The sequence below is a fragment of the Aquarana catesbeiana genome, linkage group LG05 (assembly GCF_042186555.1).
Source record: "Aquarana catesbeiana isolate 2022-GZ linkage group LG05, ASM4218655v1, whole genome shotgun sequence".
NCBI lineage: Eukaryota > Metazoa > Chordata > Amphibia > Anura > Ranidae > Aquarana > Aquarana catesbeiana.
The window spans coordinates 493,642,910-493,714,998 of record NC_133328.1 but is presented as its reverse complement, the minus strand read 5'-3'; the positions used below and the strand labels follow the sequence as shown (position 1 = coordinate 493,714,998).

General features: G+C 43.3%; 1 protein-coding gene across 1 annotated transcript; it reads right to left on the bottom strand.

Annotated features, from left to right (window-relative positions):
- Nucleotides 1-16,120: 16,120 nt before the first annotated feature.
- RNF125 (ring finger protein 125) lies at nucleotides 16,121-66,941 on the bottom strand. Its single transcript, XM_073631522.1, has 6 exons — nucleotides 66,491-66,941; nucleotides 41,660-41,813; nucleotides 37,364-37,458; nucleotides 32,387-32,486; nucleotides 26,671-26,775; nucleotides 16,121-22,530 (listed from the first exon to the last, which is right to left on the bottom strand). The coding sequence occupies exons 1-6, from the start codon at nucleotides 66,622-66,624 to the stop codon at nucleotides 22,444-22,446; spliced, it is 675 nt and encodes a 224-aa protein (XP_073487623.1). The 5' UTR covers nucleotides 66,625-66,941; the 3' UTR covers nucleotides 16,121-22,443.
- Between the last annotated feature and the right edge of the window lie 5,148 nt (nucleotides 66,942-72,089).

The following is a 72,089-nucleotide window of genomic DNA, read 5'->3' as shown; positions in this document are numbered from 1 at the left end:
TCCCACACTAGTGCTCCAGTGTCCAGATGTGAAAACCGCTGCTCAGTGTCCTCTCCTTACACAGAATCTAGTTTGCATTTCATTCTAGTAACAAAGCCATCTACACAACCAAATTAGTTTCATACAAGTAGGGCGTAAAAAATGTGGCCAAATGCATATGGCCAAAACAATGGTGTTTTATTGGCAGAAAGAAAAATGTTTGATACGAACGAATAATGTGCCCATGAACCAGAAAGTTGCCATTTTAAAATGTACACTTGTAAGAAAAGCACATGGAGCAGCACGAACGTAATAAACACAAAAAGAATCGGAACACAGCACAACTACTTACTTTTTTGCAGCACTCTCCGGATCTTTCTGTACTGCTCGTGTTCTCTTAATTTGAGGTCCAACCACCGCTTCCTGAGCTGATCTTTCGATCGTCGTACCCCGAAATGCCGGTGCAGACTTTTGACCACTTTCGCCATGATCTTGGCCTTTCTGACATTGGGGTTGGGGTAAGGTCCATACTTTCCATCATAGTCGGCCTTCTTCAAGATGTCGACCCTCTCCAACATCTCTCCAAAGTACATATTTGAGGCCTTAAATCTCCTTCTGGATCGGGACGTTTCTGGCTCCGGGCTTTCCTCCTCCTCCTCGTTCCTGTAATTAGCACGCACCTGCTGTGTATCCGCCATGTGCTCTTCCCCCACTGCGCAGAACGAAAAGGGGTGGGGAATAGACTAGAAAGAACGTCAGGGGCGGGCGGAGTTACACGCATGCGCAGTGTGTATAAAGCGTAACACGCGTGCGTATTACGTACAATCTGTGAGCGGAGGAAGGAGCATCGGAGGCGCCGATCGTGATAACGAAGGTAAGATCTAAACTTGGGCCTATACAGCTTCGAAATTGAAGCCTATATTGTAACAAGATTAGGAGAGTTTGGCCTGACCTTAGGGTTTGTCTTGTGTTGTGTCTTGCAGAAAAAATGGATGGCTTCAATGACCACAACTTCCTCCCCCTGTTCATAGACAAATACAGGGAGCTGCCCTGTCTATGGCAAGTGAGACATCCCCATTATAACAATAAACAAAAGAGGCAGGCAGCGCTGGAGAAACTGCTGGAGTTGGTGAAGCTGGCGGTCCCCACAGCAACCATCCCCTATTTAAAAGCCAAAATTGGTGGCCTGAGGAGCACTTATCTTAGGGAGCGCAAGAAAGTCACAGATTCCCAGAGATCCGGAGCTGCAGCAGATGACATTTATGTCCCCAGGCTGTGGTACTATGAGAGACTGCGATTTCTGTCAGACCACACTGAAGTCAGGAAATCCCTCTCTACTCTTCCTTCCACTCTTCTTTCCACCCCAGCTGAGGCTTCCGATGTCCAACCTAGGCCTTCCAGACAGGAAGAAGTGGAGGAGCCCAGCTGGAGTCAGATATAGCATTGTTCTACAGATTTCTAGTCAATAAAGAAATGATCTTTACTAGATGTTATTAATGATCACTAATTGCTGATTGAAAAAAGTGTTTTACATATCAATAGACAGTAGTGGGCAAAAATAATTGGGACAAGAATGAAAAATGCTGAGCTCAGAATGATAGTCTGTTATATTTGTTAACATTCAATTTGCAACAGTCAAGAGGAGAAAATTGTGTGTGATTGATGAATAAAAAACTAAAACTATGTCCCTTTTTCATATACAGGAAGACCTCAGCCAGGAGGAGGCTGTGGAATGTGGCAGCCAGGAGGAGGCGGGGCTAAGTTGCAGCCAGGAGGAGGCGGGGCTAAGTGTCAGCCAGGAGAAGCCTGGGACAAGTCACAGCCTGACCGAATCGCAGGTTCCTCCCCTCCGCCTTCCATACAAAAGAGCGAGGAAGGCGACTCACATGCAGGATTCTGCGCTCAGGCTCATTCAGGAGGCTTCTGCATCCCTCCGAGCCTTACCCACGCCTGAAGAGGCCTTTGCCTGCATGGCTGCCACCAAACTGCAGGGCATGCAGGAGGGTCAACGCCTCATGTGTGAGCAAATTATTTATAAAGTCCTAACTAAGGGGATGAGTGGCGAAATCACACCCAAGACCGACGTGATTGAGTTGGACCATCCTCCTCTTCCTTCTCCTCCTGCTGCCACAACTCCACCACCACAGCCACAGCGTGGAAGGAAGCGTGTAAAGAAGACAAGAGTGTGATGACCCTGGGTTCAGTCTGGTCTGACAAAAGCTGCAATCTCTCGTATGACCACAGCCTGGGGACACAGATGTCATCTGCTGCTTTCCGGATCTCTGGGACTTCTGGATTGCACTCCCTTAGATAAGGACTCCTCAGGCCACCAATTTTGCTTGAAAATAGTTGATGTGTGCCCTGGGGGTCCAAGGCTTCACCCATTTCTGCTATTTCTCCAGTGCTGCCTCCCTCTTTGTTTAGTTTTGAACCCTTAATAAATGATTTTTTTGGGAAAATTATACTCTCCTATGTGTGTTTTCATCCAAAAAAAAAAATATTTTTGTCAGATGTGACAAATCAAAATATATTAAGGGAATCCCGATAAATAATAATAAAAAAAAGTTTGTGAGAAGTCTGTGTGAATAAAAGCAGCGAAACTACTTCATTCTTCTCACATTATAAAGAAGAAGAGAGTGCGCTGTATTAAACCATTTTTAACAATGCACCGTGACGAAAGTGTTGTATCCATTGCGAACGCTAAGTTTACCAGACCGAGCTGTTCCGTCTCGGAATTTGTTCTGAGCATGCGTGGCACTTTGTGCGTCGGAACAGGCCACACACGGTCGGAATTGACGCGATCGGATTTTGTTGTCGGAAAATTTTATAGCCTGCTCTCAAACTTTGTGTGTCGGAAAATCCGATGGAAAATGTCCGATGGAGCCCACACGGTCAGAATGTCCGACAATGCGCTCCGATCGGACATTTTCCATCGGAAAATCCGACCGTGTGTACGGGGCATAAGAGTTATTCAGATTGGCTCTATATGATCTGGACTATGTATTCTCAGGACACACTTCACTTAATGTTGAGTCTGTAAGGGTTATTCAGAGTGACTCTGTATCCCAGAACTGCAATAAGTGCCAGAGAAGAATAAAGTTCATTGTTTAATCGTTCTGAACTGTCTGTTGTGTCAATCTTTGAAGGGAAGAGGGTAATGGAAACACACTAACGAAAAGGAATGAACCACCCAGCAGCTCCTACGGGGGTAGTGCGCTACATGGAGGCCCCACCGAGATTTTCACCTTTTCTGATTAGTCCGTTAGTCCGTCAATTCCTCGTGTGCTGGATCAGCCCCTTTACCAGCCCACCGGCCATGCAGCAACAAACTGAAACGCAGGAACGGATCCTTGTAGAAACCGGTATCCATCTGGAAGTCACCGGTGGGCTAGCGTTGGGAGTAGTGGATGGAGTGGAGAGACTGTGTTTGATCTGTCCCGGCTATCGGAAACCCACCATGGGAGTCACCGCTTGGGCCCGGTGTGGCCACTGCAGTTTGCAGCTTACGCGGCTGGGATCAGAACAGCAGGAGGTATGCTACTACCACGTGGACAGTGCCACCGGACTCTGCACGCCTCAAACCTCTGGAGGGCCGGAGAGGGTGAAGTGACATCAGAGACTGCAGCGAAGAAGCTCTGTCCAGAGTCCTTAAAATCGGAAATGCCGGAGGTCCAGGTAGGATCCATAGGGGAGGCCTGTGGTCTGGTCGGGGATCCGGGGGTTGTTAGTCAGGGGCGGCTGGTGCTCAAAATTTTTGGGGGGGTGCAAACAAACTGAAAAATTCTGAAAAAAAACATCAATCGCAGCCACTGTATCATCAAAACGCAGCCACTCTGTCATCAAAATGCAGCCACTGTGTTATCAGTCGCAGCCACTGTGTCATCAAAATGCAGCCACTGTGTCATCAAAACGCAGCCACTGTGTCATCAAAACGCAGCCACTGTGTCATCAAAACGCATCCACTGTGTCATCAAAAACGCAGCCACTGTGTCATCATAACGCAGCCACTGTCATCAAAACGCATCCACTGTGTCATCAAAACGCAGCCACTGTGTCATCAAAAACGCAGCCACTGTGTCATCAAAACGCAGCCACTGTGTCATCAAAATGCATCCACTGTGTCATCAAAACGCAGCCACTGTGTCTTCAAAACGCATCCACTGTGTCATCAAAACACATCCACTGTGTCCACTGATCCCAGACACCATGATTGTCTCCTTAATAGCAGCCAGCATCTCTTTGAACAAGGGGGGAAAGTTATCAAAGAAGGGTACTCACAGTGATTTGGGGGGGCTGGGAGAGGATGCTGTATGTGCTAGGGACCACTTTGGGAGCAGAGAGGATTTGTGCTAGAAGGGGGGTCTATTTCTATATTCAACCCCCCTTCTAGCACAAATCCTTTCTGCTCCCAAAGTGGCCCCTAGCACATACAGCATCCTCTCCCAGCCCCCCAAATCACTGTGAGTATGTTTCTTTGATAACTTGCCCCCCTTCCCCTGCAAGTATCATATTCAGACCTCACCTCAGATCAGCATGTCCTGTTGATGCTGTGTCCATTCTCCTCTCCCTCTGTCTCTGTCTATAGGAAGGCACTCGGAGGTGTCTTCAGTCCGTGTGTTAGTGTTAGACAGGAGGGGGGGAATGGGGAAGAGAGGGACAGAGGCAGCTGTGCTGTGCTGGAGCTCACCCTCCTTACGGCCACTACATAGATCAGACTGGAACCCGTCCCTCATGCTGCTCTCTTACCTTCCTCCTGCAGCTCCGCTCGGCCAAAGAACGGAGCTGCCGACATCACTTCCGGCTTTCGTCTGTTTCACGAAAGCCGGAAGTGAACTCGAGATTTGAAAAGCAATGCTCCCACCCATATAATCACACTGATTCTACGGGCGGAAGCTAATCGGCTTTTTCGATTGCACCGCAAGGCGGGTTAAAAGCCCGCAAATGAAGCGCCACATCTGCAATCTCGTGATTGCATTGACGTGGCGCTTCCCATAGTGCACTGTGTCCGGCGCCACAGTGCACTTGTTAAAGGACTTTTTTTTTCTTAAAGGGGCCGTTTTAAAAATCTTTTTTTTTTTTAATTTTTTTTTTAATAACAGGAGGGGGGGCGGCGCCCAGGCGCCCCCTATGGATGGGCCGCCACTGTTGTTAGTGTTGTTGAGCAAACCCCGGGAAATCTCCCTGAAACGCTGACCTGTTCAAGTAAGCCCCTCGCTGAACTTGTCCAGAAGGAGCCACTAGTGGAAGAGGGTGATCTCTCAGGTGAGCTGGGCAGGGGAAGCAAGGGCCGGGCCGTAGACTGGGGTTCCCCAGAAGTTCTGGAGAGGTACGGGTCTTTGGAACATTTATTTGTTTGGTCCTCTCCAGAAGAATGTGGTTCCAGTGAAGAGGAGGAGTGGTATGTGGAAAGCTCCACTTCGTTAAGTGCTTCCACCGGGGCTCCGGAGAGCCACATTCCCAGCATCCCCAGCACCCCTGAACAAGACGTCCATGGACGCATCACACACTGGAGTACCTCCTATTAAATTGTGCTCAGATACTCCTCGAAATCGGGCATTCACATACCAGCAAAGGGCTGTGAGAGCCCCTGACTCGTGTGTACTGCCTGGGCGGGGAAGGCCTAAGGAGCTGCCACGGCTGTCGCGGTTCCAAAGAGACGTCCAGAAAAGAGTTGCTCAGGAGTGGGGATTAGACTTCCCGTACGTACCGGATAAGATCATGGAGACTGTTGAGGCCTCTCGTGCACAGTGGGAGAATGATCTTGTGTGGGATTATCTACATGTGCCCAAACCCCAACGGACATCTGATCATGTGATGTGGGTAAGATTTCAAGACATTTTCCGGGAGTGGCGGCAGGGACGGGCAATTTATAAAGACCATGTCATTGTCCAAAAGCCTGGCCAACATACAAAGTGTTACTCCATATCAGTCAGAGGGGAAGGAGACACACGTAAAAGACTGCCGGACCCCCGGTATTATCTGTAGAGCGCTATACAGATATGCTGGACAATGATGAACTACCCAGCAGCTCCTACGGGGGTAGTGCGCTACAATTATTATTATTATACAGAATTTATAAAGCGCCAAGTTTGTGCAGCACTTTACAACATGAGGTCAGACAGTACAGTTACAATACAATTCAATACAGGAGGAATCAGAGGGCCCTGCTCGTTAGCGCTTACAATCTAGGAGGGAGGGTCAAGTGATACAAAAGGTAATAACTGTAGGGGATGATCTTATGGAGAAAGTACAGTTGTTAGGTGGTGGCTGGATAGGCTTCTCCGAAGAGAAGGGTTTTCAGTGGTTGTCTAAAAGTAAGCAGAGTAGGAGCTAGTCGGACAGATTGGGGTAGGGAGTTCCAGAGGATGGGAGCGGTTCATGAAAAGTCCTGGAGGCGAGCATGGGAGGAGGTGGCGAGGCAACTAGAGAGCAGGAGGTCTTGGGAGGAGCGAAGGGAACGAGTAGGTTGGTGTTTTGAGACTAGGTTAGTGATGTAGGTGGGGACCAAGTAGTGTGTGGCTTTGTAAGTTATTAGAATTTTAAATTTAATTTGTTGGGTGAGTGGAAGCCAGTGGAGGGATTGACAGAGAGGGGTAGCAAACACTGAACGGTTCATAAGGTGGATGAGCCTGGCAGCAGCATTCATGCTGGAGTGAAGGGGGATAGCCTATGTAAAAGTAATCCCGTGAGGAGGGAGTTGCAGTAGTCGAGGTGGGAAATGACCAGGGAATGAACTAGGAGTTTTGTGGTGTCATTGGTTAGGAAGGAACGTACAGTCAGGTCCATAAATATTGGGACAATGACACAATTCTAATCTTTTTGGCTCTATACACCACCACAATGGATTTGAAATGAAACGAACAAGATGTGCTTTAACTGCAGACTTTAAGCTTTAATTTGACGGTATTTACATCCAAATCAGGTGAACAGTGTAGGAATTACAACAGTTTGTATATGTGCCTTCCACTTTTTAAGGGGCCAAAAGTAATGGGACAATTGGCTGCTCAGCTGTTCCATGGCCAGGTGTGTGTTATTCCCTCATTATCCCATTTACAAGGAGCAGATAAAAGGTACAGAGTTCATTTCAAGTGTGCTATTTGCATTTGGAATCTGTTGCTGACAACTCTCAATATGAGATCCAAAGAGCTGTCACTATCAGTGAAGCAAGCCATCATTAGGCTTAAAAAACAAAACAAACCCATCAGAGAGATAGCAAAAACATTAGGTGTGGCCAAATCAACTGTTTGGAACATCCTTAAGAAGAAAGAAAACACCGGTGAGCTCAGCAACACCAAAAGGCCCGGAAGACCACGGAAAACAACTGTGGTGGATGACCAAAGAATTCTTTCCCTGGTGAAGAAAACACCCTTAACAACAGTTGGCCAGATCAAGAACACTCTCCAGGAGGTAGGTGTATGTGTGTCAAAGTCAACAATCAAGAGAAGACTTCACCAGAGTGAATACAGAGGGTTCACCACAAGATGTAAACCATTGGTGAGCCTCAAAAACAGGAAGGCCAGTGTTCTGAATTCTGAAGTGTTTCGGGCAATCTTATCTGCTGATATTCAGCAAAATGCTTCAGAACTCATTGGACGGCGCTTCACAGTGCAGATGGACAATGACCCGAAGCATACTGCGAAAGCAACCAAAGACTTTTTTAAGGCAAAGAAGTGGAATGTTTTGCAATGGCCAAGTCAGTCACCTGACCTGAATCCGTTTGAGCATGCATTTCACTTGCTGAAGACAAAACTGAAGGGAAAATTCCCCAAGAACAAGCAGGAACTGAAGACAGTTGCAGTAGAGGCCTGGCAGAGCATCACCAGGGATGAAACTTCAGGCTGTAATTGACTGCAAAGGATTTGCAACCAAGTATTAAAAAGTGAAAATTTGATGGATGATTGTTAATCTGTCCCATTACTTTTGGTCCCTTAAAAAGTGGGAGGCACATATATAAACTGTTGTAATTCCTACACCGTTCACCTGATTTGGATGTAAATATCCTCAAATTAAAGCTGAAAGTCTGCAGTTAAAGCACATCTTGTTTGTTTCATTTCAAATCCATAGTGGTGGTGTATAGAGCCAAAAAGATTAGAATTGTGTCGATGTCCCAATATTTATGGACCGACTGTATTTTGGAGATGTTGCAGAGGTTGAGACGGCAAGATTTGGAAAGTGTTTGGATGTGGGGCCAAAAGGATAGTTCAGAGTCCAGGGTTACACCTAGAACCTTGGCATGCGGGGACGAGTTGATAGTAGTGTTATTTATTTTGACAGAGAGATCAGGGGCAGAGGCATGTGGAGGAGGAAAAATTATGAGCTCAGTTTTGGATAGATTGAGTTTAAGGAAGTGGTGTTAGTAAATTAGTGATAGGTGAGAAGACTGAAGGAGTGAGCTGAGGGGTAGAGAGATAGATTTGAGCAGGGCAGCCATCAGAAATTTTTAGGCTCCTTACACAGCTTTAGACCTGGCCCCCACAACCACCCCCCCCCCCCCCGAGCCTGACCACCAACATTCCCCAGGGATTGCCTATTGGGCCATCCTACCGAATCCGCACACTGGCCACCTCACCTGTACGCACTCAGCCCCCCCCCCCTCAATCCTGTATATACGTCAGCCCCCTCACACATGTATATATGGCAGATCCCACACACACACCTGTATATATGTCAGCCCCCCCCCAAACCTGTATATATGTCAGCGCCCCCCCCACACACACACACACACACACACACACCTGTATATATGTTAGCCACCCCCCCCCACACACACACCTGTATATATGTCAGCCCCCCCCCACACACACACCTGTATATGTGTCAGCACCCCCCCCCACACACACACACACCTGTATATATGTCAGCGCCCCCCCCACACACACACACACCTGTATATATGTCAGCGCCCCCTCCCCACACACACACACCTGTATATATGTCAGCCACCCCTCCACACAGCTGTATATATGTCAGCGCCCCCCCCACACACACACACACCTGTATATATGTTAGCCACCCCCCGACACACACACCTGTCTATATGGCAGCCCTACATACACAAAACTGTACACACGCAAGCCTCTGGCCCCTCCCTGTACACAAACAGCCCCCCCCCCCCTCCCTTTTCTTCACAGCCCCTACTTGTAACTTCCTACCTGGTCCCAGCTTGTTTTTACAAAGCTGACATGTTGCTGAGAGGCATAGTACAGGCAGATCACTGTCACACGAGAGGTGCACATGCACATAGTAGCCAGAGGTGGCAGTAAAGAGCTTGATGTCTAAAATCAATGACACGAGAAATGCAGAACCTGTGAGATCGTTTCTATACTGCACAGCACGGATCCCCTTGACCCGTCCTGCCTTCTTCTGGCCAGGGTGGGCCCCGCAGGGTCGCTAGTAAATTTAGTTTGCCAGGCAGTAGTTGCCCTGGTTAATTGTTAGTAGATCCACTGATTCCTCTCTAGTTCTGGACTTGCTGCACCTTATCTCTTCTGTGGCTAGGTGGCGTTATGCTGGTGACATTAGATAGACAAGGGCTTAGCAAGGCCAGGTTACGAATGGATGGGGTGTCTCAGCCAATGGGCAGGGGTTTCTTTAAGCCCCTTGACCTGCTGGGAGAGCCTATTTTTTTGGGTGGAGTCAGGTGATCGGGGTTCTGTGCCACCCGAGCGGCTGTCTTGGTGGATGTATGTTATGCTGCCCCGGGATGCTAGGCCGGAATCCTGAGGCCTATCCCGGGGACATCTGGCTGCTAGCCTGTCTGGGGCCTATGCAGAAGAAGAAGCAGCGTGGGATTGGGACTGCAGGATTGGAGTCCAACCGAGAGTAACGGTTCCCCGGGATGGGGAACCAGTTGTGGTCAAAGGTAGAAGGGAAGCTGTCGCCACTAAGGGACCATCCACCTTGTTACCGAAGACCACTGTGAGTGAGCTGGAGCCAGTACCAGAGCAGTCTTCGCACCAGCCAGGGATGGTGAAGAAGTGGGAAAACTTCAGCAAGTGCCAAGTCAGGGACCCAGCAGGACAGCAGGGATGACGCTTGAAGAGCATCTGTGAGTGCCAAGCCAGGGACCCAGCAGGGGTGACGCTTGAGGAAGATACTGAGTTATGGAAGTGGAAGAGCTCAAGGGATCCAGTGGTGACTGAGTCTGAGAGTCTAATAAGAGACTGGGAACTCAGTGAGTGAAGACCTACAGTGAGAGACTGTAGTGTGTGAGGAGAACTATCTGTGTTACCAATAGTTAAGTACAAATGCCGTTAGTGACTGTTATAAGATTTGTTGCGATAGGAGACAGAGGTTCTACCTATCAGACGTGGTATTCAGATGGAAGCCTTCCCCTGTATAGCTGTCTACCTATAGAAGTCTCGGAGTCTGCCAATTATCATTGCATCTACTTAAGGGTGTCCTGGCCCTAACCCTCTCTCCCACAGTTCTTGTTCGATTTATAAATACCGTACTGGTGACCCCACAATAGGGATAAAACTTTTTCGCGGAAGGGAGTTTAACAAAACACGTGGCCACTCATTAAAATTGGAAGAAAAGAGGGTTCTTTACTGTAAGAGCGGCAAGGATGTGGAATTCCCTTCCACAGGCGGTGGTCTCAGCGGGGAGCATCGATAGTTTCAAATAACTATCAGATAAGCACCTGAACGACCGCAACACACATGGATATACAATGTAATACTGACATATAATCATACACATAGGTTGGACTTGATGTCTTTTTTTAACAACACAGTACAGGGGGCCAGGAGAGAACAACACCGTACAGGGGGCCAGGAGAGAACAACACAGTACGGGGGTGGGGTCAGGAGAAAACACAGTACAGGGGGCCAGGAGAAAACAAAACAGTACAGGGGGTCAGGAGAAAACAACACAGTACAGGGGGCCAGGAGAGAACAATGATATCTGATCTGAACAGATCTATACTAGCGTCCCCAGCAGTTTAGGGTTCCCAAAAACGCAGTGTTAGCGGGATCAGCCCAGATACCTGCTAGCACCTGTGTTTAGCCCTTCTGCCCAGCCCAGCCCACCCAAGTGCAGTATCAATCGATCACTGATGCTTACAAAACACTAAACACATAACGGCAGCGTTCGCAGAGTCAGGCCTGATCCCTGCGAACACTAACAGTTTTTTTGGTAGAATTTGAATCAGTCGCTGACAGTCAGGTGCTTTTTTTCTTGTGAGTCTCACTAGTGTACCAGTAAATTTAGAGACCAAAATGTCAAATCGAAGGTACACTAGTGAAGAGGCCTACACATTTCTGAGCATGACAGTGAAGAGGAAGTCACTCATCTGTCAGATTCAGGCTCAGAATACAAACCTGTAGACAGCAACAGCACCCTGACAGATAGCTCTGACGACGGAGTTGTGGTCCCTGCCAAGGTCAGGCGTACCAGACCCCGTTCTTTTTCTGCTGTCGTTGAGGTGCAAGAACCGCAGGGCTCTCGTATGGAGCAGAGAGCCAGTACTAGCGCTGCTCATCCTTCTGCTGAACTGGCAAGCACCAGCGGTGTAGTACATCCTGGTCGTACATCCAGCTCTGCAGTAACACTTGGTGACGTGGCGAGTCCCATAAGTGCAGTTCAAGCTGGTGAGGTGGCAAGCACGAGTAGTGTCCCGCTGCCACGAAGAAGAAGACAAACAAAGGCCCGTCAAGCCATAGTGCCCTTCCTGCATTCGCCAATCCTAATTGGGAACCCACCACTTCTGCAGCACCCATACTTCCCCCATTCACTGGCCAACCCGGAATTCAGGTGAAAACAGTTGATTTTACGTCACTTGATTTTTATTCGCTGTTTTTCACTGAAGATCTCTATAGATCTATTGTGGACCAAAGCAATTTGTATGCTGGTCAATTCATCGTCGCTAATCCCCAGCTGACCCTTGCCAGAGATTGGAAACCAATTACGGTTTCCGAATTTAATACCTTTCTGGGCCTATCCCTCCTCATGTGCATAACTAAAAAGAGTGAGTTGCGTTCATATTGGTCCACTGACCCAATTCACCTTACGCCCGTGTTCTCTGCCTCCATGACCAGGACACGATATGAACAGATCTTGCGGTTCATGCATTTCAATGACAATGAACTCTGTCGTCCTCGGGGTGACCCTGGATACGACCGGCTCTACAAAATTCGGCCCCTCGTAAACCACTTCAGCCAACGTTTTGCAGCCTTGTTTACTCCCGATCAAGTTGTCTTCCTTGATGAGTCCCTGATTAAGTTTTCTGGCCGCTTGTCTATCAAACAGTATCTTCACAGCAAGTGTGCCAGATACGGGGTCAAGATGTATAAGCTCTGTGACAGGGCCACAGGCTATACATATAGTTTTATGGTTTACGACGGAAGAGATAGTTACGTAGAGCCGGAGAACTGCCCAGACTACATAGGGAGCGCTGGTAAGATAGTGTGCGACTTGGTGTCACCCTTATTCGGAAAGGGGTACCACTTATATGTGGACAATTATTACATGAGCGTGCCACTTTTTTGTCACCTTTTTTATTGTGGAATTGGCACATGTGGCACCATGCGATCTAATCGCCGGGGCTTCCCCCAACGGCTTGTAGAATCCCAACTTAAGACGGGGGGAGAAAGCCTGCTTGAGGTGTAATAATTTGTTAGCAATGAAGTGGAGGGATTCACGGAATGTTTTCGTACTGTCCTCGCTTCACGCAGACACGGCAGTCCAAATTCCTACGGCGACTGGTGTTGTGAAGAAACCCCTCTGTGTCCACCAATACAACCTTAATATGGGAGGGGTGGACCTCAACGTCCAGTTGTTGGCGTCGTACCCAATTGCAGTAAGGCCAGACGCTGGTACAAAAAAGTGTCTGTATATTTATTTCAATTGGCTCTGCTGAACGCTTTTGTGCTATACAAAGCTTCAGGATGGACTGGATCCTTCCTTATATTCCAGGAGGAGATTGTCAGAGCCCTTCTGTTTCCAGACGGTGCTTTGGCCCAACTTCCCAACGCAAATGCATTGAGCCTGCTGCATTGAGAGGCATTATCCTTATGTCCTCCCTGATAGCCCTACCCAAAGAACACCCCTAAGAAGATGTCATGTCTGCAGAAAATGCGGATTTGGCGTGACACCCGGTTTTCTTGTCCCTCCTGTCCTGACCAACCTGGTCTCTGCATCTAACGCTACCACACACTAGTGGAGTATTAGCGTAGGGTACAGCACCACACAGTCCTAAGCACATGTACACAGGGTCTTGAAAGATGTGAGGGCCATCACATTTTGAGAGACCCTAATCTGCAACGTTCAGTTTACAGTTTTTATAAAAGTGGAAAAAAAAAACAAAAACAAAAAAAAATATAAAATAAAAAATCCAAAAATAGTTGCGGTTGTATTTTTCTTCTCTCTCTCTTTTGTTCGCTCTCTACTGTCCGCTCTACTGTTCGCCCACTATTGTTCTATATCTATCGTTCTCTCTCTTTTTTATTTTTACTGTGTTTTATTGTATTTGCTTTGCAGGTATGGTATGTTATACTGTAAGGTTTGTTTCAAACCATCATTTGCTTAGCAGGTACGCCATTCAGCTGCAGCACGGGTTTATTTATCTTGACAGCAACAGCGTTTGCTCCCACGATACATAAAGCCGTGACTCCAGCGCTGTCGGAGGTGGTTTCACCACCAGTTCAAAAAAAAGAGCATAAATGCCAAAGCATGAGGGCAGCAGGGGTGGAGGAGCGATTTGCTCCTAACTTGCTTCGGCATATATTTTTTTAGGCACAGATTGCAATGTTTTATTTTTACTATGTTTTATTGTATTTGCTTTGCAGGTATGGTAAGTTTTAGTTATACAGTAATGTTACTTTGTTTTATTGTTAACCATCATTTGATTAGCAGGTACGCCATTCACGAGCAGCACGGGTTTATTTATCTTGACAGCAACAGCGTTTGCTTCCACGATACATAAAGCCGTGACTCCAGCGCTGTCGGAGGTGATTTCACTACCACAGTTAAAAAAAAAAATGGTGCATGTATGCCCATGATTAGAAGTGGGTGGATGAAGGGCTGAATTCTAATGGTGGGCATACCCACCGAGTTATCCCTGTATTCAGGAGAAGCAACAGAATGTATTTTGGAGTGTAATTCCACATATAACCATGCCATGTTTGAACAATATATCGTTTAACTTTCGGCAAAATTACATTTTTTTTTTTTTTTACACAAAGTTGTGTAAAAAAAAAAAAAAAAAATGTAATTTTGCCGAAAGTTGTGGCAAAATATCAAATATTCCATGGACACAACATGCCTCTCAGTATCTTGTCATTTCATGGCCTCCGAAACTGTGATAGGTCGTGAGGAAGTAAAATCACCATTTTACGTGGTTAACCTGAAGGCGGTGATTGGTTTTTGGGGTCCTGTACACGGCTAGGCTCCCAAAAAAGTCTCACACATGTGGTATCCCTGTACTCAGGAGAAGCAGCAGAATGTATTTTGGGGTGTAATTTCACATATAACCATGTCATGTTTGAGCAATAGATCATTTAGTGACAACTTTGTGCAAAACAAAATAAATTTAATTTTCCCACAAAGTGTGGCAAAATATAAAACATTCCATGCACTCAACATGCCTATCAGCAAATAGCTTGGGGTGTCTACTTTCCAAAATGGGGTCATTTGGGGGTTTTTGTGCTATCTTGGCATTTTATGGCCTCCGAAACTGTGATAGGTAGTGAGGAGTGAAATAAAAAATTTACACCCTTAGAAATCCTGAAGGCGGTGCTTGGTTTTCGGGGTCCTGTACGTGGCTAGGCTCCCAAAAAGTCTCACACATGAGGTATCCCCATACTCAGGAGAAGCAGCAGAATGTATTTTGGGGTGTAATTCCACATATATATAACCATGGCATGTGTGAGCAATTTAGTGACAACTTTGTGTAAATTTTTTTTTGTCATTTTTCAATCACTTGTGACAAAAAAATAAAATATTCAATGGGCTCAACATGCCTCTCATTAATTTCCTTGGGGTGTCTACTTTCCAAAATGGGGTCATTTGGGGGGTTGTACTGCCCTGCCATTTTAGCACCTCAAGAAATGAGATAGGCAGTCATAAACTAAAAGCTGTGTAAATTCCAGAAAATGTACCCTAGTTTGTAGACGCTATAACTTTTGCGCAAACCAATAAATATATGCTTATTGACATTTTTTTTTTGCCAAAGACATGTGGCCGAATACATTTTGGCCTAAATGTATGACAAAAATTGAGTTTATTACATTTTATTTATAACAAAAATTAGAAAATATAATTTTTTTTCAAAATTTTTGGTCTTTTTCCATTTATATCTCAAAAAATAAAAATCGCAGAGGAAATTAAATGCCATCAAAAGAAAGCTCTATTTGTGGGAAAAATAGGACGCAAATTTCGTTTGGGTACAACATTGCATGACCGTGCAATTACCAGTTAAAACAGCGCAGTGCCAAATTGTAAAAAGTTCTCCGGTCATTAAGCTGCCAAATCCTCTGGGGCCGAAGTGGTTAATTGAACAAGCTGAAGTTAGAAGCTGACAGGCTACCAAGCAGAGCTGCACCAATTTTACTAAATCAATCCCCCTGTCTCGGTCTCATGCACGGAAGAAACAATAAGTAGTCGCTCCAGTGCCTATGGCGAAGACAAGTTGCCCATTGTTACCTTAAGCCTCGGTTCACACCAGAGGCGGCACGACTTGCAGGTCGCCTCACCGAGGCGACCTGCACACGACTGCCCGGGCGATTTGCAAAACGACTTCTGTATAGAAGTCTATGCAAGTCGCCCCAAGTCGCCCCCAAAGTCGTACAGGAACCTTTTTCTAAAATGGTTCCATAGCATAGAACGGGAGGCGACTTGTCAGGCGACTAGGTCGCCTGACAAGTCGTCCCTGTGTGAACCGAGTCTAAGGAAACTCAGCCTGAAAAACACCATGCAGCATCTCATGCAAGTAGACAAGAAGTGGCTACAGGACATCAGCAACACTGAGATACAACAAATGATGAAAGGTGAAATCAGGCATTCCCTACAGGAAAACTGCATGGCAATTGTTCATGATACACAGTGTTTTACAAACTGTGATTTATTGTACTTATAGTTTACATACACTTTAACAGTGTTAGAGGCGAGACTAACTTTCAACAAAAAACAACTGACATAAAAGTTCATTTCTGAAAACAACTTTATTATGTGAAATTTCAAAATGAGAGCTAAAAATAAGAAATAGAAAATATAATACACGTTATATCATAACAAGAATATTTAAAAATCAGAAGTTACAGAGTATCTCTTTAGCAAACCACAAAAAAAGTTTATAAACCAACTGTTTCATTTACAAAGCTTAATTGCTAATTTACATATCTACATTGCACTAAGTGAACCATACATTAGTGGCAAGCATATGTCTGATTAATACAGAAGTAAACTTATATCATATGAGTGACTCTCCAGATAATATGGAACCAAGTGACATGTCCCCGCATGCACTGCCAGAGAGCCTACCACTGCATCATAGAAATAAATGGTTGGCATAACCAGCTGTTATAAAAGTTAAGTTTGACTTGATACTAATATGAAATGGGTCTGATGATTAAAAATTGCACTTAAAGAAAGCATGTTGCTTATAGAAACAGTTCAGGTGTTGCCTTTCAAATATCTGCACTGGCATATAACCAGATCAGAATAGCATATCAGAGGCATTTGACAGGCAGCTCAGAGGCAATTTGTTGTTACCCATTGAAAGGCCACCACATCATGCCACAACCACATGCATTACATGCGGTTGTGAAGTGGTTGCAGTGCACCACCAATCACTTAAATGGGCCCCATTTGGTTTGGTACTGACTAACGCAAACTGTGGTATATATTTTGCCAAGCCACATCACAATCATGGCAGTTTGTACTACCGTGGCTGCTAGCCATGTTAACTTAACTGGGAAGTTAAACTGTGGATCAACCACCTGTTTTTTTTACCACCCCCAGCCCACCCATGTAAATGAGGCCTAAAGGAAATATAGCAGGTTAAAATGTGAAAAAGGCCTATTGTTCACTCGTTTTTCACAGCACAGGTTGCAGGGCTTTCAAGCATGTTATTCCTTTACTACTCGGAACTGGTGATTTTATTAAAAAATGCCAAACCACTAATTTTCTATTGCTCAGCAAAATTTCAATTTATTTAAATAGTAAAACAATTACTGCATTTTCTCGGTATGCAATACAGCTTTATGATCTTGCTTAATATATGTCAGATTATCTGTAAATGTATTTTTTCTACAGTAAAACAATGGGGTTGTGTTACTAAAAGCAAACAGACTGTGTACTTTTCAAGTCCAGATACACTCGGCAACTGCAGTTGCTCCAGAGCTTAGTAAATGAGGGGAAGCTCTGCTGATTTCCATCATCCAATCATGTGCAGGAAAAAATGCAGTTTTAAAAAAAAAATTCCTTGCATGTGATTGGATAGTCTCTGAAAAGTGAAGCTTTATCATATTTACTAAGCTCTAGAGCAACTGCATTTGCAAAGTGCACAGTCTATTTTCCTTTAGTAAAACTGCACCAATGATTTTTTTTTCAGGTGTACATAACAAAAAAGTGGTATGATAATAAAACAAGTGGCAGTAAACCCATATAGTCATATAGCAGGCAACTACAACCACAATTACAGAAAGTGCCAAATGGATCATGGCATTTCATTCCAGTTTCAGCAGTTATTATTGGTCGTAGACTGAGCTAATTAAAGAGATTGAAATTGCTATAATAATAATTAATATGATTTCTTTAAGCAGCATGACCCCTTTTCTTCACTTTTTTAAAAACCATTCCCCATCATAATTGGAGTAGCTGATCATACCAAGCACTGACAAGAAAATGTTTCAGTTTTTTACTACTTTATATAAGTGACATTTCACACCAAAACAAGGATATGATTACACAAAGGCACACTGGTTATACTTCCTTATTAATTCTGGGCACAGCACGGTGATTGCCTGATAGACAATATTACTAATATATATTTACATTTTAATAAATTCTTTGCTTAGGTGTTTACACCTTATTCATATGATCTATCATGTACACAGTAGTCATTATCATATTAAAGCCGAACTCCAGTCAGATATATTAAGGCACAAATTAATGCAGCTCCATATTCAATATTACACCTTTAAATTTTAAAATATTTTAAATAAATATTTTAAATGCAATCAGAGTAAGTACTCAGTTATGACTTAGTATCAGCCTCTTGCAGTCCCTGTATAGCAGAGCTGAAAGAGAGAGAAGCACTACAAAGATCTACAGAAGGTGTGCAGCAGTACAATAAACATATTGATAAGAGGAGTGAAGGATGACAGAGAAACAAACGTATCAGAGTGTTGCTTCACCTTTTACTGTCCAGGCACAAGGTGGCAACCTGTAAGTGAAGGTAAAACTACAGCTGAGAAAGATCGGGTGCCCACCCCTGCCAGACAAAGGCTGCACTGTGGGGCAGAGCTGTATAAATCCCAGAACTGGTTGGACAGAAATACAAATCCTTTGGCAGGTAAAACAGCTCTCATATATGTATTTCAGCCATAAATTTAGCTGTTTATCTGGAGTTCAGCTTTAATAAATTCTGGTTATGGACAAACTAGAGCTTGCTCTAAAGACATGTGAATTCACAGCATCCTGATTTTGCTTTGTATGATAGTCTGAGATATACAATTTGGATCATTTTATCTCTTACACTTGCCACTGAGACTGCAATGGTGCTTGGACCTGCCCGCATAATCCAACCACCAAACAATCCTTTCTTTTCTTATACAGACATTACCTCTTGTATAACACATGGCCATATATCTTCACTCCATTGGTACCAGCATTGTTACTAGAGAACACTAGTTATGTGATTGGAACCCACACATGGCACAGGGTGCCATTCTTACCAGGAGGCAAGCTTGTAGTTTGTAACCTGGGTTCTCACTCTGCTTCATGACCCCTTAGCTTTTTCCAGATGGTATACACTCTTCGGAAACAGCACAGGGATAGGAGACTCTAGATCCCACCACTGTGTTCTCAGCTGTACAAAGAGGGAAAAGCTGCATTTAGGAGAGGGTAAGGCTTCAGTGGGTGCAGATGATTTAATATTTATGGGCATCGTTAGGTTAGTTAACTCCAAGAGTTATATCCACCAATTGTGGTGCACAGTTCAAAATGGCACTTGCTAGCAATATATGCCAAATAACATGATTTGGAAATTTTATAACATTTTATACAGTCATGTTATTTTCCCCTTACACAAATACAAAATACAGTAAAAATAACATTGAAAGCAGCTATAGACTGCAATTCATGCATTTGCATTAAAATGTTGCTTGCAGCAATATTAACCTCAAGATTCCATAAACAAGGGAACAAAATGGTTTATTCATTGAATTGACCTATAATCCACTGTTAAAGTGTGGGGTTCAAATCAGCTGCATTTGACAGCATTGCCTAGCGAAGTCCCAACACAAGGCAAAGTCTTGCTCCCTGCAAGGGAAGTTCACACCACAGTGTTGCAGTGGTATGTACTCAAAAAAAGTACACCATGTAGTACTTTTTTTCAGTGCAGCATGACTCTGCAGCCATTAAACCTGAATGTAATATCACTTTCAATTAAAAAAAAAAAAAAAAAAAAAAAAAAAGGAAGCACTAGGGTTGAGTTACTAAAACTGGAGTGTGCAAAATCTGGTGCAGCTCTACATAGAAGCCAATCAGCTTCCAGGTTTTATTGTCAAAGCTTAATTGAGCAAGCTAAAGTTAGAAACTGATTGGCTATTATGCACAACTGCTCCAGTTTTAGTACATCAACCCCAGTGTGATGCACCAGGACTGGAGCATTGGCACTGGTTCTAGTAATGCACACAAGCGGTCGTGCATTCAGGGCAGCTGTTGGTGTTGAATAAGCCTTTAAACATTGTTAACGGTTTTCAAATGGCTCTATGAAACCTAAATATTTACTGTATAAAAAAGATTCTGGGCAACAAATATAAGATGCACTTATATATGACCACACATGTGCTAGGCGGGGGGAATTCAGGGGAGACATTTTCTTGCATTGCACAAAAATGTGCTGCCTTTTGCTGATGTTTAATTCAGCTGCTTTTTGCTGATATTTACTAATTATTAATGGTGCCCCCACACATCTAGCAAATGCATGTGTGTTTGCTCCCACTAAACTGCATTGTACCACAGTACCATGCATTTTGGTGCGATGCGATTTTAAAAATCATACCGACAACTTTTTTGTTTCACGCACATAAAGCAGCCTATTAAATGTGATGTGCAGAATGTGCAAAAAGGTGTGTGCACAGGCTTTTTCAGATGTGTATAAACCCTGAAGAAGGGTCCTAAGGCATCCTGAAAGCATGTATCTTTAAAAATTTAAGCAAGCCAATAAACTGTATCACTTAACCTCCAAACTGTTTGAATTATTGGATGGTTAACACAGTACAATATTCTAAGACTACAAAAAGTTTTCTAAAAGTGTAATCAATAGACACAAGGTCCCAGCAACCAACCAATTTACAGCTGCTATTCTCCTATTACACTTTTGAAAATAAAGTTGAATTGCAGTCATACCCTAACTAAGCCTAAATCTACTCCTACCCCTTTCTAAGAGTATTCTACCTACCCTGTGAAAGAAAAGATGTATATGCTTACCTATACTGAAGTCGCTCCGGTCCGGTTACAGGACCGACCTCAGTGCAAAGGAGGGACAGCCAACAACTGCCCCATAGTAGGCCTATAGGTGACGTCATCACCCAGGCTCTGCAGTCATTGACGCTGCCTCTGCTCTACAGTTAAGCCAGTGCTGGAAGCCAGTCATGTAACAGGATAAGTACTGTAAGTATACACATCTTTTTTTTACTGGGTAACTAGAATAGTCTTAGAATGGGGTGGGAAAAGATTAAGGCTTTGTTAGGGTTTGACTGGTATGCCACTTATAAACCTCCTGATTGGCTGGTTGATCAATGCTTCCAAGCTAAGTTATGTGCATGTACAGATTCTATTCATTTCAGAGAGTTTTCTGCAAGTTTCCTTATAACATACTTATATAATTGCAATAGGAAGTTAGAATCACGGCACAGATAGGGTCACAAAATTGAAATTTTCTAAAAATATTTAATAACATTTTTACAAGGCATAATTTAAAGGAATTTTACTCATCGTGGGTATATACTAAAACAGACAACAGACACATAGAGATAAACTTAAACAAGGGAGTCATTAGCGTACTGGAATGTTATGTTGAACTCTGATAATAATACTTCCTGCAGTCATCAATCCAACCTGAAAGCTATAAGCCACCCTTGTCGCATGTCTATGGGCAGTGGCAAACACTGGCAGACACCCTCAGCCAACACATCTTAGTGATCCATCTAGATGGAATGATCGCTACTTCCTTTATAAGCAGGTGTGAAGGGTGTCAGGAGGACATTCCCATCCTACCTCCATAACATAAACATGCATTCATGAACATTTAGTGACTGAGACACCTAAGGGCAGACAGATTGTGCCTACACATCCACTGTCCTCTAAGGTCTACAGCCAGCATTAGTTGGCAATAATAGTTTTACCATGGCAATTATTCAACATTTTGTACTCTTCTAAACCTTTTGTCTTTCTTTGGTCTATTACACTCCATGAGTAATAGTATGATTCCCCCTGCCCTAACCACCAGCTCCATAAAACCACTGTTAATCTAACATCTTTCCCTACTTGCCTGTTTATCCCAAGATACTAGAGCTAGAACACGGCTTCCCAACATTCTAAGGTGGACACACAACTATGTGACTCTGTTTTGTAAAACTAATTACAATAAGTAGTGATCATAAATAAATAGGAGTTGAATATTAAAGAATTGTTCCTCCTGCGTGTAGTTTTATGTTTATATACTATTCTATTGTATCTTTTCATATATTTTAAAGTTTACTGTACTCATATTTTCTTCTGACATATTCAGGTTAGTGGTTGGACACATATATGTTCTGACATAAGTGTTGATTATTATTGCCATTGTAAGCAACAGTAGTCTACACATTTATGATGCAAATGTTTCGGGCTCACTTGCATATTGTGTATGTATCTGCTGCATAAAATATGTTTGAAGTCTCAGAAGCAGAGGTAGGACAAACTGAACACTGTTGAAGAAGACCAAGCATGCAATACCAGCCAAGACTAGCTTTAGTTCCATATTAGTGGCAGAGTTACAGTTTGCCTACTTCTGCTCTAAAGAAACATTTTCAAACCTTAAGGGGTTAGCTAAAAAAAGACTTCCAGTTCTGATCCTAACAAATGATGACCTTTTTTTTATAACACACAACTACCAGTTGCTCTATGTTGTGTTCTTTACCCATGACAGGTTGCTGGAAAAGAAAGCTGTTGTGTCTTTATTTGTAAACCCCCAAAAACATAGTGCCAGATCTTCTAAGCACCTCACTGATGATCTTGCCTCTGTCTTGATGATGGTTAGGATCTGTTAGAGTGCCTCATGTAGTGTATCAGAGAGAAATCTATTACTCTTTCAATAAGAGTCTCTTCCACCATGTTTAAATCCTATGATAAAAAAAACAACACACCCAGTGAGAATACAGAACAATAATACAGACCCATACAATGTAACAAATCCTTCAAATTAAATTATAAATTACTTAAGGATACTGTTAATACCATCATGTGGGACAACTGAGTACATTTCTCTCTCCACTAATTTAAGGACCCTTCTTGAGAAAGAGGAGAGGGATCAGAGAAATAAGAAACAAAAAAAGTATAACCGGGATGTCACTGATTACAAATCCAATCTAGTATTTAATTGGCCAAAGGAGGCCACCCTGGGGAATGACCCGGGGGCCACTGCCCCACCTATGGAAATCTCAGAACCCATATCCCAGAATCCTGATAGGAGGTTAGGTTTATGATCCTCCACCTTCCCATTTTGCAGGATCTGTGGATAATAGAAGCAATGCCCTCACCCCTAAAAATGGAATGCAGAGTGTATACTACCCGGGAGATTCTAACCGAGATTCAAAAGTGGCTCCAGAGGGGGTGGCACCTTCAATGGAGGAAAAAGAAAAAGTACCAACTAGGCGCAGCCATTTTTAATTTGAGTAAAGCTATTTTTACAGATGAAGAGAAATGCATTTTAGAAAAGGGACTTAAATTCGTTCCTCCTAGGAAACTCAACAAATTTTCAACTTTAGTAGACGTGCAAAAGTACGTCTGAAAGTTGAACATACAGAGACACTTTTTGTCAATACCTTCGGTGGATTCCAGAGGTGGGGGACAGGGTGGTGATACACACTCTGGTCTCTCCAACCCATCCCTCTTCAATTCCCCTCGAGTAATACATCCCGTTCAATTAATGTTTTTAAAAATCTGCAACACACCTACTGTCCTTTTTTGGCTCTTTTTGATGGTCCTACACGATCCCTTCTCTTTTGAATTTCCATTTATGGTATGTTATTCATTCAGAACTTGTTAGATTTATATTGTATCTATGTTTGTTAAGAGATTCTTTGTCATTTACCGATACATTTGATGTGTATGTCACAGGTCCCTTGGGCCATATGCCTTCCTCATATAACTTTTTTATATGTGATACCAGTCGTCCTATGATTGCAAGGAATTATGTGTGTATATACATTTCCTCTAGATGGTGTTGTGGCGTGACCTTGCACCCGTTATGGGAGTGTAGGCACATATGACAAGCCTCCACATGCTGGTTTATCTTTTCTCCACATAATGGTGCTGTGGCATGACCTTGCATCCGCCGTGGGAGCATAGGCACGTATGACATGCGCCCATGTTTTGGTTTTCATTTTTTGAAGGTATCTGGCCCTGTGGTATCCTATTGCCTGTATGTTTACTTTTATTTCTGGTAAGAACCATATAATGTTTCACGTTTGTTAGGCTGTTTTAGATCTAGGCATGCAGCGCAGGTAATGTGGTTAGTCCCCAGCCGACTTACTCCCTACACGCTAGCATCATGACGTCATCGCGTCCATTATAGGAGCGCGGGTATCGCTGGTCGTAGTTGGGATTGGTCTAGCCTGGGTACATGTGACCTGCACGTCCATGTGGAAGTGAATTTTATCACAAGGTTTGGGACGCTAATCAAAGGGTTTTTCTTTCTGATTCCTTTGTTATGTTATGTTGTTTTATATATGGATATTGGCTTTATTTTTTGTCATTGTCTTTATACATGAGATGGTGAGACATTTTATAACTTCAGTGTGTCCTTTTTCTCTGGATTCACAGTAAGGTTCGAGACGCACGCCATCCCATTCACTTGCGGTCCCGCCAAGTTGGGGGCGGCCCCCTTTCATTGTTACATTTGTTTAGAGTTTATAAATTTAGCAGCAATGTGGGGAGGCTAGGATATGCACCAGTGGAAGACTTAGTAGTCGAAACGCATCGGGCCAGCACCTCCTGCTTCCCACATTACTTTTTATTTTCCTGTGATCACTTTTTATCTTTTATCTCGCACTTCGCTGTAAGATAATTTTATTTCAATAAACCATTTTTTGGTTGACCAGTACTTAAAGCGGAAGTTCCATTTTTGGGTGGAACTCCGCTTTAAATGTGTTTAAATACCATCCCTGAAGAAATCACTGTTCATAATTTAGGGTAAGTTCATACAGGTGGCCAAGAAGCAATAAAAACAGGTGAAAATAAAAATAAAAAATCTGGAAAAAACAATTTTGCAGCCACATCATTTAAGGACTTCTAAGCTGCAATATACAGTGCCTTGAAAAAAGTATTCATACCCTTCCACATTTTGTCATGTTACAACTAAAAACGTAATTTTTTTTTTGGAATTTTATGTGATAGAGCAACACAAAGTGGTACATAATTGTGAAGTGGAAGGAAAATGATAAACTGGCAGAGACATACTCAAAAAGACTTGCAGCTGCAGGTGGTTCTACAAAGTTTTGACTCAGGGGGGCTGAATATAAATGCATGTCACACTTTTTATATATTTATTCGTAATCAAATTTGAAAACCATTTATCATTGTCCTTCCACTTCACAATTATGTGCCACTTTGTGTTGGTCTACCACACAAAATCCCAATACAGTACATTTCTGTTTTTGGTTGACAAAATGTGGAAAATTTCAGGGGATATCAATACTTTAAGGCACTGTATACATTTTTTGTTTTTGGGCTTAGATTATCTATTAGAATAGAGTAGCACAACAATTCTACCTTTAGCCTGCAAATAGTGGTCCTTTATATTGATGGTTTTTAGACTGCAAAATAAGCTAACTTGTTACCCAACCACAGTAGAAAGGAATTGCTTGCCTGTTCATTTCTATTTTTTTCTTTCCTTTATGTTATTGCTTTGTTACTTTTATTTTAAAGTGGTTGTTAACCCACTTTTATTAAATGTTTCTCTCTGCACTATTATAATAATTGTCCCTGTGCCTGTGTTCTGCAAAAATCTGCCTGATTGTACCTGTATGAGCTCCGCTCCCGCCGCTCAGCTGATTCCTCTCCTCTCTTCTGTCTCCGGCTCACAGCTGCAGTTAGAGGGGGCCGAGCCCTCCCTCTGATGTCAGCCGGGGAGGAGGGAAATAGAGGAGAGAGCGCAGAGCCGCTGGCAATCAGCTGAGCGGCAGGAGCGGAGCTCATACAGGTACAAGCGAGCAGATTTTTTACAGAACACAGGCACAGGGACAATTATTATAATGGTGCAGAGAGGATGGGAGAATTTAAATGAAGATATGAGAGCAGCAGGAGCTGGTATGAGCAGAGAGGGGAGGGGGAGAAGGACACAGGAGACAGATAGCAGGCTGCGGATGAAGGAGTCACGCAAACGGACAGGGACCACAATGTCATGGCTCAGCAGCCATGATTATCGTGGTCAGTTTTGTAGAGGGGAGGGCATAGCCAGGCAGGATCAGCCAGGTATTTCAGGTGATACAAGGGTCCAAATGACACAGCACAAGCACTGTGCTGTATAAAAGGCTTTAAGGGAACAGGATCTTTATTTTTTTATTTTTTTGGGTTAACAAACGTTTTAACTAAGATTGCAATGCATCATCTGTGTTCAGCTGGCTATATACATTAGGAGCATTTATTGCACAAGCAGACATCACCAGCTGAGGTTTGCTAATGGGAGAATTTTTTTCCCCATTGATAAGCCACCACATAAGAGTTTTCAGATTTGCTTTTCCACCTCTCTCTATATAAAGGCAGTTGTACAAAGCATCTGTTTGATACTGAAATGTAACAAATCACTATCATGCACAGCAACCACAGATGACGCCTATCTATGACCTAACAGCGAAACGTGTTGATGTGAGTGAGCTCTGATGTCTAACGTCACACCTGTCAGGCCCCTTGCAATCCCAGGGCTTTACGAACAGGCAGTATGAACAACATTAGCAGTGAATATTGCGAGTTACATTGAGAGGCTTCACAGCAGGAACACAGAGCTAATCAATGTGGAAGATTTGACACCTCTATATAGCTTCCAGGTTTTTTGTCAAAGCTTAATTGAACAAGCAGAAGTTGGAAGCCAATTGGCTACCATGCACAGCTGCACCAGATTTTGCACTCTCCAGTTTTAGTAAATCAACCCCATAGAGTATGGTGGTATAAAAGCAGTGTGCTGAAATACTTTATATTAACATGTCATAGTAACATTATAATTTACTTAATGAAAAATAGGTTAAAAGGTAATTTGCCACTCACTATGTAATTTTCAAAGTACATTGAATGTCTGGTACAAAGATGCTTTAGAAAACTTGAATCATAGCTGGGGTCACCTCCAGGCATCAGGTGACAAACTGGACACACCTAAGAGAAAACAAATGACAGTTCGTTAAATTACATTGACATGCATGACGCCAAGTTTTTTGGTGTGGGAAAAAAGTACTTTTACTTTCTGCCACTGCCTTATTAGCAAACCTTTTAGGACAAACACATGGAGTTGAGTTGTACCTCTCAATGGCCTGGAACAAGTATACAGATCTGGAGATTCCGATTAAAGTACTCATCTGCATGCTTGTTCTGGGTTGACAATTCAAACTATTAAAGCACCAGTGTCAACAGGACAGCCAAGCAAATTATATTTTGTAGAAAAAAAAATCAGCAATAACATCTTCCATCTTCCCCAAAGGAAAGGTTTCCATTAAGGCACTGATTAATTACAGTATATTATACATTCACTTTTTGGCATAAGATGTGCTGCTGAGCTGGAACTTTTTTTTAAAGGATATGTATACCCTAACAATGTACTTATCTTATTTGGTCCCTTTTTTTCTTATAAATATACCATTAAATGTGTTTTTTATATCTGTTTGATAACTGCAAAAAATACCTACTGATCCTGCCAGAAATCCAATGATGTTCTAGGTACTGTTCAGTATTTTCCTAAACAATGTATCAGAAAGTGTGTTAGGACTAAAGAACGCGCCCATGTTACACCGTTGATCCCCCAATAGATACTGTATACTGAGTGAACACTGTCCCACTCGGATGGGAAGTGTGATTTTGGCAGGATCACCAGGTAAAAATAAAGGAAAATAAAACATGAAAATAATTGCTGCAGCCATCACATCAAAGGATTGGTAAGCCAGCTACAATTATATCACATTTGTGTTTAGTTACATTTTAAAAAAATCAAATCAATTAAGCTGACCATAAGTGGCTCGAAAATCAGCCAGTTCAGAAAGGACCGGCCAAAATTCAATCCATCTATGACTGTTCTTGCTTGAGACAAGTCAATCTATTGATCGGCTTCTCTCAATTGGGAATGTTGGAAAATTTTCATTCAATCAGTGCTATCAGAATACAATAGCACAGCAGGGAGGATTCCCCCATACACGTTGAATGTGTGGATGGGGGAATTCATTATTTTTTGATCAGCCCGCTGGCTGATCAAAAGGGATAAAAAAAATATTCATCTATGGCCAGCCTTTCATTTACAGAATGCTGTTGACAATAATCAGCGAAAGATGATAATCAATGCAGCAATATTACTCTCTCTGGGTCATGACAATAAGGATATTCTTTTAGCAGACTCATTAGGTTGTCCACATACAGACTGAAATATACTGTAATATCCTCTTCATACTTAAGCTGGCCATACATTAGTCTTTTTTTTTTTTCAACCATTGGGCTGAACAAAAAAAAATGATCAAATTTCCCTATCCACACAGTCAGTAGATCAACTTCTGCACAACCAGACTGTCTGTATTGATCGAAATTTGTCCAATCTCTGCTGAACCACCCGAATTTACATCCATGTATGGCCGTCTTTAGATTTGTGAACTACTAAACCTGTAGGCTCCTATAGTAATCCTTAATCTATTAATTGCCGTGATGACTGCTGAATGTCCTCTCCTAATCTACTCCGAATTTTAATATACTATTGTTTTGCTATATGCTGCACAAAGTTATTCTCTATCCGATTTGTACTCGTACTCATGTAAAAAACAATAAAACGTCTGTGAAATAGAGCTGATAATCTGGACAAAAAAAGAAATTCATTGTATGAAAGCTGGCACAGAGTCTAGATTTTGTCATAAACAATGCATTGTTAACATTAAAAAAAAAAGAAAAAAAAAAGCAATGCGTCTCTTAGCTTAGTTTGAGTCATTTACTGTAACCTCAATAAAAAAGTTATTGAATAATGATAATTATTCACTTGTTATGGTTAGATATTCTATATGGCAGAAATGAGTCTTTCTGATTAATATTAAAAAAAAAAATACAGTATATCTATTTTAGGATTTGACATTTGCCAGTGAAACTATTTGGAAAAGCAAAATGAGTTGAGTGTAGAATTCAAGGATAAGGAAATCTTTTATAACAATTGTGTCATGTGCGAAGCTAGAGAACTGTGATGGACAATGATTGTCTAACAATTATCACAACCTTCCTTTGGTCTTTAATACTTTCTGTGTCACTGATCAAGAACAAGTATGTCAATTAGGACAGTCAGAGAAATATCTCAGCCACTGCTGCGAGGGAGGAGTGCACTGCGTATGCGTGCAGTTTGAACAAGCCAGAGCGGCCGCTGGGGTACACATGTAATGTCCAGCCTGTCCTGCCATTTAGGAAGGACAAAGGGGGACAAAGCATCAAGGAATTTTTGCTGACAGGCTGTGCATGGCCTATACATATGGAGAGGAAAAGGAGAACAATTTTTGCCGGCTGGGCAGTGGTATGTAATGTGCAGGCCAGTCAAGTTCCTCCACCCCAAACTCGCTCATCCATGTCTTTATGGACCTTGCTTTGTACACTGGTGCGCAATGATGTTGGAACAGCAAGGGGCCATCCCCAAACTGTTTCCACAAAGTTGGGAGCATGAAGTTCCCTTCACTGGAATTAAGGGGCCAAGCCCAACCCCTGAAAAACAACCTCACACCATAATCCCCCCTTCACCAAATGATTTGGACCAGTGCACAAAGTAAGGTCCATAAATACATGAATAGCGAGTTTGGGGTGGAGGAACTTCACTGGCCTGCACAGAGTAGTGACCTCAACCCGATAGAACACCTTTGGGATGAATTCAAACTCCCTAACACACATCTTCAACTTCTCCCTCTCCTCCGGAACCTCTCCTTCCCCGCTCAAACATGCACTGGTTACCCCATACTTAAACCAATGGCCATTACTCCATACCTCTCTGCTGCCCTTGACACAATTGACCACCTGCTCCTCCTCAGCAAACTACACTCTCTTGGCCTCTGTAATTCTGCTTTATCCTGGTTCTCCTCCTACCTATCTCAGCGCACTTTCAGTGTCACTTATGCCGTGTACACACGGGCGGACTTTTGGACCGGACTGGTCCGACGGGACGAATCCATCGGACAATCCGACCGTGTGTGGGCTTCAGCGGACATGCAGCTGACTTTTTCGGACGAAAATCAGACGGACCTAGAAATAAAACATATTTCAAACCTTTCCGACGGACTCGAGTCCGGTCGAAAAATCCGCTCGTCTGTATGCTAGCCAAACGGATGAAAACCAACGCTAGGGTAGCTATTGGCTACTGGCTATCAACTTCCTTATTTTAGTTCATCATGTACGAATCCGTCGGACTTTGGTGTGATCGTGTGTAGGCAAGTCTGTTCGTTCGCAAGTCCGTCGGAAATCCGTCGAAAGTCCGTCGGACCTTTGATGCCGAAAAGTCCGGCAGTGTGTACACGGCATAACAACTCCATCTCCTCCGCTCCTCTTCCTCTCTCTGTTGGGGTACCCCAAGGCTCCGTCCTTGGGCCCCTCCTATTCTCGCTCTGTACTTCTTTCCTGTGCCAGTTGATAACCTCCCATGGCTTCCAAAACCACCTCTACGCCGACGACACACAGATATATCTCTCCACTCCTCAACTCACCCCCTCGATCTCCTCATGGATCTCAAACTTACTGAATGATATATTGGTATGGATGTCACACTACTTTCTCAAACTCAAGCTTTCTAAAACTGAGCTTGTTATATTTCCTCCTTCCAGGTCCCTCCCCCATGACTTTACCATTAAGATCAACCACACAACCATGGTCCCTCCACACGTGTTAGGGTGCTGGGTGTAATCCTTGACTCTGACCTCTCCTTCAGTCCCCACATCCAATCACTGGCTAAATTCCGCAGCCTTAACCTCCGCAACATCTCCAGAATTCGACCCTTCCTGACTAATAACACCACAAAGCAACTTATTCACTCGATTATTTCTCGCCTTGACTACTGCAACTCTCTCCTTAATGGCCTACCCTTACGCAGGCTATCCCCCTTCAGTCTATTATGAATGCTGCTGCTAGACTAATACACCTCACTAAACGATCCGTGACTGCTGCCCCTCTCTGCCAATCCCTTCACTGGCTTCCCCTACCCCATCGTATAAAATTCTAAATGCTAAAAAACAACCAACAAGGCCATCCACAACATCGCCCGCAGCTACATCACCAACCTCATCTGCATGTATCGCCCAAATCGTCCCCTCCGCTTCTCCCAGGATCGCCTGCTCTCTAGCTCCCTTTTACCTCCTCTCATGCTCACCTTCAGGACTTCTCCAGAGCCCCTCCCATCCTCTGGAACTCCCTGCCCCGGTATATCCGATCAGCCCCTAACTTGTCCACCTTGAGAAAACTCACTTATTCAGGGAAGCCTATCCCACACCCACCTAACAGTTGTCCCCGAGCCACCCCCATCAAATCTTTCACCGTATCTATTACCTTTTGTACCACCACCCCCTCCCTTCAGAATGTAAGCTCTACGAGCAGGATCCTCCTGTCCCTTCTGTATTCAACCACACTGTAATTGTGCTGTCCCCCCTCTACATTGTAAAGCGCTGCGTAAACTGTTGGCGCTATATAAATCGTGTAGAATAATAATATATTAATAATTAGAGGGGAGACTTCTAGCCAGGCCAGTGCCTGACCTCATAAATGCCCTTCTGGAAGAATGGTCAAACATTTCCATAGACACACTCCTTAACCTTGTGGACAGCCTTCCCAGGAGAGTTGAAGCTGTTATAGCTGCAAAGGGTGATCCAACTCAATATCGAAACCCTACGGACTAATGCCCCGTACACACGGTCGGACTTTGTTCGGACATTCCGACAACAAAATCCTAGGATTTTTTCCGACGGATGTTGGCTCAAACATGTCTTGCATACACACGGTCACACAAAGTTGTCGGAAAATCCGATCGTTCTGAACATGGTGGCGTAAAACACGTACGTCGGGACTATAAACGGGGCAGTGGCCAATAGCTTTCATCTCTTTATTTATTCTGAGCATGCGTGGCACTTTGTCCGTCGGATTTGTCTACACACGATCGGAATTTCCGACAACGGATTTTGTTGTCGGAAAATTGTATAGCCTGCTCTCAAACTTTGTGTGTCGGAAATTCCAATGGAAAATGTGTGATGGAGCCCACACACGGTCGGAATTTCCGACAACAAGGTCCTATCACACATTTTCCGTCGGAAAATCCGACCGTGTGTACGGGGCATAAGACTGGGATGCCATTAAAGTTCATGTGCGTGTAAAGGCAGACATCCCAATACCTTTGACAATATAGTGTATGTCAAACACAAGGCCTGGGGGCTGAATCTGGCCGCCAGGTCTTGTCTCGTGACCTCACACTCCATTCCATCACCTCTGGCTCTCACAAAAGCCTTCTGTGTTTATAAGGGACAGCTTTGCTCCCAGCAGCTCCATGAACAGAATGTCTGCACACACTCAAGGCGGGGACAGATCTCCAGAATCTGAGAGATAGACGCATACAAAGGGAGGTACTAGACGGGCCAGGTAAGAGAGAGAGGGCAACCAGACTGCTGATGCAGCCTGCAATGAAATTGAGTTTGACGCCCTGATCTTTGACATGTTGGAGAGGAGTGGACACAGGCACTTAGATACAAATAATACCTAGGAGTTTGTTTAGTGCTAGAAAACTGCTTACCACCAGCGTTTCCTCTGAATTGTGGAAGTTCAAACAGTGCTGCACTAGACCCTCTTCATCTACCTCCACTGGGCAGTATGGGCATGTATACCTTAACACTCTGAAAAGAAACAGAGATCATTAGAAGAGAAAAGTTAGAAAACTAGTAGAACCATTGAGATAATACAATGCAAACACTATATTAGTGCAGAATTGTGCTTTAACTGGCTAAGCACCATATTGTTAAAGTGAAATTCCAGTTTTGTTAATAAAAACAAAATGTATTTCTCTTTAGGCTAACTATATACTGTTCTTTCCTATTACAATTCCTGCCGTTGGGCACTTTTGATTTTGCCAGATTCCAACCATTCTCAGTATAATTAGGTAACGTGTGTCTAAGTAGCATGAAGAACATGACTTCCTACTGCACATCTCTGTATGCTGAGAGCTAGTGTGTTTCTCCAAGTGTGCAAGTCACAGAAACAGTATCAAAGGGTTGTGACCCTGGGCCTGAGTATTAAAATTCTTTGAGATCCTTCAGGAATTAGAGAGTGTTGGAGCTTTGTTCAGTGAGTGGCATTTTACAACAGGAGCCATGTTGTTCTATGCACCCCAGTGTATGCATTAAAGGAGAGCCGACTAACGTATTCCTTATTTTATTTGTGTCAGAGCTTCGCCCCAGAAAGACTGAGGTTATATACTGCTTGCCGAGACACAGAAAACCATTCCTGCCCACTACGGTGCTTAGTTAATATATGTTCTTTATGCCACTTAGTAAATCTATAACCTCTATCAACCCTTTACATTTAGCAATGGTAAAATCATTCTGGAATCCAAAGCATGCATTCTCAAACTGCAGATCTGTTCTGCATGCTTGGAAGTCCCAAACTATTTTTCTACTGCTGCATAGTGTGAGGAGATGTATTTGGATTTTATTTGTTAGACTGTTTTAAGACATATTCTGCATATTTTTTATTATTAATGTAACAATTTTATTTAAAAGCTTATTTAGACCAAATATCTATTCTATGCTGCAGTGGTGACAGTTATGCATAGTTTTATTTTAGTCTGCACTCCAAGCAAACCGTTAAATACACAAATGAGATGCATATACGAGAGCTGTTTTACATGCCGTGTCCATCCAGTCCTGAGATCTACATAGCACTGCCACCCAGCACAGCCCTGCATAGCAGAGCAGAAGGTCTCGTTTTTTTCTGTTTGTTTTTTTAAATAACAAACATTATTCGTACCTCCTCTGTGCAAGGGTTTTGCACAGAGTGGCCCCGATCCTCCTCTTCTGGAGTCCCTCCGTGGCGCTCCTGGCTCCTCCTCTTCTTGAGTGCTCCGATGGAGAAGTGATTTCCCTGGGGGCACTCATGCGAGCGCGCTCCCGTATCCTGCTGCTGTGTCCATTGACACAGCAGGACCCAGACCCGCGTCATTGGATTTGATTGACAGCAGGCGGAGCCAATGGCTCCTGCTACTATCAATCTATCTAATGAGGATCCGAGACACGGGCTGGAGCTGGTGTGCTCGTCCCCGTCGCTGGAAAGACCGGGTTCAAGTAAGTCAAATGGGGGCTCTGGGGTGCAGCTGCAGCACAGGAGGTTTTTCACCTTAATGCATAGAAAGCTGAAAAACCACAAGGGTCTACAACCCCTTTAAGCAATACTTACAGGTTCTGCCATTCCTTCAGTCTGTGACTGGACTGTATCAAAGAATTAGCAAATTGATGAGCTCAGCTCTCTTTTGCTCTGCTTTCTTCTACTGTCAGCATGTTTAGATTTGAACGGAATCTTGCCTTGCACAACCTTGGATGACTGAAATGCTCCTCTTTATTCACTAAGCTAAGTGCACATCCCCTATTCCTTTAGTAAATCAACCTTTGGAAATCACCTGGATCATTTCCAAATTTACAGTCTGGAACCTTAGAGCCATGCCAGCAACAGGATTACTAATCAGAGTACCCATTTGCTCCTATGGCATTGCCACCTTGCTGGCCAAAAATCTACATTATCTTGCTCACCAACTACATGGCATGTTAGTGATCTATTACTGATACTGCCCCTGGTAGCTTGTTGCTAGCAGTGGGATTGTTAATGTGACTTGAGCCTAGGTTTGTCAGCACCAACAGATTTTGGACATCAATAGTTATAACAACCGCCCAACCAGACTGTTTTATTTTACAGTTATCTGCTCTGTCAGTATAATGCTAAAACTCCCTGCTGTCACAGATTTGCTATAACTGTCCAGATTATTTATCCATCCCCAGAAGAAGCACTGGAACTAAGGGGCCAAGCCCAACCCCTGAAAAACAACCCCACGCCAGAATTCCCTTCTCCACCAAATGATTTGGACCAGTGCACAAAGCAAGGTCACTAAAGACATGGATGAGCGAGTTTGGGGCAAAGGAACTTGACTGGCCTGCACAGAGTCCTGACCTCAACCCAACAGAACACCTTTGCGATGAATTAGAGCGGAGACTCTAATTCATCGCATTCAGGCTTTCTCGCCCACATCAGTGCCTGATCTCACAAATGCACTTCTGGAAGAATGGTCAAACATTCCCATAGACACACTCCTAAACCTTGTGGGCAGCCTTCCCAGAAGAGTTGAAGCTGTTATAGCTTCAAAAGGTGGACCAACTCAATATTGAACCCAACAGACTAAGACTGGGATGCCATTAAAGATCATGTGTGTGTAAAGGCAGGCGTCGCAATACTTTTGGCAATATAGTGTAGGTCAAAGCAGAAGCAGCAATGTCACACACACATATGAATGGACATATCCATGTTTCTAATTCTGTCTGATATTTAAAAATTAATTGGATTCCAAGAGATTTTTTCTGTATTATTTGTTTATTATATAACCCCTTCCCACCCAGGCCCAGCATTCCTTTAACAGGGTTTTTATCCCCAGGGTGCCTCAAGGAATGTCACTTGACTACTGTGATTGGCTGTCACAGTTGTCACATGATCAGTCCTGCCAGTTTATAATTGGAAACTGGGAACTGTCTATGACAGCTTAGTCACTGTGCTGGAAATGTGCACTGAGCAAGCTCTCAGCAAAGAAACCTTTGGCCACCCATGGGCGCATATGTGCGGAACATGGGTGTTAAAGCGGGGTTCCACCCAAAAGTGGAACTTCCTCTTTAAGCACTCCTCGCCCCCTTACATGCCATGTCATTTTGGGGGGGGGGGGGGGATACCTAGTTTTGACAGGTTCTTCTTGTCCCACTTCCTTATTCCGTCGCCTCCCCACCTAGGCGACTCCTTCTCTTCCCCTCCCTCTCTGCAATATTCTGGGACACGTCACAGGTCCCAGAAGATTGCCTGGCCACTAAGAGAGCGTAGCGAGACTCGCACATGCGCAGTGCGCACCCGGCTATGAAGCCGCAAGCTGTCACAGCGCCACGGAGAGGAGGGGGAGAGGAGCAGGGCTTCGGACGGGTGCATCGCTGGACCGAGGGACAGGTGAGTGTCTGTTTATTAAAAGTCAGCAGCAGCTACACTTTTTGTAGCTGCTGACTTTTAATAAACTTACAAATGAGTGGAGCTCTGCTTTGGATCAAATATGTAAAGTAGGCACTGTACCAGCGGGTAGTCAAGCTCACATTTTGATTTTCTTGTTTAGCTTATGTTTTTGTATGTATTGTTTTGTCAATAAGTGTTTACAAAAAAAATTTCAATAAAGATTATTAGAAAAAAAAAGTAGGTGCTACTCCTTGAAGCAATAGCACCTACTTTACATATTTGATATATTTTAGTGTTATTTACACCTAAAGTGGCAGCTGCACCATATTTCACATTGCTGGTTTTCACGCTTTTATATTTATATGAGGTTGGTGCCTCTCTTATCACAATTGAACTTTATAGCATGGGTGTTAAAGCCAACCCTATATATAAGTAAAAGGCGCAAACATTCTAAAACAGTATATATCATATAGGTGTTTTGTGCTGGATGGTATTATATGCACAAAGTCCAAAGTCTCTATGATAGTTGAAGGAGAAAGTCCACAATAGTCTTTCGAATTGATTAATTGTTATTTAACGGGAGAATGGGGAGGAGGAAGGGGAGGGGTAGGGATAATCCACTCTCAGGGCTGCCATTGCAGAGGAACAGAGACCATGTTCCCAAAGACTGAAAAGAAAAGAGAGGAAAAAGAGGAGCCTCTGGGTGCAGATTTTTTAAACAAGTTTTAATATACAATAAAAGTTCTCTCATAATGCACTCACATTTCTGGAGTCAAAGAAAGGCATTGAATGATATCCCAAAAATTTGGGGCTGTCCTCAGTGGAGTTGATCCCTTTCTCCCGTCTGTGTATGTTCCGCTATTCGGCCGGCTATGATGGAGTCTCTAAGCTGTACGAGCGTCCTGTGCTTCATGCACCGCTGGATGGTGCTCGACCGAGTGCTGTAGAGTCTGTCCTCAACACGAGGCTTGGGGCGCAAGGAAGTGTCCAGGCGGAGGGGGATGACATCACCGTAATGCGACGCGTTTCGCGAGCGTGCAGGCTGTGGATGACATAGACAGCCGCGCTCCTTTCTCAAGCATTATCCCCCCCCCCCCCCAGACACTTCCTTGCACCCCAAAAAAAGCCTCGTGTTGAGGACAGACTCTACAGCACTCGGTCGAGCACCATCCAGCGGTGCATGAAGCACAGGACGCTCGTACAGCTGAGAGACTCCATCATAGCCGGCCGAATAGCAGGACGTACACAGACGGGAGAAAGGATCGACTCCACTGAGGACAGCCCCAAATTTTTGGGATATCATTCAATGTCTTTCTTTGACTCCAGGAATGTGAGTGCATTATGAGAGAACTTTTATTGTATATTAAAACTTGTTTAAAAAATCTGCACCCAGAGGCTCCTCTTTTCCCTCTCTTTTCGTTAAAGCCCTCTCTCTTCGCTGACGCAAAAATGCATTACATGGACGGCAAAAGGTAAAGAAAATGTACATATATGCATCGCTTGATAATCATCATACGTGACATACCTGAATGGTGTTTTCCCCAGCTCTTCCAGAGGGCCGTATTTTGTAATGTATTGTTGACACCTATTCATGTGTGCTCTCATTTCACTTAGGCAAATCTAAAAATAAAAAGATATAGCTAGATAAGTATGAAACACAAAGCATATTTCACAGTGCAATTGTTTTTTGATATGGATAAAAAGAGAAGAAAAAGATGTAGACATGACAGAATTATGTAAAGGAAGCTGTTTGGTTTTGCCTGTATAAGGCTGGGTTTACACTTATGCCAATTGGATGTGGGTTCCCCGCATCCAATTTGCAATAGCAGGAGATTGTGAACAGGGTCTCTATGGAGCCGGTTCACATATCTCCGCTGCGGCTCCGGTGTGAATTTGTACAGGGTTCCTGTGCGTCTTTTGGTCTGTTTCAGGTCTGAATTCAGCCAAAAAATTGGGCTGAAATCTGACCTGAAACGGTGAACTGGGATGCCCCGGACCCCTGCTGGCAGCCGCATCGGCATTAGATGTGAACCCAGCCTCAGTCACGTGTAATCACAAATTGTCAATTGTTTTCTGTGCCAGAAGTGAATAGTGAAAATGTTCAATCATTTTTAAAACATACTTAAGCTGGCCATACACCATACAATTTTCTTATTCAATTTTCTTTAGATTTACCTTCAACTATGTAGTGCAAGGGCCTGCCTGATTTCATACAAATTGAAAGTGTTTAGGTCTGACCTCACATTATATGGTTTTCGTAAACCTAAAGGAAAGTTGTACAAGATAATTGTATAATGTATGGCCAGCCTTACTTGGACATTCCAACATGACAATAATCCAAAACATAAGGCCAAGTCGACCTGTCATTGGCTACAGCAGAATAAAGTGAAGGTTTTGGAGTGGCCATCTCAGTCTCCTGACCTTAATATCATTGAGCCACTCTGGGGAGATCTCAAATGCCGCGTACACACGAGCGGAATGTTCGACAGAGAAAGTCCGACGGAAGCTTTTCATCGTCTATTCCAATCGTGTGTATGCCTCATCGGACTTTATTTTTCTAAAAGTCTGACGGACCTAGAAATTGAACAATTACTATCAGGAAAACCGCTCGTCTGTATGCTGTTCCGACGGACCAAAAACGATGCATGCTCTGAAGCAAGTACAAGACGGAAGCTATTGGATACTGGCTATTGAACTTCCTTTTTCTAGTCCCGTCGTATGTGCTGTACGTCACCGCGTTCTGTACAGTCGGACTTTGAGTTGACTGTGTGTAGGCAAGACCACTTGAATGGAATTCTGTCGGAGTTCCGTCAGAGAAACCTTCGGGAGTTTATTCCGACGGCAAAACCAGTCATGTGTACGTGGCAAAACGTGCAGTTCATGCAAGACAGCCCAAGAATTTACAAGGACTAAAGGCTTTTTGCCAAGAAAAATGGGCAGCTTTACCATCTGAGAAGATAAAGAGCCTCATCCACAAATACCACAAAAGATTTTAAGCTGTCATTGATGTTAAAGGGGGCAATACACGGTATTAAGTACTGGGGTATGTAAACTTTTGATCAGGGTCATTTGGGCAGTTTCTGTTGCCATTATTATTTAAAAAGAGTAAACACAGTTGATTGATAATAAATGGCTTCAGCCAAACACTAATCATGAGTGAAAGAAATGTTTTTGTGTTATCATTCATATTCTCTGAAAACCAGAAATCATAAATTCTGCCAGGGTATGTAAACTTATGAGCACAGCTGTATTCTCCTAGTTAAAAAACATCTTGTTGCATGTGGAAAAAAAAAATTGTCTTTGCATTGGGTCATCCTCCGCTCTGCAAGGGTTAATTCTGCCTAGGGAATGGGGAATACATTAATATACTCATCTTATTCCTCATTCCCCCAGCAGTGGGTGCTTTCTTCTGCTGAGATGTGGGCAGGCCCTTGGTGACTTCACGTACAATACAGGACTGCTGGTGCAGCATTGTACAGAATGACATCAGAGAGCCATGGAACCCTAGGGTTCCTCCAGAGGTTGCTAGGGGTTCCTTGAGCAATGAACAGTTTCTGCCTCTCAGATATTCCCACTGACACCATTGATCTTTTTAACTATCTGTAAAGGGGTAATTCTTCCTAATGATCACAAGTGTAAGGAGCATTCTTCCCAATGACCATCACACTAATGTATCATGTGCTGTCGATATAGTAATTTTTAGCAGGGGTTCCCAGAGACCGGAAAGTTGTTTCAAGGGTTCCTGTGTTGAAAAGGTTGAGAAAGGCTGTTCTAAACCTTTAATTCCCTGTTAGTTACAATTAAAGATCTGTCTGCACAGTACAGGCAGGGTAATTATGTCAAACGCCACAGCTGCCCATCCCCTTTCATAAACAAAGAGAACTACAGTATGTAGGATTTTTCTTGCTAGAAGGATGCAGAATAGAGCATCTAAAAAAGTAACTTGAAACTGTTAATTATTTATTTTAAGTTATGCTATGTGAATGGGGACATGTAATAAATAAATAAAAATAACACCTACGTGTTATCCCAATTTGGCCTGCAAAACTGTAAATACAGTAGTATGCATCCCCGGGTCCAACATAGACTACATCCAAAAAATGGGTGTTAGGCTCATCTCAGCCAGGTATGTTCCTTCACACTGGCTACGCATGTGGCTTACTTGTTACTAGACATGTGCACTGCCGAAAAATTTGTTTGTTTTCGTTTCATTCCTTTTTCGAGTCATTCGTTATGATCGAGATTCATTATTTAGAATAAATTCATAACTTCGGAAAAAATTCAAATTTGTTACGTTCCATTCGTTTAGATGCAGTATTCGTTATTTTAATAATTCGTAAAAATATGTAATTCGAAATAATAACTAACTAATAATAACTATTAAATTATAGGTATTGGAATTTCCTTTCAAATTTGGCTGTGAGACCTGGCTCACATTGATGCGATTTGGCATGCGATTTGACATGTCAAATCACATGCCAAATCAGCGGCAAATGCCGGCAATGGCACCGTTCTAATCCGCACTGGCAGCGCTGCACTGATTCCCAAACGTTGTTGCTGTACCACTTTTGGTGATTTGGGGGTGCAATTTCCATTGACATCTGTGCAGCAACTCGCACAATTTCATTCCTGCAGTCAGTGTGAACCAGGGCTAAGTGAACGTAACGAATACGAATTTATTCGAAGTTACGAATGACCTGAAATAAGGAATGCCGCATCTAAACGAATGGAACGTAACAAATTAATAACATTATTTCGGACATTTCGTAACTACGGATAAATTCATATTCGTTATGTTCACTAACAGCCAAATTTGAAAGGAAAGTCCAATACCTATAATTTAATAGTTAGTAATAGTTATTATTAGTTAGTTATTATTTTGGATTTTCACATTTTTTGATTTTCGTTCCTATTTTTGGGTTTTCGTTCATTTGAATTTTTGCATTTCGGATTTTCGAATTTCTGATTTGCGTTCTTTAGAATTTTCGGATTGTCGAATTTCAGATTTTCGTTCTTTAGAATTTTCGGAATTTAGAATTTTAAATTCGTTAAATGGGTTTTCGTTAATTTGAATATTTCCGAATTAACAAATTTGTTGAATTTCTGCAAAAAACGAATTCGGAACGAAACAAATTGCACATGTCTACCTGTTACCTGTCTAAGAACAGCTTCCACATTCACCCTTGAAAAAGTCACATGATTGTGACGCAACGCGTTGGGTGGAGCTGGATGATGTAATTTCCGGTCACGGCTGAGACCGGAAGTCCTTGTTTTAAAGCTGTTGAATGCTTCGTTTTTTACATAGTTTAAGAGAAGTCTGTTAGGACGGAAACCATACAGGAGAGGAGCCTCCAGTGTCTGCAGCCACAGCTGTGTCACCTCCAAACAAAGAGGAAAGGAGAGGAGACTGCCACTGAGGATTGTATAGATGCTTGACTAGACCCATTGGGGTCTTCCTTAGAGGTGAGAAGCTGGGCACACGTATACATTTTACTCTTTTGGTGCTGGTGACACTATAGGAGTCCAACAGCTATAAATCCATTATTGCACTTTATTTATTTATTTTTGGAACCTTTGTAATCTACACAGAGTAGCACATAAGTATTCTTTTTACACATTTTTCCACATTCACCACTGTTTTGCTGGATTATGAAAAGAACAGTGAAATAGGTGAAGATTGCTAATATTTTATATCTCTTTTTCTTACTATACCAATTTCCTGAAGTTACCTTTTCCAGATATTTGTGTGCTATACCTGATTAAATTATTTTATAACACAACTTTTTTTTTCCTGAACAGGTTGGTGTATAGATGATTTTACCTTTTCCTCACACTCTTCACAATTCTGAAAAACAGTCTTCATCTTCTTCATGATGTCCACGGCAAGTGTTCCTTCAGATGACAAGTGAGTGCGGCAATATGGACAGGCATATGCATTATTCCTCAGACTAGCTTTAATACAGGTGTGACAAAACCTACAAGGGAAAGAAAAAAAGTGCATTTTTTGCAGAACCTTAAAGAACAGAAACACAGTATATATAAAATAATATGCAAAGTGGTTGGAGGGAAGCTTCAGAATGACAAAGCTGTTTTTATTACAGATTATGCGAGCAGACTGCAGTTCCTCTTTAGTGATTTGATAAAAGTTAATAATTACACATGAGAGTACTGCTGACCTAGTTTTAAACTTCACAACCTCAGCTGACCCATATATCACATATGCTTAAAGTGGTTGTACAACCTGTACAACCACTTTTACCTACAGGTAAGCTTATATTAAGGCTTACCTGTAGGTGCTTGAAATATCTCCTAAACCTCCATGGTTTAGGAGATATTTACTAAAATGATGAGCGGCAATGACTACGGCGCATGCGCCCTTTAGAAGGGGCACATCGTGCCGTTTCTAATAGGGGTCATGCTGTGACTGGCCGCTCCTGTGCACATGCGCGGGAGTGACGTCACGTGACTCCGGCCAGTCACAGAGCTGGAGTTTGCGGCCCTGGAAGGAAGAGGGGCGAAGATGGAAGCTCCCTGCTCGTGGGGACAATGGCGACATAGCGAGCTTCAGTGTCAGGTAAGTTACACATAATGGGCTACTATGCGATGCATAGTAGCCCATTATGCTTTACCTTTGCAGGGAAATAAAGAGGAAGTAAAACCCACCAGGGTTCTTTTTTTTCCCACAAGAGCTTTCTTTTGGTGGTATTTAATATAACAAAAGAAAAAATTGTGCATAAGATAGCCCAAAGGTCGAACTTTAAAGGCACAAAGGACAGTAATAGATATATAAAATTATATATTTTATTTATAACAATACATGGTACAAAATGCAAAAAAAGATAAAGAGTTAAAAACATATACACAATACATGGTAAAAATGAACATGCATAGTATACACAGTAGTGAGCCCCTGTGCGTCAACGCGTTTCACTGTCTAGCTTCATCAGGACACACTCAGGGATTGTTTGAGAAAAACAGGTCTCACTATCTTGCAAAGGAGTCTATGAAAGATAGTCTCACCCGTTAGGCTTCAAGTGTTCTCATATATATTGTTTCAAGTACTTGGGTATTCATAGCAGAAAGCCAATAGTTCAGAGTGCCACGTGGCATCTGTATTATCAATATTAGCAAATGGAAAAACAAAACCAGATAAAAGAAGAAAAGGGGGGGTGGTGGTGGTAAGGACTTGGACACTGAGAGCCAAAAGTCTTAGTAATATGAGCATATATTTAAGGCCAGTTCCATTTACAGGAACAACTCAGACACAAAGCCCAAACTGCAATCAACAAAGCAGGAGTCAAATTAAACCAGGTTCAACAGCTTCTCTGGGCCATCATGGCTACAAGTCCGTTCAGCATACCCCCCAGGTGGTGAACTTGCGGGTCTCTGAGGGGTATGCTGAACGGACTTGTAGCCATGATGGCCCTAAGGAGCTGTTGAACCTGGTTTAATTTGATTCCTGCTTTGTGGCACGTTGCACTCTGAACTATTGACTTTCTGCTATGAATTCCCAAATACTCGAAACAATATATATGAGAATACTTGAAGCCTAACGGGTGAGACTATCTTTCATGGACTCCTTTGCAAGATAGTGAGACCTGTTTTTCTCCAACAATCCCTGCGTGTCCCGACGAAGCTAGACAGCGGGCTCACTACTATGTATACTATGCATGTTCATTTTTGCCATGTATTGTGTATATGTTTTTAACTCTTTATCTTTTTTTGCTTTTTGTATCATGTGTTGTTATAAATAAAATATATAATTTTATATCTGTTACTGTACACTGTGCATTTAAAGTCTGACCTTAAGGCTATCCTCTGCCCAATTTTTCTTTTGTTATATCAAATTCCCATACAGATGTGGCCATAGGAGTGTTCTCTTCATATTTTCTATATTTTGGTGGTATTTAATCCCCTTTGCAGTTTTTATTTTTTGCACTATAAACAAAAAAATGCAGACACTTTTGAAGAAAAAATATATATTTTTTACTTTCTGCTAAAAACAATATCCAATAAAAAAATGTAAAAAATCTAATTTCTTTATCAATTTAGGCCAATATGTATTCTGCTACATATTTTTAGTTAAAACAATCCCAATAAGTGTATATTGTTTGGTCTACAAACTACGGGATATTTTTATTTATTTATATTTTATACTAGTATTGGCAGCGATCAGCGGGACAGCGATATTGCGGCGAACAAATTGGACACCTAACTGGCACTTTTTGGGGACCAGTGACACTAATACAGTGATCAGTGCTAAGAAATATGCACTGTCATTGTACTAATGACACTGGCTGACAAGGGGTTAACATCAGGGGCGACCAAAGGGTTAACTGTGTGCCTAGGTTGTGCTTACTCACTGTGGGGGAGGTGCACTGACTAGGGGAAAACAAAGATCTGTGTTCCTGCTTTGCAGAAACACAGGACCAATGCCTTCCCTTCTGACAGAACGACAATCTGCCTTGTTTACATAGGCAGATTTTCGTTCTGTCTGTGTACTGTGTAATGGGCAGGTGTTGGTGGACATCAAGTCCACAGTACCTCCAGCTGGGCTCCTGCTGTGTATAATTACAGCATAAGTGGGTCTCTGTCGGCGCGCACGCGCACCCCAGACCTGGAAGTGTCAGATAATGTACTAGGTACGTGATCTGGCGCAGAGCGGTCCTGCCACAGTCTATTGGCGGTGGGCAGTCGTTAAGTTGTTAACGTTAATTATTCTCTGGCTCTTTATAAGGGTGCTCTGGTTGTGCTGGACTGACCAGCCCCTGAATAATACAATATTCTGCCCATTAACCTGCCTTAGCTCATTCCTGATCTGAATTTTATTTATGTATGAATGTCATATATTATGTCTTTACGATGGTTAGATACATTCCTGTCCCAGTCATTGGAAATGGAAGTTCAGTTTATCAAGATCTCATAGAAAATGTATTAGAACCTTTTACACACAGGCATGCTTTAGTATATAAAAAAACAAAAGCCCTCAGGTTCCAGTGACATATAGGTCTGCACACACTAATAGTATGTACAGAAAAATGTGTCATCTCAGACTCGGAGGTCTGGGAAAGGATGGGTCTTTTCTAACCTCTGCTTCACAACTCCATGTTAAATATTTCCGAGCACAACACTCTCATCCAGTATGTTGTTTGCATTGTCATCCACTTTATGTCTTAAGGAGTGTAAGCCAAACATTGCTGGAAGTTTATATTGTCCATGAGCAGATTTTCTAGCTGGAATTTCTCTCTTACAATTTGACCAATCTTCTGAAAACTCCCTACATTGGGCAGGATAGGACACTGAAACTACAAGAATGTTTTTGTTCTCTCCTATTTGTCCTTAAAAAAGCCAACGGACATACAGGAATAGGATGATATCATTCTGGGTACATGCCAGAATGGACAGGGAATAAATACAAAGTTCACAACAACAATGCTATGGACTTCCAACCTCTAGTATCAATATTGCTGGTAATTCTCCAGCTTTCTTTCCTGACTGGAACATGTACTATACAAAGTATAGCTTCGTATATTAAACTGCATCTGGAACAACAATAATTAACACAAAGCCAGCATAAAAAATTATGAGAAATACAATTACTGTATGGTTGAGCATAGAAAGTAAGATAGGGCACCAGAAGGTGGAAGGGAGAGGTATTTGGACTTTGGTCTGACTTTGATGTGACTTGAGGTCCATAGACCTCAAGATTACAAAGGCATTGCCTGTCCCGCCAAGTTGCGTCCAAGTCCCGCCAATGTTACGTCAAAAGTCGAAAGGGGCCACAAGTGATACTAAAGTCTTGTTTTTTTTGTATGAAAATAACAAACATGTTATACTTACCTGATCTGTGTAATGGTTTTGCAAAGAGCCACCCAAATCCTCCTCTTCTCGGGTCCCTCTTTGGCGCTCCTGGCCCCCCTCTCCTGCTAAGTGCCCCCACAGCAAGCAGCTTGCTATGGGGGCACCCGAGCCGAGCCGCAGCTCTGTGTGTCCATTCAGACATGGAGCCGCAATTGGCCCCGGCCCAACTCTCTCCACATTGGTTCACTGACTTTGATTGACAGCAGCGGGAGCCAATGGCACCCGCTGCTATGTCTCAGCTAATCAGGAGAAAGAGTCCCGGACAGCCGAGTCTCTCGTACAACATTGAGATGGGCTCAGGTAAGTATGAAGGGGGCTGAGGGAGGCTGCTGCACACAGAATACTTTTTATCTTAATGCATAGAATGCATTAAGTTAAAAACCTTCTGCCTTTACAACCAGAGTTGAGTCACCACACATATGCTGAGTCACCACACATCCATGGGGAACCTGTCTTCTGTACTGAGATTATGCTCACTGCACGCTCCTAGTACAGAGACTACGCTGTTCTGGACACGAGGGGAGCCTCAGATCATGTGACCACTAATCACAGAGGTCAGATGATTGGCAATCTTGCCTCTGCCACCCAGCATCAAGAGCCTCTTAAATGGCTATTGGACGGCGGCATGGGTTTAATGAAACCCTGTTGACAGACCATTAAACATTTAACAACAATCTTCCCATAAGATTATATGTGCATTTAACATACTGTATTTTAGGCATCTTATTTACCTCCCTTTTCAAACATTTAAAAGCCTTGAGACCTCTGCTAGGGACCGCCATCTTGAGTGTGATGACAGCAGATTCAGAGCTGTCACTCAAGTAATACTCTATAGAATTCCCCTTCTCACCTCCCCTGGTGGTTCCCTAAGGTTGAGTTGGGCCAGCACAGACTAATTAGACACTCACAGAATAGGAGAGGGTGTGCAAGGAGAGATGGGGGCTGTGTTAGAGAATTACTTAGCAAGTTCAATGGCACATTGCATATAAATTAAAAACTATTTCTGTAAAGAAAACATGCTGCAAGTAAGGATTTAAAATACTTGATTTTACTGTGCTTTTACTTGCAATTTTTTCACTTTCCAAAGAAGTTATTGAAGAGAAAACAATGTGGCACACACATAGATAAAATCTATGAGACATATAGAGGGGGGGTGGGGGGTTTACTAAAACTGGTGCACACAGCTTCTGGTGTTGTTGTGCACAGTAACCAATCAGCTTCCAGGTTTTATTGTCAAAGCATAATCGAACAAACTGAAGTTAGAAGCTGATTGGTTACTATGCACAGCTGCACCAGATTATACAGTATGTGCACCAGTTTTAGTAAATCTCCCCCAGAGTACCTGCATTTTTTTTTTAATTGGTAACATAGTCTGTTTAAGAGTACCACTGCTACTACTACTACTACCAGTTTATGTCCATTACTTAATTCCTCCCTTAGGCTCGGTTCACACAGGGGCAACCCGACTTACAGTGCGACTTTGCAAGGCGATTTGGAGGCGACTTCAGCGCAACTTCAGCGTGAATTTGCGCAACTTACAATGCAACTTCAAGTTGCCTCCATGACAGGCGACCAATCACAGAATAATCAGCTCCGTGGGAGGGAGGGGGTGGCCTGGGTAAATGTGGGAAGTACCTGGATAAATTACTTTCTTTTTCCTGTAAAGTTGCTTCAATATAGATGGAGATCCGACTTGGAGGCAACTTCCATTGAAATCTATGGGTACAAGTTGCCTAGAAGTCGCCTTGAAGTAGTACAGGAACCTTTTCTGAAGTCAGAGCAACGTCAGTAGTGTACATTAGGACGGCTCTCATTCACTTCAATTTCTTATGTCCAGCAACTTGGGGCAACTTGAGGTCTGATAAGTCGGATCCCAAGTCACTGAAGTGTGAACCGACACTTAATCTGCATAACCTGTGAAACCAAACACCAAAAATACACAAAGAAATAAATCACACAGGTCAACATGACACTCACCTTCAAAAACTACAACAAATGAGAGTGTACATTTCACCATAGCAACCACATTTCAGCTGTCATTGTCTGGCTGGTTGCTATCATAAACCTATATTTTCCACTGAAATGCTTTTTGAAGTGTAACTCCATTGTTCCCTTACTCATTTCACATCTAGAATAGTCGTACCATACATATCACAGCAAAACTGTGCAGTTACTGTTTTAAAGAAGGAAAAACCAAAATCTTCAGGTTTGTACTGAGAGAGTTTTCATCATTTCATGCATCAGCAGCTATTCTATAGATGCAGTGCCCTTCCAGAAGTAATATTAGGGCTCACACTGCCGGAGCAGTAAAACACAGACCCTGGAATTCATAAAGACAGGCTGCAGACAGATTTTGCAAAAGTGTCTCTCGTGTTTTAAAAGTGGGGCAGCGTGAGACAAATTCCTGTACATGTCTACAACTTGTATTTGGATTTTGCTCATGCTGCGTCACTTCTAGATTGCGTTTGAGACACTGCAAAATCTGTCTGAGACAGTTTCTCTCTGTGTGCCAAAAGAGAGTTGGTCTTAATTAGCTCCACTTACGAGAGATATGAACTGTCTGTATTCTTTTTTATTTGGTGCATTCACTGCTCCATAATGTATAAGTCTTTCTGAATTTGGTGAATCCGCTGTCAGAACCAAAACTGTCGTAGATGCTTCATGAATTTGGCACATTACCAAGAGAGATTACCACCAGAAAAGTGGCGCAGCAGCTTTACTGAATCCCCGCCCCCCCAGTTTTATTGCACAGTCTAATGCAGTGCTGGCTCCAGCAGGAAGCAATGCGTTGTGTGTTTCAGCACATTACACTGCTTGTTTTTTTTTTTCTCTAATTTATTTGAAGTTTTATATAACGACACGCCATTCGTATCAGTGCACAGCAGACCCAATGCTGCAATGCCCCACACATCACACTAGTGTTGGGATGTGAATGGGGCACATAGAAAACAATTGTTTTCTTTGTGCCCCAGCAGTCACCTGAGTTAAACCAGTGCATAAAGACGCAGGTCACCGTACACAGTGTGAACAAGCTCAAGGGATAATGAAAGCCTAAGAAATAATCAAAATAATAATCAAAAAGTTAAAGCCCACCTCTGGGGAAATCCCCTGTGATCCGGCAGTGAGCTATCCCTCAGCATTCTCACGTCCAATTCAGGGCTATGGGCTCTGCTATAGAACTGATGATGTCATAGTACCTGCAATTCCACCAAACCCCCCCCCCAGCGAAAGGAAGGAGAATCTGCTGGGACTGCAACTCCCCCCCCCCAATACAGCCTGAAGGGAGCCTGTGGGAGTGGAGGATTGGGTAAGTAAAAGTGCTTCTTGTGCCCCCCTAAACCTAAATGAGCATTAAACCCTTACAATGCGCGGGCAGACCAGTTCCGTAGTTTAAAAGTATTCTAACGCAAACAAAACCCCAATGGTCAAAACGGTATACAAGGTAATTTTCTGTGATATGGTCACTGGCTTATTAGATTGTATTAAAAGAAAACTGTCTCCTTTGAGCATACTGTATTTCTTATAAAAACAATTCAATAAAGTCTTTAAATGTTGCCTGGGACTCACTTTCACTTTCACTTACCCAATCAACATGGATTATTAGTAATCCTTATGCTGCTAGCATTAGTAAATCGATAGGAAGGTATATTATATTTACTTGTTTTAAACTTTTTACATTTCTTCAGTTACTTCTTGGTTTCCAGGCCTAGGAAAATGATGTCATACATCCCAGGAGTCTTCAGGAGGGGGCGAGGGTTTTTTTTAGTTAGGCACACCCTTCTGCCTGCATACCTGAGCTAAGGGCAGATGGTTTCCAGGAAGTAAATGCTACATGAATCATCTGCCCTTACTCAAGATGGCCACGGCCAGAAATGCTAGGGGTGTTTTTCAAAGTCAAATAAAGCATGAAGACATGGATGGATGGGTGAGTTTTCTTTAAAAATTAAAGTGACATTAAAGTGGTTGTAAACCTCCATTTTCAATTTGTACCTATAGGTAAGGCTTACCTATAGGTACAGTAAATATCTCCTAAACGTGCACCGTTAATGAGATATTTACTCTGTAATGCGCTGATGATGTAATCGGCGCATGAGCTTTGAAGAAAAGGACCATTGCTAGTTTCTTCAATAGCAAGTCCCGTGACCTCACACCACTCCGGCCAGTCACAGAGCTGGAATCCGCAGCCCTGGACAGAAGAGGGGCGAAGATGGATGCGGCTTCCAGTGGGGACAGACGAAACCGGACATCAGGGGACAAATTATGCAGAAGACGTGAGTGTTACAATGCCATTGTACACGCTTGTGAAAAGTTTAAAAAAAAAAAATGTATTGATTGTAGTTGGAACTCTGCTTTAAGTCTTCTAAGTCACTATAGACTAATACCAATCTGGCTGAAAGCATCACGTTACAAAACAAGGAAACTGCAGCGAAAACAAATCAAAGTTCAACCTGTCAATAACAACGAGAGGTCAGCAGGTAAATTAGGATTTATTTATAATCCAAAATGATATCACTGAACTGAAAAACTAAAGCCGCGTACACACGAGCGGATTGTCCGACGTCTTCATCGTCTATTCCGATCGTGTGTATGCCTCATCTGACTTTTTTTTTTCTTGAAAATTCTGATCTAGAAATAGAACATGTTCTAAATATTTCCAACGGAACCAATTCCTATCGGAAAAAACGCTCGTCTGTATGCTGTTCCGACGGACCAAAAATGACGCATACTCTGAAGCAAGTACGAGACGGAAGCTATTGGCTACTGGCTATTGAACTTCCTTTTTCTAGTCCCGTCGTACGTGTTGTACATCACCGTGTTCTAGAAGGTCGCACTTTGGTTTGACCGTGTGTAGGCAAGACCGCTTGAATGGAATTCCGTCGAAGAAACCTTCAGAGTTTATTCCGACGGCAAAACCGGTCGTGTGTACGCGGCATAAGATGGACTCCATAAAATCCAGCAGCTGGACCCAAGCCATGATCTACACAACCAAATTTTGGTACAGCTGGTCATAAATACTCCTAATTTCCAGCATCATTTACAACTGTACTTCAAAAATGTGATCACAAGTGAATCTGCTATTGGTCGGGGATTTTCCAACATGCTGGACTGTGAGCATGCCCCTCTCTGTTCTATGAATCTTTCTCTGTTATTTGAAGATTTAGAAACACTGCATGCACTATTAAACGTTTTAGGCATGGACACTTCTGAATCCACCATTTTGTTCACAAGTCTGAGGTTGCTAGGAGGAGGAGTCTAATTGTTAGGCGCATACATGTGCAGAAGGCGTGCTAAAACACTTGTGTTGTGAATTTTTAGGTGCTCCAATAAAGTCTATGGGCCAAAATCACATTTAATGCAGCGTTCCACCTAAAAGTGGAACTTCCGCTCATTTGTATCCTCCCCCCGGTGCCTCATCATTAGTGACATGATCTCTGACAAAGGTAAGGATCATTGTTCAAGCTGACCTGACCAGCTGTCCTTTCCTAAACCTATTCCTTCCTATTTGGAAAGATCACAAAATCAAACTGAGGCACTGGCAACATGAAAGGGCCCCAAATTTAAGTTGGTCCTACAGTTTGCTAATTTCCTCAGTGTGTGGCCCTGCTCCAGATAGATTCATGCATAGGTTCTAATAGGTTACAAAATAGGGTGGACTTGGAGCGCAGAGCATTGCGCTCGGAGCCCACCCAGGTGTGGTAGAAAAACAAATGAATATTCACTTTTCTAACACTGAATTGCCTCTCTGCCAATCAGGCAGCATGAGTCTGATACCCGTTTCCCGACTGGCTGAAAGGCCAAACAAAAAAACACCAGCTGCCACTGCCCTGCTCCATTCGACAAACTCGGTTGCTCGATCAACTTTTGTTGAAGGACTCTGCTGGAATTTTTTTAAATCAGATGCAGCTGCAGTACGGGTATTTTGACAGCCATCAGGGCCAGCTGTCAAACTACAATAGCCGCACTGCGAGATTTGTTCATCCGCGCTGTATAGCATGGCTAGAGAGATCCATTTGTTGCTTTTTTCCTACAAAAAAAGCTACTCGTGTGTGGCCAGCTTGAGCCCTTCATTGAAAGAGTAAAAAAGCTTTTATCTTTGTTTTTCAGGTATAACTACATGAACTTTGTCAAAGTATCATATACTTTTCTGTGAACGCAAGGGAGGAGTAAATCGCATTGACACAAATATGTACCTTTCAAATCTAGGTAATCTGTCTTTATTGCCTCTTGAGCTTTTTGCTAATCCTTAGCTGTTCAAAAACCTTAAACATATTACCTACTATGCACTGAACACTGACACTTGTCTTTTAAAATTATTAAATACAGGGAAGAATATTAAAACATTTTGTACACCTGTATATATACATCGGGTAGCATTTTAATTTATGTAATCTCATATCATCTCCTATAGGTACAATGAATCCAAAATAATCCAGTTGTTAGACTCTCTTAGACGCCACTCTCCATGCACATCCAATGAACCCTAGCATTTGCACACAATGTGATCATTTGTGAAAACTAGACATGTAGTATTCCATGACCAAGTGGAAGCAAACTTTAATGATCATCAAAGTAATTGTTATTATGCCAACATTTTTCAACATGCTGGGAATGATCAGTTTTCTCCATGGACAAAGGAACCATTCTTTGGTTGTGAAAATTTAACTTGTCATTACTAATGAGAAAGCCGTTTGTCCATAACCAGCCTAACTAAGGTTTGCACAGGGAGGCACTGAGGGCACTGAGGGCTAATGGCACCCAAGGGTGCCATTTTTGCCACTGCCCCCAGTAATGTTTGCTATGAAGCCAGCAGCCACCTGCACTATAACAACCAATGACGCTGTGCAGGAGGGGCCACCTGTGTCTTAGCAACAAGGGACCCTGTGCAGAAGGGGCCACCTGCATTTTAGCAACAAAGGAAGTCCTGCAGCAGGGGTCATGTGCGATCTAATGACAAAAGGAAGCTGATTTTGGGCCACACAGCCGTCTGCACCATGTCAACTAATTCCCCAACCAGGGGCTGAACATACACAGAGCTAAACATGCACGCACTGAGGATAGAGTATCTGGTATGGCCAAGCCACAGTGCCTCCCTCTACTGTGTGCCTCCTGAATTTGTCTCATTGGTGGTATGGCCTTAGGTATGTAATGTCCTTACTTGACTCCTATCTATTTTTGTTTCCTGGATTTATAATGCCAACATACTCTGCAGCATTTTCCATATAAAGATTTGCAACAGTGCTTGCCCAAAGAAGCAAATTATTGAACATTCCTACACCAAATACAAACACACTTTGGGGCCAAACTGGTCAGACACAAATTTAAAGCCTAGTACACAGTAACAGTTTTTTTATTTTTTTATTCAACCCATCAGGCTGAATGAAAAAAAAAAACTGGAGGAGCCGCTGTACTACTGATCCAGTGTTAGTACAGCAATCTCCCCCACAAGGCTATTGTGTTCTGACAGTGGGACCCCCCCTGCCAGAACACAGCGGTCAGCGATTCCAGCCACCCAGATTGGCAGAACTTTTTCGGTCATGCCCCTTTGACAGAAACCGGCCGAACAGCCAGCTTCTGTCGGACCAGGTGCTATACACATGGGCTGAATGTGATGCTGCCTGATATTCAGCTGGTGTGTACGGCCCTTAAGAATAGGTTCTTATTTATCCCCATGTCCTTTCTTTGACTCGCAACTCGCTCCTCAACAAATTTTCCAATGTTACTACTGACCTCACAAGTAGATGAACCAAGTTCTCAGTTCTGCAACCTGCATAGGGTCAAGCAGTGTGTATGCTCTCTACAGTAATTTACTTTTTGTGAAACAGCCACACAAGCGGTAGGCCCAGCCATAGTGGAGTACCGACTGTCCCAGGTACATGGTCCAGGCCAGGGATGAAGACAGCCATCATTTTATAATTCTGGGTACAAGATTTGCATTATGTAGGGATCCAAAGAGAACATAAACATTGCTTGGCACTGCGCAGCTTAATTCCTCTGCAGTGAAAGTCTGTTCTAACTACTGAGAAACCTGACAGATGTTTTGGCTGGAGTTACGCTTTAACCTAGTCGTATATTTTTTGAGGTTGTGGCTTGTTTTGATTTGTTAAGTTCCCAATTAAAAACTCTTGGAAGTATCATTAGTAATCCAAAACAGACCCCCTCAGGTGTCCCCCCAACCTGGTGTGCTGTGATATGCAAATGCTGACTTTGATACATAGTTAATGGCTGCCCTACCCCCTATGGCTGCCTGCTTCGCAATACTATTTCTGATTCCATTCACATTTATATTTAGCCATATTACATTACTTATTTTTTAACGGAATAATCAGATTATGAACATACTGAAAGGACAAATTGTTTCTGAATGTTCCAAGCATAATGTTCAAACTGGAATAAACCTCTCTAATACCATGAGCCAATGTTTGCAGATCCCCTTCAGTCTTGGTAACAGATAAACAGATACAAAGTTCTGTATGTGGTGACAAGCCCTTATTTGTATTCACACCTCTGTTTTCAACTGCAAGATTTGAGAAGCGCCTTTCATGTCCGATGTTAAAAGCTGTTCACAAGAAGAATATCTTTGGACAATCTATATCAGCGCACCATTACTTTTCAGTATTGGGTGGGATGTCTAAAACTGGGGAGAAGTGTCTGTGATGTTCACCATAACAAATGAGATTGTTTCTTACAGCTGGAATCAGATTGGTTGATATGCATGTGGATTTTTATTATAACTTGGTTTAATGTATTTAAAAAACCCACCAGGCTGATGCTTGGATTTCCAGGTTTTACAGGTGAGTCCAGCTGGAGGACCCATCATACCTGTTCTTGATGTCTTCTGCTACCGAAGCAAGCTCCCCCTCTAATCTCCATCAGAACAAATGAAGTCAGAACTTGATTACACTTTTGATGGCAAAACTCCAGCAAGGTAGTGTACTGGTTGGGATTCAAATCTAATATGTTGGTAAATTATGGAACATTTTGGCAACTATCACCATCTACTTGTGAACATTCTGCAACTAAACTAAAGCTGGCCACACTGTAAATTTTGTCTGGTTCCTGATGACCCGGGCAAATTGCTCCTAGGGGACCCTGTCACCACCCTGCTGCCCAATATCCATCAACTGAAATCGAAGGAGGCAGAAAGAAAATTGTCTCATGGCAGCTCTATCCAATCAGATGCAGTTGTTGTTTGCGTATTCTGACAGCCACTGGTACCGGCTGTCAGAATACAATAGTTGCAGTGGAAGATTTGTCCATCTACACTGTATAGCACAGATGAAGTAGTCTGTTAGATTTTTTTGATCAGCCCGTAGCCTGAACGAAAATAATCTACTAGTGAATGACCTACTACACATGTGCCAGTGACAGTGGAAAGGTTTTAGGCTCAGTCCACATCGCCGCGACTTACGGTGCGACTTTGCCAGGTTGGCAATTTGAGCAAATAGGAAGGACTACTTTGATGTGACTTTAGAAGCGACTTTTTGGAATGCCCGGTAATCTTCCTGTAATATAGGATCCAAATCACATCAATATAGATAAGGATCCGACTTGGAGGTGACTTCTATTAAAGCCTATGGGCACATATCTGATAGAAGTCGCCTTCGAAGTAGTATAGGAACCTTTTCTAAAGTCAAAGCGACTTCAAGAGGAAGTAAACCCTGATGGGTTTTACTTCCTCTTTGTTTCTCTGCAAAGGTAAAGCATAATGGGCTACTATGCATCGCACTGTAGCCCATTATGTGTCACTTACCTGACTGCTGTATCACTGCTGTCCCCTCTTCCACGAAGCGTCCAACTTCCTTCCAGGTATCGCGGCTCCGGCGATGTGATTGGCCGGAATCGCGATGACGTCACTAACTAACGGCACGATCGCCCTCAGAAACGGCATGCTCAGTGCACCTGCGCGCCGTTGTCTACGGCGCATGCGCCGTAGACATTGGTGCCTGTCTTTTGCAAATATCTCCTAAACCGTGTAGGTTTAGGAGATATTTCTTGCACCTACAGGTAAGCCTTAATCTAGGCTTACCTGTAGGTAAAAGTGTTCTTACAGGTTTACAGCCACTTTCAGTAGTACTACTTAGGACAGCTCTCATTGACTAACATGGGATTTCACATGTCATGCGACTTGGGGTCTCACAAGTCGGATCCCAAGTGGCAGCAGTGTGAACCAAGCCTAACACCCTACTAGATTATTGGGTAATTAAAGCGGAGTTCCAGTTAATTTTGTGTTTATTAAAAGTCAGTAGCTACAAAAACTGTAGCTGCTGACTTAATAAACACACTCACATGTCCCACAATCCAGTGGTGCACTCATCACTAACGTTTTCACCATGTGTCCTCCCTCAGGGGCGCTTGCATCTTTACTATGGGCACCCGACTGTGAGAGCTTGTGGCTTCACAGCCAGATGCCCACTGTCCGTGTGTGAGCAGCGCTGCGCTCTGTGACTGGCCCCAAAGTCTTCTAGGACCTGACATGTGTCCTAGAAGACTTCGGGAGGGAGGGGGGAAAGGTAAAACTTTTGCTTCCGATCGCCTAAGGCGACTGCAACAGAAGTGGGAGCAGGTAGCTGTCAAAATCAGGTACCCGCTCCCCGCCTCAGTTTCACAGGAGGCGGGAAGGAGGCCTTAAAGCGGAACTTCCACTTTAGGTGAAACTCCGCTTTAATAGGGTAGTCTTAGCAATAAAAAAAATAAAAAAAATCAAAGGATTGTGAAGATTGGTAAGGATTAATATTATATCTAGAGATTTGTGTTTTACTCCTAAGTATCTGTTTTGACATGTTACTTGTTTATACGGTGTTTTACTTCTGTCAACCACTGGGAACACATCCTGTTGTCCTTGCAGCTAGCAATGATACACTGTAACATCGCTACAGGAAAAGGTCATTACTCTGATGAAGTAACCCAAAGCTCATGTCATGTGATCCACCATGCCTTCTATCCTGCTGCATGCTAATCTGTGTTTGTAAAGTCTTACTAAGAGATAGGAATGAGATTATTCAGTCTGGGGCTACTCAGATATGGCAGCTCCATAACTAAAAAAAAAGTTATCTCCAAGCCAAATAGAGGTACAATATCTCACAAAAGTGACTACACCCCTCACATTTTTATAAATATTTTATTATATCTTTTCATGTGACAACATTGAAGAAATGACACTTTTCTACAATGTAATGTAGTGAGTGTACAGCTTGTATAACAGTGTAAATTTGCTGTCCCGTCAAAATAAATCAACACACAGCCATTAATGTCTAAACCGCTGGCAACAAAAGTGAGTACACCCCTAAGTGAAAATGTTCAAATTGGACCCAAAGTGTCAATTTTTTTTCGTGGCCACCATTATTTTCCAGCATTGCCTTAACCAGGGCAGGACTTAGAGTGGTGGGGGCCCCTGGGCTTGAGTCACTTTCGGGCCCTACCCTTCTATACATATGCATAGCTCTATAAAACAGAAATAGAAAAGGACAAGGTGCGCCAGACTCAATGCAGTATTAAAGAACTTCTGTTTAATTGGACAAGACAAAACAGCCAAATGACTACTCACAAAAGTAGATAATATATAAGCGTATAAGTGGGGGATACTGTACTGGTATTCGTCCTGGGTCCACGATTAATAAAAGCAATAAAAATGGATAAAATGATAATTACCGTATTTATCGGCGTATAACACGCACCCCAAGTTTAGGAGGGAATTTTAAGGAAAAATACTTTTAGGAGGGAAGTTTAAGGAAAAAAACTTACATTTAAATGCCCATCAATGCAGCCTTATTAGTGTCCATCTGCAGCCTTGACAGTGTCATTGCAGCCTTGTCAGTGTCAGTGCAGCCTTGTCAGTGTCAGTGTAGCCTTGTCAGTGTCAGTGTAGCCTTGTCAGTGTCAGTGTAGCCTTGCCCCAGTGTCATTTGCAGACTTGTCAGTGTAGCCTTGTCAGTGTCAGTGTAGCCTTGTCAGTGTCAGTGTAGCCTTGCCCCAGTGTCATTTGCAGACTTGTCAGTGTAGCCTTGCTCCAGTGTCATTGCTGCCTTGTCATTGCAGCCTTTCAGTTTAAAAATGGCACCACCGCGATACAGAGCCGGCTTTCGGCCACTCTCGACGGCTTTCGGCCGCTCTCAGCGGCTTTCAGAGCGGGCGGAGTCGGAAGAACCCCCTATTGGCCGGGGCCCATGGGTTTGAGCCCCGTCAAGCCCAATGCAAAGTCTGGCCCTGGCCTTAACCCTCTTGGGCATGGAGTTCACCAGAGCTTCACAGGCCTCTTCCACTCCTCCATGACGACATCACTGAGGTGGTGGATGTTAGAGACCTTGCGCTCCTCCACCTTCCACCAGTATATCACAGTACATGCTGGCATTCATGGTTCTCTCAATGAACTGTAGCTCTCCAGTGCTGGCAGCACTCATGCAGCCCCAGACCACGACACTCCCACTGCCATGCTTGATTGTAAGCAAGACACACTTACATACTCCTCAGCTGGTTGTCACCACACACGTTTGACACCATCTGAACCAAATAAGTTTATCTTGGTCTCATCAGATAACAGGACATGGTTCCAGTAATCCATGTCCTTAGTCTGCTTGTCTTCAGCAAACTGTTTGCAGGCTTTCTTGTGCATCATCTTTAGAATAGGGTTCCTTCTGGGACAACAGCCATGTAGACCAATTTGATGCAGTGTGTGGCCTATGGTCTGAGCACTGACAGGCTGACCCCCCACCCCTTCAACCTCTGCAGCAATGCTGGCAGCACTCATATGTCTATTTCCCGAGACCTGACCAGCTCCGTGATGTCATCATGGAGGGGTGGAAGAGGACTCCAGTGGCAACCTGTGAAGCACTGATGAACTCCATGCCCAAGAGGGTTAAGGCAGTGCTGGAAAATAATGGTGGCCACACAAAATATTGACACTTTGGGTCCAATTTGGACATTTTCACTTAGGGGTGTACTCACTTTTGTTGCCAGTGGTTTAAACATTAAAGGCTGTGTGTTGAGTTATTTTGAGGGGACAGCAAATTTACACTGTTATACAAGCTGTACACTCACTACTTTATATTGTAACAAAGTGTCATTCCTTCCGTGTTGTCACATGAAAAGGTATAATAAAATATTTACAAAATTATGAGAGGTGTACTCACTTTTGTGAGATACTGTATGTCCTTTGTATGCTGATGTGAACGCATCTAATGCCGCGTACACATGACCGGACTTTACGGCATACTTGGTCCGGCGGACCGGAGCCCGTTGGACAATTCGATCGTGTGTGGGCTCCAGCGGGCTTTTTTTTCCCCAAAAGTTCGACGAACCTAGAAATGAAACATGTTTCAAATCTTTCCGACGGACTCGAGTCTGGCTGAAAAGTCCGCTCGACTGTATGCTAATCCGATGGACAAAAACCAACGCTAGGGCAGCTATTGGCTTGAAAACGTCCTTGTTTTAGTCTGGTCGTACGTCATCACGTACGAATCTGTTGGACTTTGGTTGATCGTGTGTAGGCAAGTCCGTTCATTCGAAAAGTCCACCAGACCTAGTCCATCGAAAAGTCCGCCAGACCTAGTCCGTCGAAAAGTCCGCCCGTGTGTACGCGGCATAACAGTCAGTTCCTAAAACAAACAAAAAAAGGTTTTTGCTTTTACTTGCCTTTAATCCCCATTCACGTTTCATTTTATGTACCAGTGACTTAGCCCCTGACCTCACAGATGCCCCCTGGGAAGGTTGCGATACCAGTACCTTCCAGGAAGATCTTGTTCTTAAACTGTGAGATCTCAGGCTTTTTCTTATTTTAAAGGCAAGTGTATTGTGGTAACATAATGAAGCAGATGAGGTTGTGTACCTCATCTTGCGCATGTACAATACAACATTTCACTAGAGATAAAGTGTAAACCTCAGAGAAGAAGAGGTTGGCCACCAAAGATGTTATAGTTAAAAATGATGGCTTTTGATATGGGTAAGTGGACTTGCTTCACTAAATACTTTTGCATTGCATTACATTAATTTAAGAGGGGGGGGGGGGGGTTACATCCACTTTGGGTGAACTTTGGTCCACTGTAAACTGCCCATAGGCTCGAGGTGACTTCTCTTCCTGAAGGCATGACCCGACTGGCCTTTAGAGCAAGCTGTAATCCTAAAAGTGGAACCTAAAAAATGCTGACAGGTAGGATTGTTAGAAGTGGCCTTATTGCTATCTTCTGTCACTAACCCGTTTCCCTGCCTGTCTATGTTTGTGTACACTGAGCCACACATATGCAGCTCAGGATACGTCTATGGTACTTCTCTGTGCAGAGACAATGTGACTTTTGGGCACATATGCTGGAGTGATATCACTGTGGCCCAGCCAATCAAGTGGCCAAAGTGTCTGAACCCGAAAGGAAAACCGGGAGAAGATGGAAGAGCCTATAACAGACCGGAGCATGAACACCTGCTAGGTGAGTCTGCCACAATATGCCAATATGTGGTGCATACTAACATATTGTGGCTAAAAGCTCCTAGGGCCTATTTTTGAATTTCTTTTCTCGAGCGTTAATTTTGCTTTAAGCTAGCCATACACTCTAATGCTGCGTACACACGGTCGGATTTTCCGACGGGAAATGTTCAATGTGAGCTTGTTGTCGGAAAGTTTGACTGTGTGTATGCTCCACCGAACATTTGCTGTCGGAATTTCCGCCCACAAATGTTTGAGAGCAGGTTCTCAAATTTTCCACCAACAAAACTTGTTGTCAGAAAGTCCAATCGTGTGTACACAAGTCCGTCGCACAAAAGTTCACGCATGCTCTGAATCAAGCAGAAGGAGCCGCACTGGCTATGGAACTTCCTTTTTCTCGGCTCGTTGTACGTGTTGTACGTCACCGCGTTCTCACGTTCGGAATTTTGGGCCAACAATTGTGTGACCGTGTGTATGCAAGACAAGTTTGCCCCAACATCCTTCGGAAAAAAATCCACGGTTTTGTTGTCGGAAAATCTGATCGTGTGTACAGGGCATTATATTTATATTTTGTTCAGCCTACAGGCTAACGAAAATGATCTGAAAGATTCTTCCATCCATGCTATAGACAAATCTCGCAGTGCTCTGTCGCCAGAAACTATCAGAAACAGTTTAGACAACATTATCTATCTGGCACCTTCACTTGTTTTTAGTTAAAGAGGAGTTCCACCTGAGGTCCATTAAAAAAAAAAAAATTAAAAGTCAGCAGCTACAAATACTGCAGCTGCTGACTTTTAATTGGACACTTACCTGTCCCAGGGTCCAGCGATGCGGGGGATCGAAGCCCCGCTCGTCTCCCCCTCCGTTCAGCGGCGCCGGCATTGCAACTGTGGGCGCCGGGCTGTGGCTTCACAGCCTGGCACCCACCTCGCATGCCCGAGTGGCGCCGCATGCCGTGATTGGCCGCTCAGTCACCTGGGACCTGTAATGGGTCCCAGATGATTGACAGGAGGGAGGGAGCAGAGCTGAGCCCTTCCTGTGCCAAGGGGGAAGTGATGTCACCAGCCCAGGCACTGGAAGAGGCAGACTACGAGGGACCACCTAGCAACAGGCATTTAGAGGTAAGTAAAAAAAAAAAAAATATATCCAAATGTTTTTTTGTAATTTTTTTTTAGGATTTTTCATGTATTTTTTTTTTTTTTTGGGTGGAACCCCACTTTAAAGGATGTCAAGTGGGAAAGAGGCGACAGGACCACAGAGCTAATCTGGGCCAAAACTTACATTTGACCACTGTATGGGCAGCCTTAAGTAGGCCATAGACGAGTCAAAAATTGAACAAAAATTCTTGCCAATTGCCAGGTCGTTTGGTTTTTGCATCATATATATATCTCATATATAATGAGAGAAAAAGAGCCCCAAATCGTGCTTATATCATTTTTAAACAATATTCAATTTATTAAAAAATTTACATAGAACTCACATTTAAAAGGTGCTCCAGTGCACCAACTGTATACAGCGTATATCATATAAAACCACGATGCGGCAGCTACTTCGTGCCTCTCCGTGAGAGATGCAAAAGCGTCTTGCCAAACCAATCTGCCCCTCCCCTATGCATTACATCACAGGGTCTCGTGACTCGTCAGTGGGATACTTTTGGAAATCGGTGCGGCACCGCAAATGCAGCGTCTCACAGATTCAGACAGTGCCATTGCTGGCAATTGTCGCCGATTTGGCATGCGATTTGACATGTCAAATTGTATGCCAAATCGCATCAATGTGAACCAAGGCTAAAGATCAGTAAGCTCAGCTCTGATGAACAAACCCCTCTGACTGCTTATTTTCCCCTACTATGGCTGCCAGCACTGAGACACAAAGTCAAACTATCGCCAGCTAAACACAGGCAGACCGAAGCTTGTCATGTCACGTTTACAGGAATTTGTCCATGCAATAAGCACTACCCCTTAATACTGTAAACAGACAAACCACACAGTGATCTTGTCAGCCATCTCCCAGGCCAGGCTGCAGGCCTGACGCATCCACTTTGTAATGAATGTGAATAAACAAAGCACCATGTGGCTGGGCTCTTTGTGTTCCAGTCCTCCCATAACACAATATTCATATTCATTTCTATGGCATCACCCTTAGTCACGCTGTTCTCCCACTCTCATTGTTTTACTTCAGGAAACCGGCCATGTTTTTCTTCATCTGATGTCATTTCCTTGCTTTAACAGCCATCTCATTTAGAGCAAACTGAAAGGAAATTCACACAAATCATCTGCAACATGATACCTGTGGAATATGTGAACAGGATGGACACAGCAGCTGTTCCATGGGAGAGCTTACTTCGCTTTTCACAAAAATCATTTGTTTCAGCGACCGCAAATACAGACAGGGGCCTATCAGGTGGAGGAGCCCTGCGGGGCCTAATGGCCCGTACAGACCATCCAAAAATTGGACGAAAAATACCGCTTTCCATTCGATCGTACAATAATTAGATTGTTAGTACAGAGCTTTCGAGAGCCGATCAAGACAATTCATCCGATTTTATTCGATCGGACAAGCACAAAAATTTTCCTCGTACGATACCAGATCGTACAATTTTCGTTTAGTCAGTACAGTTGTCGTCCGAAAATACAACGCAAATACATTACAACACATGACATCACTTCTGTTTTTTTTTCTGTCGTACGAGAATTTTCGTGATTATAGTAACCTATTCAATTTCTACTTGTGACTATTAAGAGAAAAAAGCTGATCGTGTGTACGGCCATAACACTGTGTGGAGGACCCCCTGCTAGCTGAGGACACAGATAGCCACTGTACGTAAACAAAGAGTGTGTGCTTGTAAGGCTAATCTGAGATAAATCCCCATTAGTACAAATTATATTAGGCCTCATGCATACTGGACGTTGTTACCGCCGCTGTTAGGGGCATGTAGCATTTTTTTTTATCTGCCTCTAAACGTCCCTCAATGTTATCCTATGGGTCCATGCACACAGAGGTGTTAGAGGGAAAAAACGTCCAGGAGCTGAAGAGTTTTTGGAGAAAAAATGCTTGACACGTGTAAACACGCATTAAACACTAGATGCTTCAAGCGCTTGATCATTAATTTATTTCAGTAGCCAGAATACATTATTACTATTTACAAGCAGTTACAATTGTTTGTTTTTTTTTACCAAAACGCTACTTCCAGGAGGAAAGGCCTCTAGGAGAGATGCCCTGTGTACATGAGGCATAAAAGTTTATGACAAAACATTTTCATAGAGCGGGAAGGATTCGATTCTCTGTCAGGTTTTTATTGGTGTCCCCATTGGGGAGATTTATCTTCCCTGTTTGTATCAGTGACCATTGTCACTGAGAAGGAAATGAAGGCAAATTAAAACATTTAGGCGTCATTCACATGAGTGTTCTTAAAGTAAACCCAGGATTTAGATTTTTACCTACAGGTAAGCTTATAATTATGTTGTAAAGCAGTGTGTAAACTGCCGCTATATAAATCCTGTATAGTAATAATAATAAGGCTTACCTGTAGGTTAAATGAATATCTCCTAAACATGCACTGTTTAGAAGATATTCACCTGGTCGGCAGCCAGGTGATGTCACCGCCGCATGCGCTCTGAAGAAACGCGATACCAGTTCCATTCCCTCATAGCTCTGTGCCGTGACCATGAACCATTACATCGGCAGCCCATGAAACCAGAAGGAAGGCCGGCTGAAGATGGAAGCCTATGCAGCCGTGACAGGGCGCCGCTTCAGGGCTTCATTTCAGGGTAAGTCTTTCATAATGCGCTGGTATGCGATGCATACTAGCACATTATGCCTTTACCTTGCGGGGGGGAAAGGTTTTTTTGACAAGTTTACTTCTGCATTAAGCCTGGGTTCACACTAGCGCGATCTCAGAGATTGCATGTGATTCGCACCCGCACCACAGGTGCCCATCACATGCGATCTCTGAGCAATGCGAGTTCAGCCATACAGTTGTATAGCTGAACTTGCATTGGATACGCACAGAAAATAGTGCAGGGACTTGTTTTTCCCCACACTAGAATCATATTGCATGAGTGATCTCACCCATGCGATCTGATTTCTGTGCAAGTTCACAGTTCACACTGCGATCTGTGAACTAAACTGGGGGTATCATTAACTTTGTTAAAGCAGTTGTATACACACACAGATTTTTTTTTTTAATTACAAAAACCTGCAAGGCAAAGTCATAATGAGCTAATATGCAGCGCATACTGAAGGTATGAAGTATGAAGGCTGAAGGTGCGATTACGTCACTCCTGCGCATGCACGCCGCGCGGGAGTCTTCTTCCCGGCAAGGTCCGGCTGTGTCTGCCGGACCTTCACAGCGCATGCGCAGCTGACGACAGTGGCTGCATGCAAAGTAAGCATCTCCTAAACCATACAGGTTCAGGAGATATTAATGTTACCTACAGGTAAGCCTTATTATAGGCTTACCTGTAAGTAAAAGTTAAAAAAAGGGTATACAACAGCTTTAATGACACCCGCAGCGGTTCGCACGAGGCAGTGTGAACTGCCTGCGGGAGAGGAGCGATGCGGGAACCAGCACTGGAACGCACTAGTGTGAACCCAGGGTGAGTGTGCAAAGACTGTTTGTATGCGCAGGATGCAGTGGCATTCCATGCATTCGCATGCAGGCAGTCCCATTCATGTCAATGAGGACACAGCCGCTGCATCCAAATTTAACATCTGTATGGTTGAAGGTTCCGAAACTCACACCATCGTGATACACACCTGCACCCACATAGATGTCAAATTAGGAGCGGCGGCTGTGTCTGTGCAGCTGTTGCATGAATGGGACTGCTTGCACATGGATGCTAGGAACACCAGGGCATCCCGTGCAAGCAAACACAGCCTTTGCACAGGTGTACGCTTAAGTAGGCCCATGTGAATGGAGCCTAAGACCCCTTTCACACCGAGGCCGCTATTCAGGCACTTTAGCGCTGGAAATAGCCTCTGCTAAGCGCCTGAAAACCACCTCCCATTCAAGTGTGACTTTTCACACCCGGCCGGTGCACTTGTGGGACGTTCCAAAAAGTCCTACAAGCAGCATCTTTGGGACGGGTTGGGAGTGCTGTATTTAACGCTCCCAAAACGCCCTGCCCATTGAAATGAATGGGCAGCGATTCCAAAGCGCTTGAAGATCGCTTCAGAAGCGAGTTTTTATCCCCTTCTTTGTGGTTAAAAGCGCCCCGCTAGCGGCTGAAAAGCACCGCTTAAACAGCAGTAAAGTGCTGCTAAAACGAGTGGCGCTTTACCGCGAACGTGGCCCCAGTGTGAAAGGAGTCTTAGCGTGGTCACCGCAACAAGAGGTATGAGGAAATCTTCCAATGGGGACACTTGGAAACGTGAACTAGAAATCCAAAGTAAAGGCTCACTCTGAAAATGTGTTCCTCCAGAGGAAAGGCCTATTCTGAAAATAACGTTCCTCCAGAGGAAAGGCTTATTCTGAAAACGTGTTCCTCCAGAGGAAAAGGCTTATTCCCAAAACGTGTTCCTCCAGAGGAAAAGGCTTATTCTCAAAACGTGTTCCTCCAGAGGAAAAGGCTTATTCTTAAAACGCGTTCCTCCAGAGGAAAAGGCTTATTCTCAAAACGTGTTCCTCCAGAGGAAAAGGCTTATTCTTAAAACGCGTTCCTCCAGAGGAAAAGGCTTATTCCCAAAACGTGTTCCTCCGGAGGAAAAGGCTTATTCTCAAAACGTGTTCCTCCAGAGGAAAGGCTCACTCTGAAAACGTGTTCCTCCAGAGGAAAGGCTCACTCTCAAAATGTATTCCTCCAGAGGAAAGGCTCACTCTCAAAATGTATTCCTCCAGAGGAAAGGCTCACTCTGAAAATGTTGCCTCTGACCTCCTTTGTAGCCAAAGTACTGCTAGCAGAACACATAGGAGGAGAGCTGCAGATCTTATCTCAGCTGATACAAGAGGATAAGTGACAGATGACAGTGAGCAGTAGAAATGATCCTTTAGAGGTGGAAGGCTATATACAGTATATATATATATATATATATATATATATATATATATATATATATATATCACACAGATGTCATGGATGTGAATATGGGGGTTTTCTGATGACATGGGAAGGGTGTCAGTAGGATCTGAGAAGTAAGGACCTGTGTACAGGGAATGTAGGTCAGATGTGTGGAGGGTGTCCCCCATCTCCTACACACAACAAAGAGGCCATCTGGTGAGGATGGTGGATCACACACAAAGACATTCCTCATCACCAGTAGATCAGGGCAGGGAAGGGGGCTGTGAAGTGGGAGAGAACACACACAACTTGTCCCAGGGACTGGAGAACACACAACTCCCATCCCCCCCCCGGGGGCAGATCACCCACCCAGGTCACTTACACATGGCCACAGCGAGTCCTCATCGGCCGGTTCAGGACCTCCAGACACACGGCACAGTCGTAGTTGGGACTGGGTTCTTCTATGGCCGGGGCTTTGTGCTCCCGGCTTCCTTCACTGCTCAGCACGGATCCCATGGTGGAGGGAGAGAAGTGTACAGAGGAGAGAAGTGTACAGAGGAGAGAAGTGTACAGAGGGAAGTATATAGAGAGAAGTATGGAGAGAAGTGTATGGAGAGAAGTGTATGGAGAGAAGTATGCAGAGAAGTATATGAAGAGTGTCCGAGGGGAGGCGATCAGGAAAGTGTCCGGAGATTCTTTGTGATCGCGGCTCAGTGTACATGTGAAGGGCCTGCAAGCAGCAGATCGGGTTACAGTCGCAGCGGACCAATCAGAGGCGGCCGCTATTGTTGGGAAGCAGCATGTGCTCAGTGCCAGCAGAGTGCAGAGTAAACACAACGAGGAGCCGGAGAGGGTGACACCCCCAACACCTCCCGGAGGATGGTACCCTCCGCCCCCTACCGTCTGCTGCTGGGTGCTCTCTGTTACTAAAGAGCGGCCGGAGCAGCCAGTCAGTGAGCTCCCAGCAACAAAGGAACAGATGATACATAGGCTGCCATCCACGAGACACAACCATTCACCACACGTGCCGCTCCTCCCGCTTTGTTGTCCCTAATGGTCCCTCAGACTGTCACTAATCACCATAGAAGGATCAATACAATCCTGTGACCTGCATATGTCCCATACATGGCCTTCTTGTTGTTCTAATATATTATATATATACACACACACACACTATATGGAGTCCCAAGGGTATCCAGTGCACTGTGAGGGGAATGCTCACCACAAAGAAATCCACACAAATCAGGACAGGTAGTATAATAGTATAGAGACACCTCACAGGGCTCACAGTGGAGATACAGAATAAAACAGCCATCTCATTGTTCACATTTAGATGGAGCTCACTACATTCTGAGAAAGATTATGGGTCATTCAAATATTGACAATAAAAACACTCCTATTTAGATGTATCTCCAGCACAAGACCCATGAGTGCCTCTATACTCATTCTCCATATACAATATCTCACAAAAGTGAGTACACCCCTCACATTTTTGTAAATATTTTATTATATCTTTTCATGTGACAACACTGAAGAAATGACACTTTGCTACAATGTAAAGTAGTGCGTGTACAGCTTGTATAACAGTGTAAATTTGCTGTCCCCTCAAAATAACTCAACACACAGCCATTAATGTCTAAACTGCTGGCAACAAAAGTGAGTACACCCCTAAGTAAAAATGTCCAAATTGGACCCAAAGTGTCAGTATTTTGTGTGGCCACCATTATTTTCCAGCACTGCCTTAACCAGGGCAGGACTTAGAGTGGTGGGGGCCCCTGGGCTTGAGTCACTTTCGGGCCCTACCCTTCTATACATATGCACAGCTCTATAAAACAGAAATAGAAAAGGACAAGGTGCGCCAGACTCAATGCAGTATTAAAGAACTTCTGTTTAATTGGACAAGAAAAAATTAGCCATTTTCCCGGTGTCATGTGACTCGTTAGTGATAAAAGGTCTTAGGTGTGAATGGGGAGCAGGTGTGTTAAATTTGGTGTTAAGGCTCTCACTCTCTCATACTGGTCACTGGAAGTTCAACATGGCACCTCATGCATCGCATACTAGCCCATTATGTGCCACTTACCTGCAATCGAAGCCTGCGCTGTCCCCGCTGGTGGCAGCATCCATCTTCGCCCCTCTTCCTTCCAGAGGCTGCAGACTCCGGCTCTGTGACTGGCGGGACTGGCATGATGTCACTCCCCGCATAACCAAAAGAAGAAATATCCCCTGACTGGACTTTAGAGGCACAGAAATTACATAATAAGTAAAAAAGTATACATTTTTATTAATGGCATAATTACTTCATAAGGTACAGAATAAAAAAAGAAGGCGGAATGTTAACAATAATACAAATTAATGATGACGGTCACCACAACGATTGACAATATTATCTATGGTTCACCCAACGCGTTTCAGAGTTTTCAAAATGTCCTTTTTCGGGGGTACGTGAGAGGGGTACATGAGACGGTCAATCATGTGTCTCTAATATATTAACAGGCAGTTTAGGCATACAAATTTAATAACATAAACAGATGAGATAAATTGTTAGTAATGAGTATGTATAACCTACATGTACTTACATGTTTTCTGAAATTGTCATATGCATAACATTCCAACAACATATTATTAAAAACAACCAGAAAGTTGAGCGGAGTTGTGTCTTGGATCTCCCCGTCTGTACTCTTTTTTGTGTCACATTAAGTATGGATGTACTTGCTGAGAGGTGGCCGGAGCAGCCCAGGAAAGAATGGTCACCCAAGCGCATGGGATGCAGTCAGTCACGGCACTTGCTAGTGAAGAAACGGCACAGAGGATCGGCACTTCACAGCGCATGCGCTGATGACGTCGGCGCAAGCGTATGATAGGGGGGGGGCTACCGATCTTCTAGGAGCAAGTGAACCTCTTCTTGAAATATCTGCCTAGAGTGTTCTTTCAAACCCAATCAGGCCCGGAGATCATTCCAGTAAGAAAATAATGACACAATAGTCAATGCCTGGAATGTTCTGCTTTTACTTCCGTAGACAATCACTTATATAACCAAAATGACATCACAAAAAAAGTTCAACCCTTTCATTAATATATGCTAATATTTCAGACATTACGTATATATCAGATGTTTAAAAACCACCGAAAAATGAGACATGATTTCTTCATACAGAAACTGTCAACAAGGAAAAAACTTCATGCATCATTTCGTGGAAATCATATCATTTACAAGAATTTGAAACTAACTTTTGATAGACGTCACATATACATATTATTCTAAAATGGATACACATTTTTATAGATTTTTATAGCTAAAATAAAGGACAGCAAGCTAAAATATCCTTACAATCCCCTCTTTGATCATATATGTATATATATATGTATGATCTCACTTCCTTATCATGGTGTTATTCTCAGCTTGCTTCTGATGATACATACTGAGATAAGTTTATTGGGAGATGAGGGATCTGAAATGCGAGTGGCTCTATTAATAAGGCACATAATAAGCTTGTACACAAGATAAAGGAAAAGGAAAAAGAACACAATAATGATTAAAATTATAGCAATATCCCTTATCCAAGAGATATGGTAAATATCTCCTAAACCGTGCACATTTAGGAGATGTTTACAGTACCTACAGGTAAGCCTTATTATAGGCTTACCTGTAGGTACAAGTGGTGTAACTAGGTTTACAACCACTTTAAAAGCAAACATTTTAATCTTTTGCTTAAAAAAAAAAATAGTTTACTCCAATCCTAGACTGGAAGTGATGTCATGACATCGCTCTGGTCCTCCAAGGCCATAAAGGTGATCTGAGACAATCTGGTCTCTGTTTGCCTCTGACCGGCCAGCCGCACCGTCAGATCTTTTCTCAGGCATGCCAGTGAAAACGGATGTCCCCTCCCATGGCTAATGAGCCGCTCAGACCACTTTTATGAGAAAGCCAGCCACCGGCTGAAGAAAAAAAATGACAGGGGTTATGGCTGATAGCTTCAGCCATAAGCCCAGTTAGGGTTGCCACTTTTTCTTCAAGGCAAACCCAAACATTTTAGCAGCACAGGGCAGATTTTTATTTTTTTGTAGTATACACAATAGGATTATAAGAGACCTGAGACACCTCTGGGTGCCCCAAGGAAAGTAGTAATGCAGCGCGCATAGTGTGCAGTGGCAAACAGTGGTTGTGGCCAAAATGCTTTTGCTGGCATCAATGCCCAGCCTCCCAGTGATGCTGAACCTGCCACCCAACAGCCGCCTGCAGCTTATGGACAGGAACAGATTTGTGTGTGGCTATCTCAGTTACTTGGGGAGCCACAGCCATGTCTAAATAATGTGTCTGTGTTTCAGGCAGACTGAAACCCGGACACATAATTCAAAACCCAGACTGTCCGGGTGAATCCTGGACAGGTAGCAAACTAGCAATCCTAACCCCTGTAAATCACTTGCAAACCGTAATGTGTATATATGTATTGCGGTTGGCAAGACATGCAAACTAAATTTATGATATCCCATAGTATCTAAGAACAGAGCTAATGACATTTCTCCATATCATTAAAGGGGTTGTAAAGGTTCATGTTTTTTCACCTTAATGCATCCTATGCATTAAGGTGAAAAAACACCTGCCAGTCACCGTCCCCTAGCACCCTCGTTTTACTTACCTGAACCCCTTCATTCAGTCAGCAGGGACACGCTGTCTCTCTCTCCACGGGCTCCCGGCTCTTGATTGGATAGATTGATAGCAGCGCAGCCATTGGCTCCCGCTGCTGTCAATCAGATCCAATGACGCGGGCGTCTGGGGGCGGGGCCGAGTCCTGCATTTGGCCTCTATGGACGCCGAATGCTGGACTCGGGAGCGCGCCCGCAAGGTAACCCCCTGGGAGAGCCCTTCTCCATGGGGGTTATCTGATGCGCGGAAGAGCCGTGAGAGCCGCCGGGGGACCCCAGAAGACGAGGTTTGAGGTCACTCTGTGCAAAACGAGCTGCACAGTGGAGGTAAGTATGATATGTTTGTTATTTAAAAAAAAAAAAAAATAATAAAATTACCCTTACAATCAGTTTAAGAAACATTGGGGCTGATTTACTAAATCAGAGAGTGCAAAATGTGGTGCAGCTCTGCATAGAAACCAATCAGCTTCCAGGTTTTATTGTCAAAGTTTAATTGAACAAACTGAAGTTAGAAGCAGATTGGCTACTATGTACATCTGCACCAGGTTTTTCACGCTCCACTTTTAGTAAATCAACCCCAATGCTGCATTAGTTCCTGAGCTGGGAGGGGCTGCTACAGCGTAAATGAGTTGATTTCTTAAACCAGACACCCAAAATAATTTGCAGGTTCCACCCGCTTTATATTCATATGGAGACAAAAGGAGGCAGTGTTATCAGATGTAATGTTGCCTGGGGCCACCTGAATAATGAGGCCCTTTGTACAAGCTAAGGCCCTTTTGTCATGGCTATTTTAGAGAAAGGCTATTGGGAGAATGTGGTTTTGGAGGAAGCTTGCAGTGTGCTTCATATAGAGGACTACTCTTCTCCTGTACACACCACCATACCAGGGGCAGCAGAGAGAGCTCTATGCTTCCTGAACTTCCTACATGGAAAGCCTTCTTAAGCCTGGAACACAGGATAACAATATCAGCTGAATGATCTTTTTTTTTTTTTTTTTGGCATGTTAGTCTCACATCGAAAACCAATAGTTTACTAGAGTTACAAAAATTCTTGTAAGACAAAATACAGCTTACCGGGATGATGTAATTAATTGTATTGTAATGTATTCTTTCATTTCCGAGCATGCACGGTCTTGCTCACCCGATTTTTTACGGACGAATACTGTGCTGATTAAATGAAAATCGTTCGTCCTGGTATCGTATGAGAAAAAATTTTGTGCTTATAACTTCGGATAATTTTGCATGAACTGTCGTGATCGTCTCTCAAAAGCTGTGCACTAACGATCAGATTATCGTACGATCATGCCGAAAGCGGTATTTTTTAACCAATTTTCTCAT

Excerpts from the sequence above, each read along its gene's own strand:
- RNF125 (XM_073631522.1), bottom strand. The coding sequence starts at position 66,624 with ATGGGATCCGTGCTGAGCAGTGAAGGAAGCCGGGAGCACAAAGCCCCG. Across the intron at positions 37,459-41,659 it reads GTGAAGAGTGTGAGGAAAAG|ATTTGCCTAAGTGAAATGAG; the intron begins GTAAAATCATCT and ends TTTTATTTTTAG. Across the intron at positions 22,531-26,670 it reads TGTACTTTGAAAATTACATA|GATTTAAACATGGTGGAAGA; the intron begins GTGAGTGGCAAA and ends TTTTTATCATAG.